General features: G+C 43.2%; 1 protein-coding gene across 1 annotated transcript; it reads right to left on the bottom strand.

Annotated features, from left to right (window-relative positions):
* Nucleotides 1-14,133: 14,133 nt before the first annotated feature.
* LOC126235627 (CD63 antigen-like) lies at nt 14,134-40,706 on the bottom strand. The gene is made up of 5 exons (XM_049944342.1): nt 40,556-40,706; nt 30,788-30,976; nt 29,966-30,136; nt 24,993-25,190; nt 14,134-14,296 (listed from the first exon to the last, which is right to left on the bottom strand). Exons 1-5 carry the CDS (start codon nt 40,613-40,615, stop codon nt 14,231-14,233), a joined length of 684 nt encoding a protein of 227 aa, XP_049800299.1. The 5' UTR covers nt 40,616-40,706; the 3' UTR covers nt 14,134-14,230.
* Nucleotides 40,707-72,089: the final 31,383 nt, after the last annotated feature.

Genomic DNA, 72,089 nt, shown 5'->3' with positions numbered 1-72,089 from the left:
CTGTAGGTACTTCCTGATTTACAGGTAACGAGACAAAGCGAAATGTATGAAACGCATGCTAATATAACAATAATCTACCAGAAATTCTTTTTTTGATTCACTGCTACCGGTTTTGGGCGATCGCTCATTCTCAAGCTGTACATAGATAGAATAAAGCTATTGTCAGCACATATGTATTGAAAGATTGTGTCATGAATTTTGGTATGCTGGAAGCGTTACTGCTAATCAATAAAAGTGAAAGCTGGTTACAAGCCGTTGAGCTGTCTGGGGAGAAGTTAACCGTGCGTTTACTGGGCCACTGTTTCAGCAGGTAACTAGTCTAAGATTACCATATTACCAATCAGTCTATCATTGATTATAATCTTTTACAGTCATACAACAACCGGTAATATATCTATATAAAAGGAGAATTTAAATAAAAAGAAAGAAATCAGTTTATATTTGCAAATTTATTTTAAAGATTGTTCATTGAAATTTCAGCATATTATACGTGAGTTATAACTGAGCTGGTGCCTTATTTACGATTGTGAGACTGTGAGATTGGAATATTACGGAACACATAAAATATGGAGTCAAGATTGGGAGACTGGATACAACACTGCATTCATAAAACAACACACAAAGAACATTGAAACGCATGCAAGAGAAAGTTAATCACTACAAACAGATTCAGAGATTACTTTCATAGCACAATCCTGTCCGTCTTGTAATTACCCTTCACGTGGTCAACTTGGTTTACAGAAAGCGTATAACTCCGCAATAATTTAGATAATAAAAATAAATTAGATCAAAAAGCGAATTACAAAACAAAAACCTCGAACTGGTTACTAACGTCCTACTATTAACCTGATGGGTCAAACAGTTATATAAGCACGTGGTACTGGTCTCACAAAGTACACGCCACGTGGGTTGAACATAAAGAAAAGTTGGTATATTCAAAATCTTTTCAAGACGATACGTTATAATCACACAAGCATTTGCATTTAAGATTGATCTTACTTAGAGTTACTGACCAACACGTGGTTCCACTTTACTCACAAAGTAGTAACAAAGCAACTACCGCAAATTAATCTGAACTGGACACGAGAACTACACTCCGCTGCAATTAAAGATAACCTTAGCTATTTTAAAGCTAACCCGAAATAAAATGATTAAATTCTCAGTTAACCTGAACTTAACAAATCCATTGTCCTATGGACTTAACAGACACGCGCTTGGCCGGAGATCTTACCACTTCAGACGCTCGCACCGCCAGACTGCAACTGCTGGACTGCCCTGCGCTACTACTGGACTCCAACTGCTTACTCTCCAGCTGCCAGACTCCTACTGAACTACCCAGCGTGCTCCCGAGAGTCGCTCACAAAGACCAACGGAAGGCGCCAGAGGGGCAGCTTCCTATACCAACATGACAGGGGACGGACCGGACCATACTAAGAATGGAAACCTCTCTGCTTTTAGGAACCGTAGCTACCTGTTTCAACGTTGGTCCTACTGTTCTCTAGCAGACAGCCTTGTCTGCTACCCTCAAGCATGCAGCTACAAACACATTTGATCATTCATCCTCTCACACAGAAGGGAAGGGGGATGACAGTATCTTATCATACACAGTATATAAAAGAAAGCGGATGTAGGTTCCGTATGAGACTGTGTGACATGAATTACATATAAGAATTACATATAAACTGTGCTTTAAAGTGTAGTAGTGTGAGAGATCGTTCTTGTTTACGTGTAAAAGTAACACGTTCCACTACTCAGTCTCCTCCCAGATAGTCAGAAACGCCACAGTAAATTTAGAAGAGGAATTTATTCCTTAAAAGACAACAAATTTGAGAAATTAAACATGTAAGGAATCCAACAGAGACCTTTCAGTATGCCTATATACAGATGTACACGTAAATGTATAATATTTGGCTGTATTGTGATTTTTTACTTACGTCACAAGATCGTAAAAGTTATGTATGATCTACGTTTTGTCACATTTGTGTATTGTTGTTAAGTTATCGATTTATGTTTCAGATACATGGTTTGCATTTAAATTTATGTCTTTGATGAAAATCGATGTAAATTTTACTTAAAATTTAGGTTTGTGTTGTCGAGGTCCTCAATACATTTTTTATTTCTGAATTTATTTTGCTCGTTTAAGATGTTATTCGGATTTTTTGTCAAATGTGTGCAGATTTCTATTTCCCCTAAAACGCTCATGTAGCTTAACGTTGGGTTCTATGAAGAATGGAAAGAAAAGTGCTTATTGATGACGGATAGTTCAGAACAAAAGACACTCGTAAGATTCACACACGATATAAATCGATTTTCATCAAAGATATTCATTTTAATTGCAAACCATATATCTGACACACAAATCCACAATGTAACAAATATGCGCAAATATGACAAAACAGAAGTGGGTCATATTCGCAAAATAACATTTAAGATCTTATACTGGAAGTAAAAAATTACAATACAACGAAATATTGTATATATGTGCTGACAGTAGCTTGACCGTATCTAGGTGTTGCATGGGAATGAGCCATAGCTCGAAACCGGCAGTAGTACATAAAATAAAAAAAGCCGCTGGGGTGTATCGTTGTTACATTAGTGTGCATTTCATATACTTTATTGAGGCTGCAGAACAGCAAACACAAGAAACATTCAACAAACTGAAACGATAATTTTTCATCTACTTTATTTTTCATGGTCATCTAAATGCAATATGGAGCCTTAACCCTGCTCTTCTGTCCAATTATCAATTCTTTTATCATCATCATTTTATTAAATGAGATATGTTTGTGATTGAACGGAATGGACAGTGTCTTGAAAGGAGGGTATAAGATGAACATCAACAAAAGCAAAACGAGGATAATGGAATGTAGTCGAATTAAGTCGGGTGATGCTGCGGGAATTAAATTAGGAAATGAGACACTTAAAGTAGTAAAGGAGTTTTGCTATTTGGGGAGCAAAATAACTGATGATGGTCGAAGTAGAGAGGATATAAAATCCAGACTGGCAATGGCAAGGAAATCGTTTCTGAAGAAGAGGAATTTGTTAACATCGAGTATAGATTTAAGTATCAGGAAGTCGTTTCTGAAAGTATTTGTATGGAGTGTAGCCATGTATGGAAGTGAAACATGGACGATAAATAGTTTGGACAAGAAGAGAATAGAAGCTTTCGAAATGTGGTGCTACAGAAGAATGCTGAAGATTAGATGGGTAGATCACATAACTAATCAGGAGGTATTGTATAGAATTGGGGAGTAGAGGAGTTTGTGGCACAACTTGACTAGAAGAAGGGATCGGTTGGTAGGACATGTTCTGAGGCATCAAGGGATCAGCAATGTAGCGTTGGAGGGCAGTGTGGAGGGTAAAAATCGTAGAGGGAGACCAAGAGATGAATACACTAAGCAGATTCAGAAGGATGTAGGCTGCAGTAGGTACTGGGAGATGAAGAAGCTTGCATAGGATAGAGTATCATGGAGAGCTGCTTCAAACCAGTCTCAGGACTGAAGACCACAACAACAAGAACATGTTTGTGAAACTCATTCACTTTGTCAACAATCTGAAGAAAAACGAGAATAAAGTTAATGCAGATGGATGTCAAGGTCGGATTAGGGAAGGATGGGGAAGGAATTTGATCGTAGCGTTTCAAAGGAACCATCCCGACATTTACCTTAAGCGATTTAGGGAAATCGCGGAAAACCTAAATCTGGATAACGAAATGCGGTATTTGAACCATCGCCCTCCCGAATGCGGGTTGAGTGTGCTAACCACTGTGTCACCTCGCTTGGTCTGTCTGTAATTCCGTGAGCTGTTTATGACTTCAAAATGTGTTTGATTATTAAAATAGTTTTCGACTAAATGACAAATCTTATGTATGTAGTGTTCGGTTCAGCATGTCCCCAAAGAAATCTCTGTGCCTTATCGTCTGAGAGTATCTTTTATGAAAGTTGCTGCCATATTGTTATACTTGTATCTTCCTATGGATATAATTTCTTAAAATAATTCGTTTATTGTCAGCAATGTTTTATTTTACATAATTCCTCACATGAAATTCCATTAATGGAGACTTACTTGGTTGCTCAAATTCCGTAGTGATGTAACTTAGTTCATATATTCTCACTATGGTGAACTAATCATTAACTGATGCTGAGAGAGAAGCGATTTCAAATGTTTATGATAGTGAAGACTCAGTTTGTGAACATGAAGATGTATGAGTATGGTTCTGAATGTGAGGATTCGGACGACTCTTACAGGCAACGTTCTCAAAGCAATGCACAGTCTATACTATCAAAAGTTATGTTGTAGAATAGCAGCTACATCCGGTTCTGCAACGTAGCTGTCTTTTTTCAGGTAACAACATCAAGAACAGGCGTACAGTTGCTCATTACAATGTATGCAGCCACCAAAATAAGTAAATTAAAAATTTCATTTCAAGCAATCTTTTACTCAGCAACTCAAAAGAAAGCTATAGGAATGAGAAATATGGTAGCTGAACGAATTTGTAACTGTTGTTGTTGTTGTGGTCTTCAGTCCTGAGACTGGTTTGAAGTAGCTCTTCATGCTACTCTATCCTGTGCAAGCTTCTTCATCTCCCAGCACTTACTACAACCTACATCCTTCTGAATCTGCTTAGTGTATTCATCTCTTGGTCTCCCTCTACGATTTTTACCCTCCACGCTGCCCTCCAATGCTACATTTGTGATCCCCTGATGCCGCAGAACATGTCCTACCAACCGGTCCCTTCTTCTTGTCAAGTTGTGCCACAAATTTCTCTTCTCCCCAATTCTATTCAATACCTCCTGATTAGTTATGTGATCTATCCATCTAATCTTCAGCATTCTTCTGTAGCACCACATTTCGAAAGCTTCTATTCTCTTCTTGTCCAAACTATTTATCGTCCATGTTTCACTTCCATACATGGCTACACTCCATACAAATACTTTCAGAAACGACTTCCTGACACTTAAATCAATACTCGATGTTAACAAATTTTTCTTCTTCAAAAACGCTTTCCTTGCCATTGCCAGTCTACATTTTATATCCTCTCTACTTCGACCATCATCAGCTATTTTGCTCCCCAAATAGCAAAACTCCTTTACTACTTTAAGTGTATTCCATTATCCTCGTTTTGCTTTTGTTGATGTTCATCTTATATCCTCCTGTCAAGACACTGTCCATTCCGTTCAACTACTCTTCCAAGTCCTTTGCTGTCTCTGACAGAATTACAATGTCATCGGCGAACCTCAAAGTTTTTATTTCTTCTCCATGGATTTTAATACGTACTCCGAATTCTTCTTTTGTTTCCTTTACTGCTGGCTCAATATACAGACTGAATAACATCGGGGAGAGGCTACAACCCTGTCTCACTCCCTTCCCAACTACTGCTTCCCTTTCATGTCCCTTGACTCTTTGTAACTGCCATCTGGTTTCTGTACAAATTGTAAATAGCCTTTCACTCCCTGTATTTTATCCCTGCCACCTTCAGAACTTGAAAGAGAGTATTCCAGTCAACATTGTCAAAAGCTTTCTCTAAGCCTACAAATGCTAGAAACGTAGGTTTGACTTTCCTTAATCTTTCTTCTAAGATAAGTCGTAGGGTCAGTATTGCCTCACGTGTTCCAACATTTCTACGGAATCCAAACTGATCTTCCCCGAGGTCGTCTTCTACCATTTTTTCGATTCATCCGTAAAGAATTCGCGTTAGTATTTTGCAGCTGTGACTTATTAAACTGATAGTTCGGTAATTTTCACATCTGTCAACACCTGCTTTCTTTGGGATTGGAATTATTATATTCTTCTTGAAGTCTGCGGGTATTTCGCCTGCCTCATACATCTTGCTCACCAGATGGTAGAGTTTTGTCAGGACTGGCTCTCCCAAGGCAGTCAGTAGTTCTAATGGAATGTTGTCTACTCCCGGGGCCTTGTTTCGACTCAGGTCTTTCAGTGCTCTGTCAAACTCTTCACTCAGTATCGTATCTCCCATTTCATCTTCATCTACATCCTCTTCCATTTCCATAATATTGTCCTCAAGTACATCGCCCTTGTATAGATCCTCTATATACTCCTTCCACCTTTCTGCTTTCCCTTCTTTGTTTGGAACTGGGTTTCCATGTGAGCTCTTGATATTCATACAAGTGGTTCTCCTTTCTCCAAAGGTCTCTTTAATTTTCCTGTAGGCAGTATCTATCTTACCCCTTGTGAGACAAGACATTATTAAACCTACTCCTGCATTACCCCTATTTGATTTTGTATTTATAACCCTGTATTCGCCTGACCAAAAGTCTTGTTCCTCCTGCCAGCGAACTTCACTAATTCCTACTATATCTAACTTTAACCTATCCATTTCCCTTTTTAAATTTTCTGACCTACCTGCCCGATTAAGGTATCTGACATTCCACGCTCCGATCCGTAGAACGCCAGTTTTCTTTCTCCTGATAACGACATCCTCTTGAGTAGTCCCCGCCCGCAGATCGGAATGAGGGACTATTTTATCTCCGGAATATTTTACCCAAGAGGACGCCATCATCATTAACCATACAGTAAAGCTGCATGCCCTCGGGAAAAATAACGGCTGTAGTTTCCCCTTGCTTTCAACCGTTCACAGTACCAGCTCAGCGAGGCTGTTTTGTTTAGTATTACAAGGCCAGATCAGTCAATCATCCAGACTGTTGCTCCTGCAACTACTGAAAAGGCTGCTGCCCCACTCCAGGAACCACACATTTGTCTGGCCTCTCAACAGATACCTCTCTGTTGTGGTTGCACCTACGGTACGGCCATCTGTATCGCTGAGGCACGCAAGCCTCCCCACCAACGGAAAGGTCCGTGGTTCATGTGACTAACTCAAGATAAATCTTGACAGTGTTATGCTTCAAAGAAATATTGAGTTCTTGTTTCTTGCAGGTGTATATCTATCATATAGCGAGTTTACAAAATGCTTGTAGAATAAGACCGATATATACCGGGTGATCAAAAAGTCAGTATAAATTTGAAAACTGAATGAATCACGGAATAATGTAGATAGAGAGGTATAAATCGACACTCATGCTTGAAATGACATGGGGTTTTAGTAGAACCAAAAAAAGACAAATGTCGGTCGATCACGATACACTTGCAACTTCAGGTAACGCCAAAACCAAAAATCGCACGGACTGAGGTCTGCGGACCTGGGAGGCCAAGAATGACGAAAGTGGCGGCTGAGCACACGATCATCACCAAACGATGCACGCAAGAGATCTTTCACGCGTCTAGCAATATGGGGTGGAGCGCCATCCTGCATAAACATCGTACGTTACAGCAGGTGTTTATGAGCCAGGCTGATTCTCTCTCTCACTAGAGCTCCTTTTATACACGATTGTCATGCGCAGTCACTGACGGTTTGCTGTCCAGCGCCATCTGTCGGACATTTTGTAAACTATTTTTTTTGTTCTACTAAAACCCCATGTCATTCCAAACATGTGTGTTAATTTTTACCTCTCTATCTACATTATTCCATGGTTTATTAAGTTTTCAAATTTATACTGACTTTTTGATCACCCGGTATTTTGGACAACAGTGTGACTAGAAGTACTTAGTAAATGTGTTGTGCTGTTTAATCAGAAATCAAATAATGATGACGACATACTGGCAATCTCTCTACAGTTCTTAGTATTTGGAGAAAATAGGTAGAATGATTCTCAAATTATATAATCTTGGAGAAAACGTGACAGTTGGTAAGATTTCGAGATCGACGTGTTTTCAGACAGTATATTCCAAATAAACCATCAAAACGTAGGTGCTTTGTGACAATGAAACTTCGTGTGTACTGAAAACACAAATTAAAACAGGTAAAGCAACTCGAGTGTCACAAGAAAAAAAATAGATATGAGATTTTTCGCTTGATCTCATCCGAAAACAAGAACTTTAGAATGTAGCTTGGGACACGTCAGCACTTCCACAATCAAGAAATCAACAGGGAAGTTAACTTTTATTACTTCACAAACGGTACCACTGCAGTCAATTATACCCCAAAGGAAAACAAAAATGTAGGATTTATGTGTACGACGCATTGCAATGTTCAAGTTAGCGACTGAGATGAAAAAACGCCAGAAAAGATCTTGTATTGCAACAGATATAAGGAGATCTAACATTCTCGATCAGCTAAGAAGTACGTAACTGTACCTACAAATGAAAGATAAGTCAATAGCCAGTGACTGTTTCCTACAACATTCTAGGCGTCTCTGCATACAGTGATTATTGTTTGTCGACTTCAGCAGGCAGGTTTATGATGAAGAGACATTGAAAAGGAAGTGAGTAATCTCAGAACGAAAAATGATTCATAAAGCAACACACGACGGTAGGTCAATTATTAGCCGCAATTTAGTTATATTTTGGTTTATTTTGGTAGTACTGTCATTTTACGTTGATGACGCATGCGTTGTTTATTTGTTGTTATATCTTTGCAATTTTCAAGCTGCTAGGTTAGTTTTGTTATCGCTGCCGTGCTGTTAATCATGGCTGCTCCGCTGTCTATTTGCACCAAAGAAGAGCAACGTTCAGTGATACATTTCTTGTGGTCGGAAGGCGTATCAGGGGTCGAAATTCATCGAAGACTTTCGGAACAGTACGGGAACAGTGTTTTACCACAACGGAGTGTCTACGAATGGATTGAGAAATTCCGAAATGGTCACACAAGTGTTACGCACAATGAAGGAGCCGGACGACCATTTACCGCCACAAATGAAGAAACCATTCAGCGTTCCGTGAAATAATTCTCTTAGACAGACGATTAACTATTGACGAAGTGGCACATCGTCTGCAAATTAGTCACGGTTCTGCCTACTAAATCATCCGCAACAGACTTGGGTTTCATAAAGTTTGTGCAAGATGGGTCCCAAAACAACTCACACAGTTGCATAAACAAACACTCTTGGACATCTGCAAAAAACATATGGATAGCTATGCTAACGAAGAGAACAAATACTTAGACTGAATCATTTCTGAATCCATCATTACGAGCCGGAAAGTAAACGGCAGAGTACGGAATGGGAACTTCTAAATCCATCATGCAAGAAAAAGTTCAAGACCCAACCGTCCGCAGGAAAACTGATGCTTACGTTTCTTTGGGACACCCACGGTCCAGTACTGGGACACTATGGGGAAAGGGGCACAACAATAAACAGTGTACGTTACAGTGAGATGCTTACTACCAGACTAACGCCTGCAATTCGAAGCAAACACCGAGTATTGCTGTCAAAAGGTGTTGTGTTGCACGACAATGCCCGTCCGCATACTACTGCCCCCACTGCTGAAACGCTCCAGAAACACAAATTTGAAGTATTGGATCATCCTCCATATAGTCCCGATCTTGCCCCTGCTCACTACCACTTGTTTGGACCAATCAAACAGGCGTTAAGGGGCCGTCTATTTGCGTCGGACGAAGCAGTGAAAGAAGCGGTTAATTCCAGGCTCACAGCTCAACCGAGAACCTTCTTTTATGAGGGCATCAGGAAGCTTGTACATGGACCAAGTGCGTTGAAACGTGTAACACCTCCGTTTATTATCCCGACCTGATCTGATTGAATAGCAGTCCAATATTTATTATTAACATGACCGTGAACCTAATGGGGCTGGTAATCGGAATTGACTGCTACGGAAGTTGTTACTTTCCAGTTCGTTCTGCTCAATACTATAATACTGAATGTCTGGTAATGAGGAACACCAACACAGTTTTACTAATTACAAACTTATATTCTTCTCAAAACACAAAAAAGGAGACAACCACTGCCTTCGTCATACATATCTAATTACGGCTAATCTCAGCACAGGCTTTCTTCATTTTCCATTATCGTCACACGCTAATCCATCACTGCATCCAACACTGCAATCCAAGGTTAGGCCGGTGCGGTAGACGCGAAACCAAATATCGGCACTAGTAACGTCACTGATCACTTTCGTAATGATACTTCTTCACTTTCCCGCTACTAATCTATTACATAGGGGTCTAACCAAAGCGATGGCGACACCCTTCTCCGTTGAAGCCCTGTATTGCAACAATGGCCTTCACACACACATATACCCGCCAACCACACTGGCGCATCTTGACACTCGCTCTCACAACATGTCACAATCGATTGTTCGCCCTATCGACCTGTGCCAAGTGCAAAGTTACAGTAAGGGCCTATGGATCCCTTACAAACGCAAGGAGACTATGTCGAAAAATGATGCTCTTGTGAGTTTCCTATTTGATTACAATAAAATTTTATAACTACACTTGTAGCAACAACTACAAACTGATATGAAAACAGGAATGTATGGTGTTCAGTTAGTGCAATGCGAAATACTAACAAGAATACCCACAGTTGTTTCGGGTGCAGACTTCAACAAACGAATGCGGTACTGACACCGAGAAACAGTACCTTAATTGGCCATTATTTTGTTTGGTTTCTGTTTCAGATTGTGCAAAGCTCTGTAAGCGGTTACTTGTGACACACCAGTCTGAAGTGCTAAATGCTACAACGATTTTCTTCGCTACTTCTGCACTCCTCAGTTTCGGTTAAAACTGATACACCACTTGTTGAAGTCTGAGGAGCGAGCCGAAGTGTATCAGCGATTGGAGCTAGCCTGTGCACTGGTTCCCACATACCGCAAGGCACAGTTCTTGCTTGCAGCGCGGATCATCGTATTCTTTAAGATGGAATGGGAGCAGCATGCAAAACTTGGAATTTATTGAAATTTATCTTTAGTAAAGATAAGAAGGAGCGATCTCTAATTGCTTTGGAGAAAATTTAATAGCCAAGGTCGCATACAGAACTATTTATTTCCGAATACCGGTTTCAACAATAAAGACTGTCTTCATCTTCTGCTCTTTGAAAAACTTATTATTATATGTCCTTTTCCATTGACTGTATCACACATACCACGTTGACATTCTAGTGGATATTATGTAGTGCATTCCACACAGGTTTGTTAGAGATAAAACAAAAATAAAAACCGGTTTTTCACAAATAAAAAAAGCACCTTCTGTTACTAGGGACGCGTGTATATAGACGTCCCTAGTTGCACAAGGTGCAATACAGTTAAAAAGCTGTATTGTTTTTATTTGTGAAAAGCCGGGTTTTATTTTTATTTTTAACAAACCTGTGTGGAATATACTACACAATATCCACTAGAGTGTGAACATCGTATGTGTGATAATGTCATGAATGTATAACAACAAGTTTTTGTTAAATATCAGAAGGCGACAGTCTTAACTGTTGAAACCAGTAATCAGGGATAAATAGTACTGTATGCAATCTTGGCTATAAAATTTTGTCTATTAGAAATTTATACCTAGTCATTCAAAAGCAAGATGCAGATTTGTCTCACAAAAATTCTTTAAATAGCGAACTTCAGGCATTTATTGAGAAAGCCTTCTGTTTCAATTCGATATGTTTCACTCTTTTATGGATGATGGCTGCAAAGTAAGTTTTTGGTAAACATATCTTCGTTATGATATAGCTATCATCACCGTAACAACTCTTTCACTTTACAGAGATGGTAACTATATTGAGCTGCGGCAGTGGTATACATATCCACGGTGCACATTCACCACGCTCCTCATCAATAAATTAATAAATTAAGATAATGAAGGAGGGTAATAAACTGGTGGAATCATATCTAGGTGTACAGAAAACTGTATTAGAAAAAGTTTGGGCCGGCCGGAGTGGCCGAGCGGTTCTAGGCGCTACAGTCTGGAACCGCGCGACAGCTACGGTCGCAGGGTCGAATCCTGCCTCGGGCATGGATGTTTGTGATTACCTTAGGTTAGTTAGGTTTAAGTAGTTCTAAGTTCTAGGGGACTGATGATCTCAGGAGTTAACTCCCATAGTGCTCAGAGCCATTTGAACCATTTTGAAAAACTTTGGTGAGAACAGCATCGTGATCCGAGTGAAATCACGAGATATTTGACGTTTCATTCAGCTTTCTGATCTGAATTCATGTGACAGAAGTGAATTCTGACTGCCATGGTCGTGTAGCAGCTTGGTGTTGGCCATGTCACCATTACAATAGACTCAGCACACGCCGTCGAAAAGGTTCGAATGCTGTCTGAGTTATACTAACTGTGTCCTTAGCAAAAATATTGCGTAGTTAAGCTTTTCAGGACGGCTACATGTCGCACACAGATGTTACTGGCGTCGCTTTTTAATTAAAAAAGGGCATCATCAGAAACTCTGGAATTTACAGTTTGTACTACAGTAGTTGGCTGATTAAACTGCGTAGTTTGTGGAAGCGGGCACCCCTTCGGTACAAGCTCTTGGAAGAGTCCAAGGAAGCGTCGGAGGTCAGAGGAAAGATAGCGCGGGACAAAGTTACGTATTGTCGTAGTTAAGCGATAGGAGAAATTCTGGCAGATATCGTTTTGAGAGTGTCTACAAAGGAGCAATCGATGCACGTTGTTGTAACTTAGAAGAGTTAAAAATTGTTACGGTGAATGGAGTGACGTCACTGATGCCCACGACAGACAGCAATGGGGAATGACGTGCCATTATTACGAGAACGCGGCTGGTAGTTGGACTGATCGGACGTGCAGCGATGTCGTCTACACAGTTATGGCATAGAAAGCCTTGTTTTTGCGTGTATTCATTCAATAACGTCCCTTCAAGTAAATTCGCTAGCAAAGGAATTTGTTTTGTGTTCCCAAAATAATTTTGATTTTTGACGACTTACGTAGACATGGACGACGTCAGATCACATTGCTTGTGCCAGCTGCGTAGCTACCACTACAATTCATGTCGGTAAGTTGGACGCCTTGACTATTTCAGTGTTTACTGCCTCAGGGTTGTGATCTCAGGGTCGCTGATGACAACTTGCCTTCAAAAGTGATGCTAAGTTATAGTTTTATGTCCGGAGAATATCAGGTTACGAAGTGCCAAAGATTTCTAAACTACGTTGGCACTGTAATGGGAAGTCCCGACTGTCAGGTAGCAACAATCATGTCCCGTAAAGCGTCGTACAGTTGTAGCAGCGTAAATTCTAGAGCAAGTAACTGTTTTTTGAGTGTCAGTATTATCGGGTCGAGAGAAAGAATTTATGGTCGCGTTAACTGTGAATCTTATTAAAAGCTCTTGTAATTTTGTGCAAGTGCTGTAACGAATGTACACCTACAATAGTGGAGGACCCTGGGCCTTGACAATATATTAAGCTTTTACCAGTTTGGTCTGGTACTCGATTATGGGTGTAGCGACTTCCCCCAGCACGATTTGTTATGGGTACATATGATGGAGCGCGAAGTACTGCCAGGTGCACTGCAGGTTAAGATCGAGTGAGTTTAACAGGGCCATGATGTGCTATTGGGTTTCGAAGATGTAGAACTGACAGGTACGTCTGCTGTTCATGAGACTTCTCCTACAGGTGCCGGCCGATGTGGCCGAGCGGTTCTAGACGCTTCAGTCTGGAACCGCGCGACCGCTACGATCGCAGGTTCGAATCCTGCCTCAGGCATGGATGTGTGTGATGTCCTTAGGTTAGTTAGGTTTAAGTAGTTCTAAGTTATAATGGACTGATGACCTCAGATCTTAAGTTTCATAGTGCTCAGAGCCTCAGACAGGCAGTTTATTTATGGTACGTTCAAATGGTTCTGAGCACTATGCGACTTAACTTCTGAGGTCATCAGTCGCCTAGAACTTAGAACTAATTAAACCTAACTAACCTAAGGACATCACACACATCCATGCCCGAGGCAGGACTCGAACCTGCGACCGGAGCGGTCGCTCGGCTCCAGACTGTAGCGCCTATAACCGCACGGCCACTCCGGCCGGCTATGGTACGTGGTTTTTAGGATTTGGATATCATTTATTTTCTCTCGTTGTCAACCGAAGTGTGTTTTTTTTTCGTTTGACACTAAAATGGCCAAGTCAAATTATGCAAAACACAAGAAAAAGTAATGGAGAATGTTTCAACACGATTCTCTAAACATCTATATTTCATGTCAGAGAGTGTAGCCATAGAGGTTTACTTATGAGTGAAACAGAAATTGGCATTCGGAGGTAATGAATTAGGAACAAACGCATGATATGGTGAGGTCGTGGAGAAACTGGAAAATAGTAAGGAAAATTAGTTAGTTGAAGGAAGACTGTGAGGTGAGAAGGAAAGCTGTTTGGTAGACGTAATAAGAGAATGTTGTAAGAAAAGAAATAAATATATTTTTATGTAAGAAAATAACATACAATAAATAACTTATATTTAGTGGCAATGGATACGCTATCTTAAGCAGCGTCCATTAGACGAAAGCCCTTTCCTTGCGTATTGTCCTCGTCAGGCAGCAAGATAAGACAATGACCACGACCTGCAACATAAATTATCGAAAATTAGCGACTGAGTATAGTTAACAAAAGAAATATCTGGTTATATCAACTTTGCATCAAAACCTTTCAGTTATTCTCCATCATTATATTAGACACCACTTTCCTAGTCTCGCGATTACAAAGTTATTAGTAAACAGACATTGGTACCACAATCCTTTTCATTCTTTCTATGAGCTCTTTAATTCAAAGCAAGGAGCTTCACGTCTGTAGCTAAATTTTCAACATACAAATTAGTAAATATCAGTTTAGATACAGGTAAGTAGATCAGTTGCTCTTTAGCAGCGCAGCGGTGCAATAATTTGCGCCACACTAACGCTACCATGTGGTTAGAATATCGACAATTGATATTATTCACATAATATCAGATAATACACGTTCACCCACATGTGATGACTACAGTCTTCGTATGTTTTTTTAAAATTTACATACTCGTAAAAACCTTCGGCAGATGAAAACTGTTTGCCATACCGGTCTTCAAACACGGAACATTGCCCTTCGCAGGCAGTACGACCTCCCTTTATAGATTCACTCCTTTCAGTAACTCTTCTACTTTCCCACAGAAGCTCTTATGCGATATTTATATATCAAAAGAAGAAGGTTAAGTTACTGTTTACATCATTCCTTATAACGTTGAAAGGGATTTGCACTTCCATAACCAAGATAGAGAGTACAGGTTTGGAGCACAGCATTGTATGGCAGTGAAACATAGACTGTGGAAAAACCGGAACAGAAAAGAATCGAAGCATTAGAGATGTGGCGCTGCAGATGAACGTTGAAAATTAGGTGGACTGATAAGGTAAGGAATGAAGAGGTTCTGCGCAGACTCGGAGAGGAAAGGAATATGTGGAAAACACGGACAAGCACAAGGGACAGGATGATAGGATATCTGTTAAGATATCAGCGAATGACTTCCATGGTACTAGAGGGAGCTATAGAGGGGAAAAACTGTAGAGGGAGACAGAGATTGGAATACATCCAGCAAATAATTGAGGACGTAAGTTGCAAGAGCTACCCTGAGATGAAGAGGTTGGGACAGGAGTGGAATTCGTGGCAGGCCGCATCAAACCCGTCTGAAGACCGATGACACAAAAAAAAAATGCCAAGACAGGTAGAAAAATATTCCTGCAGCAGTAAATGCCTTGGTTCTGGAATTTAATTTTGTTGTCTGGGGATTCACACAATTCATCAATATGAGGCTTCTCTTAGTCCCTGGAAAGTTACTTCAAATAGAAGTACCATTTCAAATAGAAATTCTATTTGAAATAACTTTCCAGGGACTAAGAGAAGCCTCTTACTCTTGAAACGGCTACAAGTAAAAGTACTGTCACTCGTTTTCATAAAACGAAGTTCTGTTAATGCAGTAATACAGAAAATTATCTCTAAAATACTCGAAACTGAAATTATTGTACCCTTTCGTTCAGGAATGAACAACTTGAGGCGTACCTCTTGTTACCATGATAATGGAGCTAGATTTTTCTATTACCTTATCAATGTACACTTTGTACTGTAGTTTATTATTCGTTTGTGTGCTGAAGAATTTGAAGATGGAACTTCATTTGATGTCTGACTATTAGCGTGATATACACTCTAACGGTAAAAAAATGGCAACACCAAGAAGGAGTAGCGCTTCATAACCGAAAGTTGGTAGGCGTGTTTCTGCATCTGAAGGGCGATGTCAATTCAAATTTCGCGCCAGTCGCGTAAGAATGGCGCTAATACCGCCACTAGGAGGATACAAATCAGGTTTGCTTTAAATACTGGCTATAACTGTCGTGATTGTTAGTTACAAGTGAGATTAGACGTGGTGAGCTGATGTCAGCCAAGAATGCCTTTAAGGTGACATAGACGCCATTATCGACATCTCACTGAGTTTAAACGAGGTCGCCTAATAGGGCTAAAAAAGCACTCCGTCTTCAGGCCACGAGTGGCCTACCGGGACCATCCGACCGCCGTGTCATCCTCAGAGGAGGATGCAGATAGGAGGGGCGTGGGGTCAGCACACCGCTCTCCCGGTCGTTATGATGGTATTCTTGACCGAAGCCGCTACTATTCGGTTGAGTAGCTCCTCAATTGGCATCACGAGGCTGAGTGCACTCCGAAAAATGGCAACAGCGCATGGCGGCCAGGAGGGTCACCCATCCAAGTGCCGTCCACGCCCGACAGCGCTTATGTGATCTCACGGGAACCAGTGTATCCAGTGCGGCAAGGCCGTTGCCCTAATAGGGCTAGAAAATGGATAATTCTTCTGCGATAATGCAGGAAGACTTTATAGGAATGTTGCCACTGTACATGATCGCTGGCAAAGAAGGTCACGAGAAAGTACGGTTGCAAGGATACCGTGCTCCGGGCGGCCACGTGGCAGTACCGAGAGAGAAAACCATCGTGTTCGGCGTATGGTTCTGACGCATCGTACTGCATCTGCAGCAGCAACTTGAACAGCGGTTGTCACCACAGTGACACAACGAACTGCTACAAATCGGTTACTTCTAGGACAGCCCCAGCCAGACACCGTGTAGCATGCATTCCACTGACCACAAACCACCGCCATTTGCGACTACAGTGGTTTCAAGCGATAGATCATTGGAGGGCCGGGGGGAGGTCTGTTGTGTTTTAGATGAACGGTAGTTCTGCGTCGGTGTCAGTGATGGCCGTTTGTTAGTTAGAAGGAAGCCAGTAGAGGACCTGCAACCAATCTGTCTGCATGCTAAACACACCAGACCTGCACCTAGAGTTATTGTCTGGAGTTCGATTTTATATGACAGGAGAAGCACTCTCGTAGTTATCCAATGTACCCTGACTGCAAAACGATACATCAGTCTGGTGATGCGAGCTGTTGTGCCTCCATTCATGATCAGCATTCCAGGGAGTGTTTTCCAACAGGATAGCGTTCACTCACACACCGCTGTTGTAACCCAACATTCTCTACAGTGGGTCGACATGTTGCCTAGGCCTGCTCGGTCATTAGATCTGTTTCCAACAGAGCACATATGGGACATCACCAGACGATAACTTCAGCGTCAAGCAGAAACTACAATAACCATCCCTGTATTGACCGACTTAATGCAGCAGGCATGGAATTCCAGCCCACAAACTGACATCCGGCACCATTACAACACAATGCATGCACGTTTGCTTGCTTGCATTCAAACGTCTGGCTGTTATTCCGGTTATTATGTACCAGCACTTCATATTTGCAATGGCTTATCTCTCGCTTACATTAACCTGTGATCATACAATGTTAATCACTTAAATATGCTACCTAGACAAATGAATTCCTGAAATTTCATTACTCCATATTAATTATTTTTGATGTTGCGATTTTTTCCGCCGGTGTAATTATTGTAATTGTTAGTTCAAGTTACTGTCTGGGATTCTTCACTTGGGTCCTTCTCACTAAATACATGTATTAACGAATATTGCATATTTCTCGTTTTGAAAACACTAATGCCTTTCCTGAATCGTCTGCACTAGAAAAGAAAATTAACATGAGCATGAAACCTGGAAGAAGGGAAGCAATGTTAGAACTTCACCCGAAGTTAAGGGTCAATCGTGATGGAGTAGTGAAGGACGGAGAAGGAAGGTACGAATTCATTGAATGCATCATCCCGATCTCATTCGGACTAGTCACAGAACAGGTAAATCAGTCTGGCCGAAGGGGATCTGAAACATTGTCCTCCTGAATACTATTTTAGCTACTTAGCGACTAAATCGGAGGATTCTGGTTGCCAGGGGAGCGCGGTAAAGGAAAATTCATCCTGGTCTTCTTCGAACCAAACACATACACTGTGAGCTATGTAACACATCGCATTGTCCTGCTGAGGGAAAAAAATATATACCGTGTGATCAAAAAGTCAGTATAAATTTGAAAACTTATTAATCCACGGAATAATGTAGATAGAGAGGTAAAAACTGACACACATGCTTGGAATGACATGGGTTTTTATTAGAACCACCCCATATTGCTAGATGCGTGGAAGATCTCTTGCGCGCGTCGTTTGGTGATGATCGTGTGCTCAGCCGCCACTTTCGTCAGGCTTGGCCTCCCAGGTCCCCAGACCTCAGTCTGTGCGATTATTGGCTTTGGGGTTACCTGAAGTCGCAAGTGTATCGTGATAGACCGACATCTCTAGGGATGCTGAAAGACAACATCCGACGCCAGTGCCTCACCATAACTCCGGACATGTTTTACAGTGCTGTTCACAACATTATTCCTCGACTACAGCTATTGCTGAGGAATTATGGTGGACATATTGAGCATTTTCTGTAAAGAACATCATCATGCCTTGTCTTACTCTGTTATGCTAGTTATTGCTATTCTGATTAGATGAAGCGCCATCTGTCCGACATTTTTAGAACTTTGGTATTTTTTTTTATTCTAATAAAATCTCATGGCATTCCAATCATGTGTGTCAATTTGTACCTCTCTATCTACATTGCTTCGTGATTTATTCAGTTTTCAAATTTATACTGACGTTTTGATCACACGATACATAAAAATCTGTATGTCGGGGTGGATACGGTCCCCAAGGATAGATGCTTACTTGTGTTGATCCATTGCGCCCTACAGAATGGCGAGATCAAGTGGGGAATGCTACCAAAACATTCCCCAGGCGACAACGCTCCCTCCTGGTTGCAGGGTGTTCGCTTTCAGACGTTTCACACCGTACACATCAACGGTCATCTGTCCAATAGAGAATAAATCGTGATACATGTGAAAAACCACCTGTCACTACACAGTGGACGTGCAGTTACGGCATTGGGGAGCCTATTACAGCATTCGTCGCCGATGAACAGCAGTCAGAAAGGCTACATGAACCGGGTGCCTGCTGCAGGGGCCCATTAGGAGCAACGTCCTCTGAAAGGTCGTTCAGGAGACACGGTTGGAAGTCCCTCGGTCCATCTGAGCGGTCAGTTGCTCAACAGTTGCATGTCTACTCACTCGTACATATCTCCACAACTGTCGTTCACCTCTGTCACCTGTGGCCTGTAATAATAATAATGAGCATATGGCATTGCTGGCCGGGAGACCTCTCAAAAATGGTTCAAATGGCTCTGAGCACTATGGGACTCAACTGCTGTGGTCATAAGTCCCCTAGAACTTAGAACTACTTAAACCTAACTAACCTAAGGACATCACACACATCCATGCCCGAGGCAGGATTCGAACCTGCGACCGTAGCGGTCGTGCGGTTCCAGACTGTAGCGCCTTTAACCGCTCGGCCACTCCGGCCGGCGGAGACCTCTCGCGGGGAGGTTCCGCCGCCGCTCCACAAGTCCTTTAACGCCACTACGGCGACTTGCGAGTGAATGGGGATGAAGGACACACAAAACCCAGTCATCTCGAGGCAGAGAAAATCCCTGACCCCGCCGGGAATCGAAACAGGGACCTCGAGCGCGGGACGCGAGAACGCTACCGCAAGACCACGAGCCGCGGACACCTATGGACTGTAGTGCACCGCAGCAGTCTGGGCGTCGATTTTGGATAGCGCAGTTAAAAGCCATGTACGATATACCGGGTGATCAAAAAGTCAGTATAAATTTGAAAACTGAATAAATGGTTCAAATGGCTCTGAGCACTATGGGACTCAACTGCTGTGGTCATTAGTCCCCTAGAACTTAGAACTACTTAAACCTAACTAACCTAAAGACATCACACACATCCATACCCGAGGCAGGATTCGAACCTGCGACCGTAGCAGTCGCACGGTTCCGGACTGCGCGCCTAGAACCGCGAGACCACCACGGCCGGCACTGAAAAAATCACGGAATAATGTAGATAGAGAGGTACAAATTGACACACATGCTTGGAATGACATGGGGTTTTATTAGAACAAAAAAAAATACAAACGTTCAAAAAATGTCTGACAGATGACGCTTCATCTAATCAGAATAGCAATAATTAGCACAACAAAGTAAGACAAATCAAAGATGATGTTCTTTACAGGAAATGCTCAATATGTCCGCCACCATTCCTCAACAATAGCTGTAGTCGAGGAATAATGTTGTGAACAGCACTGTAAAGCATGTCCGGAGCTATGGAGAGGCATTGGCGTCGGATGTTGTCTTTCAGCATCCCTAGAGATGTCGGTCGATCACGATACATTTGTGACTTCAGGTAACCCCAAAGCCAATAATCGCACGGACTCAAGTCTGGGGACCTGGGAGGCCAGGCATGACGAAAGTGGCGGCTGGGCACACGATCATCACCAAAAGATGCGCGCAAGAGATCTGTCGGACATTTTGTGAACTTTGTTTTTTTTGGATCTAATAAAACCCCATGTCATCCCAAGCATGTGTGTCAATTTTTACCTCTCTATCTACATTAGTTTTCAAATTTATACTGACTTTTTGATCACCCGGTACTTTAACCTTGGCGGCACTTGAAGAATTTAGATTAGACACTTAGCCTTTTCAGAAATGCTTCCACCCTTCCCCCGAAAGCTAGTCATTTTGGCCTTTTGGACGTCAGACAAATCTCTCCGTTTCCGCATTACGACAACAACTTCACTGTTTTCCGCGTCTTTTTTTTTTTCTTTTTTTTTACTTTATTGTCATTTTAAAACCTATACAATAGGCAGGCTGGCAGCAGCACACTACGCCGCTCTTCAGCCAAAGAAGACATATGCATAAAAAAAACAGGAGAAAAAACAGAAAAGTCACAAAATGGTGGGCGATAAAACAGGAGACACAGAGAGACAAACACGGAGCCGTTCACACGCGACGGTAAACCACACTGCAAACTGTTGAGACGACGCACAAACACTGAAGAAGACGAAGGCACTGGTGAACAACGGAGTGTGACGGTGAACACTGAACACTAAACACGACGGCACACACAAGACACTGATGGCGGCGATCTCCGGCGCGCGAAAGTCCACGTAGCGTGTGCGAGTCCGGGGACCTGCCAAGAGGGGAACGGGGGTGAGGTGGGGGAGAGGGGAGAAAAGGACGCCAATGGCGGAGGGGACGGGGGCAGGAGGGAGAGGGACAGGGGATTTTCCGCGTCCCCCTGGCACGCTTTATATACCCTTCACTGCTAGTGTTGCCACCTGCCGCTCGTGAGTGGTTATTGCACACTGACGTCGTGCAAAGGCGGTAGTCACATTAATGTGACTGGACCGTGTATGTATAATCAATAAAAGTTTCCGTGTATGTATTAATGTAATGGATGAAAATGGGACTAAATATTGTACTGCACTGTTGAGGGTCATTCCGAACGTGAATTTAGTTGAGCCAGAGGGATGTAAGTGACATATTTGCAGGGAGAAGGCTGCAAGTGGTAACTAGAGTATTAGTAAATGCATTACTGAGCACAACATTTGAATTTTATTCACTTATATTGTGTGTATTACTTTATTAATAACCACTGCAAAAAAATGGCTCTGAGCACTATGGGACTTAACTACTTTGGTCATCAGTCCCCTAGAACTTAGAACTACTTAAACTTAACTAACCTAAGGACATCACACACATCCATGCCCGAGGCAGGATTTGAACCGGCGACCGTAGCGGTCACGCGGTTCCAGACTGTAGCGCCTAGAACCGCTCGGCCACATCGGCCGGCATAACCACTGCATTGATGGTACGATGGTTACTATTGGCAATATAACAAATGAACGTAGAATTTTGAATTTGATGCAAAGTTTGAACCTGATTTTCCCAGAATCGTGGTTCTGTTAGTTACACTCCTTCGCTTTCAACCGTATAAATCATTCGTTGGCACTGGAAAGTACACTGTGTGCGTTGCAGATAAGAGATAAAACCTTATCTTTGTAAACGTCGATACCATTACATTTCGTTCAAACCCATCAAAATCCGATATGTAGCTTATAAAACAACTATCTTGTCGACGTCTTTAGCGTTGAGAACAGGTATAAAGTTTCAGGCGGTAATTCATCCGACCCAACACGAGAAGGGAAAATCTCAATTGTAAATATCTTTCTGCTACAAAATGTTTTGTCAGGCCTCGGAAATAAATCACCGAATCTGTGACCAACAACGCCATTTCTCCCAACGCCATTTCTCCTTCAATACAAGTGACTTCATTATTCGTGGTACCGAGCGAGGTGGCGCAGTGGTTAGCACACTGGACTCGCATTCGGGAGGACGACGGTTCAATCCCGTCTCCGGCCATCCTGATTTAGGTTTTCCGTGATTTCCCTAAGTCGTTTCAGACAAATGCCGGGATGGTTCCTTTGAAAGGGCACGGCCGATTTCCTTCCCAATCCTTCCCCGACCCGAGCTTGCGCTCCGTCTCTAATGACCTCGTTGTCGACGGGACGTTCAACACTAACCACCACCATTATTCGTGGATTTAACTGTTAACGAAATTAATTTTATAGAAATATATTTAGTTGCATAAGTTGAATACCGTCTTTTGTAACTTGTAATCTGCAACTGTGAAAAAAGAGGCCGAAAAGCAAATAAGACAGTATGTATATGTTTAGTATCCGCAAACAAAGGGAGAATATAAGAGATTAATTTGAAATATTTAGTAATGATTAGTTTCCTAAAAACGAGCGAATCTTCAATTTGCTTTTTGTAAAAGTAACTAGATATGGTAGCGTAATTATGATTTCCAGTCACAATACTTTCCAGAACTTTTTTAATCTTTAAAATTGCACTTCCGAAACACGAAAGAAATTGAGTGCAAAATTTTAATTAATTTAAAATATGGTTTCAATCTGACATGTAACAGCCCGCATCTCGTGGTCGTGCGGTAGCGTTCTCGCTTCCCACGCCCGGGTTCCCGGGTTCGATTCCTGGCGGGGTCAGGGATTTTCTCTGCCTCGTGATGGCTGGGTGTTGTGTGCTGTCCTTAGGTTAGTTAGGTTTAAGTAGTTCTAAGTTCTAGGGGAATGATGACCATAGATGTTAAGTCCCATAGTGCTCAGAGCTATTTGAACCATTTTAACATGTAACATTTAATTCTAAATTTAAGTAAGAACATTCAATAAAAATTGCAGCAGTGATGATTTTATTAGGTATCTGAATGACTGCGACATACGGCATATATTCGAGTTTGAGGTATATTTGACTTTTTGAAGTAATTTCCACATAATAAAAGTATGAAACTAGTTACTTATTAGCTAATTATTAAACAGGAGACACATTTGTTGTAAATTTCAGCATTTTTCAATGAAAAGCTTTGAGTTAAAAGTTGTTAGTGTAATCCCCGTCCCCACCCTTCTCCCACCTTTCGCCCCCCTCTAAGAGATTGCAGACATCCGCTAGACAGACGGATTCTGAACGTTACAGTGACCTAGTGTGCGTCAGTCAGTAGGAGTTCGGTGACGTAAGTACGTCCCCCTAGCCATTGCACTTGTTTGTATGAGTAACAAAACGTGAGCTTGCACTGTCAAGGAAATTCACTGAATTCAGTTATTCAAATGTCTCGCTGTTTGTGTCAATGTACAGTGGCTCATTTTCGTTGGTGGTTTTCTCTTTTTATAGTTCCGTGCCCCAACCTGTAAAAACGGAACCCTCACAGGATTGCTTTGTTGTTCGTCTGTTTGTCTGTCCGACTGTTAAGAATCCTTTTTCTCAGGAACGGGTGGACATAGGAAGCTGAAATACATGTCACGTATTAAGCTCTATGGTTCCTTGGAGGTGGAAAAATTTTAAGCTTCTAAGTCACTTCAGGCCAAAGATACGGCCATTTATGTCACATATTTTGACACTCAAAAACTCACTCATCAAAGCGTTTAGGCTGCTTCCCGTTGAGTTAGAATCGTGAGATTTCGTGAGAAGTTAAGCTTCACAGTACAAGTTAAGGAAAAATTCGGAAACTGTTGATATGTAATCATATAACACGAATAAATATTTTTTGTCATTTTCATCCGGCTGTCTGTCTGCTTGTCCGTCTGTTAAGAACCTTTTCCTCTGGGACAGTTTGGCGTATCAAGTTCCAGTTGATGTCGCATACTAAGGTCTATGGGGACTTAGCGGTGTAAAAATATTAAGTTTCTAATTCAATGCAATGAGCACATGCGGCCGTTTCTGTGTCATAATTTTGATACTCCCAAACTCACTCATTCAAATGTACAGGGTACTTCCTGTTGATCTAGAAACATGAAATCCTGCAAGAAGCAGGTTTTCACAGTACAGGTAACGTGAAAAAAAAGGAAACTTGTTAAATGGCAATTACATCACGCAAAAATATCTTTTGCCATTTGAACATGTATTGCATTCGTCATCCATCAAAAACATAACAGGCGAGTATTACTGCATGCAAACATTAAATGTTAGTTGTAGTCATATTTCAGTAAGTAATTAAAATGTTTTATTAAATATTCTCTCTCTACATGTATAAACTGAAGTCCGCCGTTCGCTTCTTTTGGTATGTCCGGGCTTGTCTAATAAAGTAGTGCAGAGATTTTGATAAGGTCTTGGAATTCCCGGGACAATTATCTTGCCCGTATCGATATCGATTAAAGCAAAATTCGTTGAAATTCTCGATTCCTAGGATGAATAAACTACATAAATATTAGATTAAGTTTGTACGAAACCCTCAGTGCTCGAGTCCTACTCGCATCTGGCCAGTTTTTTCCTGTATGACGATGCAAATTCTGTGTTTTTCACGCCTCCATTATGCGCCGATTTGTACTCGGTCGCAAGCTGCTTATTTCACCATAATGTTGTCCAGCGCCTTATCTAAATACTGCGTAGTTAGGTTACCTCTACTACTCCGACACCGATGGTGACACCGCCGATGAGAGTGCCGACGGACTGAATGAAGTCGGCCAGGGCGGCCGAGCAGCCAGTCACGAAGTGTTGGCCGGGGCTCTTGGAGCAGGCAGACCCGGCCGCGCAGCACGACGGCGGCAGATCCTCCGTCGGGTAGTCCTTGTAGCTGTCTGCGCCGCAGCACTCCAGCTGAAAGTGTCACCCACATCACAGCTCCACAAATTATCATCTTCATGCCGAGATGTGAGGCGTTGTTCATGCCGTAAAACAGCAATTACTTCAATCGTGAGGGCGACAAATATTTCGATAAGTACTGTAGATTGGGGTGACTTCGCTCCTTCTAGGTGACTTTTATTAAAGACAGAGTTCTATACTTTTCTCAAACACAGATGTATTGCTCGGTGCATAAGTTCCCAGAGTTTTTCCATAAGTTTAATAAACACAACAGATAAACATAACAGACACTCATCTGGCTATTACTACTACTGGCCTTTAAAATTGCTACACCAAGAAGAAATGCAGATGATAAACGGGTATTGATTGGACAAATATATTATACTAGAACTGATATGTGATACATTTTCACGCAATTTGGGTGCATAGATCCTGAGAAATCAGTACCAAGATCAACCACCTCTGGCCGTTCAAATGGTTCAAATGGCTCTGAGCACTATGGGACTCAACTGCTGAGGTCATCAGTCCCCTAGAACTTAGAACTACTTAAACCTAACTAACCTAAGGACAACACACACATCCATGCCCGAGGCAGGATTCGAACCTGCGACCGTAGCAGTCGCACTGTTCCGGACTGTGCGCCTAGAACCGCGAGACCACCGCGGCCGGCTCTGGCCGTAATAACGGCCGTGATACGCCTGGGCATTGAGTCAAACAGAGCTTGGATGGCGTGTACAGGTACAGCTGCCCATGCAGCTTCAACACGATACCACAGTTCATCAAGAGTAGTGACTGGCGTATTGTAACGAACCAGTTGCTCGGCCACCATTGACCAGACGTTTTCAATTGTTGAGAGATCTGGAGAATGTGCTGGCCAGGATAGCAGTCGAACATTTTATGTATCCAGAAAGACCCGTACAGGACCTGCAACATGCGGTCATTCATTATCCTGCTGAAATGTAGGGTTTCGCAGGGATCGAATGAAGGGTAGAGCCACGGGTCGTAACACATCTGAAATGTAATGTCCACTGTTCAAAGTGCCGTCAATGCGAACTAGAGGTGACCGAGACGTGTAACCAATGGCACCCCATACCATCACGCCGAGTGATACGCCAGTATGGTGATGACGAATACACGCTTCCAAAGTGCGTTCACCGCGATGTCGCCAAACGCGGATGCGACCATCATGATGCATCGCATAGTATCGCGACATTGCTGCTCGCGTTGGTTTAGATCCAATGACTGTTAGCAGAATATGTAATCGGTGGGTTCAGGAGGGTAACACGAAACGCCGTGCTGGATCCCAACGGCATGGATTCATCCGAAAAAAATGACGTTTTGCCATTTGTGCACCCAGGTTCGTCGTTGAGTACGCCATTGCAGGCGCTCCTGTCTGTGATGCAGCGTCAAGGGTAACCTCAGACATGATCTCCGAGCTGATAGTCCATGCTGCTGCAAACATCGTCGAACAGTTCGTGCAGATGGTTGTTGTCTTACAAACGTCCCCATCTGTTGACTCAGGGATCGAGACGTGGCTGCACGATCCGTTACAGCCATGCGGATAAGATGCCTGTCGTCTCGACTGCCAGTGTTACGAGGCCGTTGGGATCGAGCACAGCGTTCCGTATTACCCTCCTGAACCCACCGATTCCATATTCTGCTAACAGTCATTGGATCTCGACCAACGCGAGGAGCAATGTCACGATACGATAAACCGCAATCGCTATAGGCTACAATCCGACCTTTATCAAAGTCGGAAACGTGATGGTACGCATTTCTCCTCCTTACACGAGGCACCACAACAACGGTTCACCAGGCAACGCCGGTCAACTGCTGTTTGTGTATGAGAAATCGGTTGGAAACTTTCCTCATGTCAGCACGTCGTAGGTGTCGGCACCGACGACAACCTTGTTTGAATGCTCTGAAAAGCTAATAATTTGCATATCACAGCATCTTTCTCCTGTCGGTTAAATTTCGTGTCTTTAGCACGTCATTTTCGTGGTGTAGCAATTTTAGTGGCCAGTTTACAACAGTCTGCCAACGCTGGGGTAATTTTTCCATTCTGCAACTATAGAAATTACGTGGTTTTGAGGCGAAGTACCCGTCGAGCCCTGTTTGGGCTGTATTTTCATCCGGAACGGAAGTTCCTTGAAGGCTTTTCTATAGATAACGGATAAGGCTATAATCTGAGGGCTCAAGATCAGGTGAATAAGGTGGGTACGAATGACTTCCACACCCAACTCCTGTATAGCGCTTTTCGTCAGTCTAGCAGAATGTAGGCGGGCTTTATCGTGGAGTAACATCACTTCATGTAGTCTTGACAATAAAAGTCACAGTGATGATTACATCTCGGGGAAGCAATTCGTAGTTCACCACTACGCCGCTGTTCCACCAGATGCATCACATTATCTCTTGCGCATGCGTGCAGGTTTTTGTACGGGGAGTTGCTGCTTTGTTTGGACTCAACAGCTCCTTTTTTTCCCTTACGTCAGCATAAAGACACCATTTCTTGTCACCAGAGACGATACAGGATAGGAATGGTCGATATCGTTCACGAGCCGATTGATGACGAGCAAGCAGAGATGGACATGTGGTGACCCCTTGATGGTTGTAATTTTGGCTTTAGAGCATGCGGTATCCGTGGAACTTTCCATCTTGCACGCAGTTTTTGGACAGTGGTGGATGCTCACAGCTCATCACATTTTCTAGTTCTCGAGTGCACTGACGTGGATCATTGTCGATTAATGCGTTTAAACGATCTTCATGAAACCCCGAAGGTCCTCCCAAAAGTGGAGAGTCAGTAATACCAAAACTATCTGCCTTAAAACTCGAAAAACATTTTCGTGGCTTGCTCTGTTCAGTGGCATTATTCCCATACACGGCCACAATGTTTCTGGCTGCCTTCGCTGCTGTCACACCTCTGTTGAACTTGTCGGGAATGGTCCTCTGTCTCCACTAGGCACTCCATTTCCTGGCATCCACAGCTCCACTCACTATCTCCAAATGACAAAATGGCAATATGGTAACTCAAATAGCAACAGTAAACTACAAATAAAAAACGACACTCGATAAATAAACCAACAGCAATCGGAAAACCAATATGCAAAACAAAAACGCCACGAACTTATGCACCAACGTTATAGCTAACATAAAATAAAAGATATGAGCTAGCTACCTGAGCATTTCTCTCTAAACTGAGATACATAACGTAATTCACATTACACTAATCCAAGACTTCCTCTTTGTTGCCCCGCGGGGTAGTCGCGTTGTCTAGGGCGCCTTGTCACGGATCACGCGGCTCCCCCCGTCGGAGGTTCGACTCCTCCCTCGGGCATGGGTGTGTGTGTTGTCCTTAGTGTAAGTTAGTTTAAGTTAGATTAAGTAGTGTGTAAGCCTAGGGACCGGTGACCTTAGCCGTTTAGTCCCATAGAACTTACCACAAATTTCCAAAATCTCCTCTTTGTTCGTATTAAATTATACCATTCGTTTAGGAACTGATGTCCTCGCTGTTTAGTCTCTTAATCCGTTCCCAACGAGTCAACCTATAGAATTTCTTCCATGACCAAATCACTCAAAAAGAAGTTCTGTTTTATTCAATAACTTATTTTAATTATTTAATTTTTCAAGACAGAACTATTTAGTTAAACAACTTAGTAGTTAAAGTTCAAAAAACATAAGGTCAAAATTCCCTAAGAGAATACCACAGCCAAGTTAGTGACTCTGGACGATACGACTGTGTTCAACTTCCTCCAGTATTTCTCTGGACTGCACAAATAACAATGCAAACCTCACATAAGTTTGAATTTCTGTCGTCATAAACTGAGCCCAACTATCTCTTAAGCTGCAAAATTTTTAATGTCTGGGGCTTCAGCATATGTTGTTTCTTTTTACTCTGCAGCGCATTTATCGAAAATGTCATTTGTCTTCGTTTTAGTCAGAAGACGTTCCAATAAAACTTATCAGTACTTAACTGTAACTATGTTCTTTGGGCTGCTGAAGTCTCGTAACAGACACAACATTACAGATATCACTATACTTATCCAAATTCTGCGGGTGCATGTTTAACCAGTATAAAAGTTTTTAAATGTTTATTACAGTCTTCGATCATGTATTGAAAGGTGTGTAAAATGCAGTAAGATAACACGGACAGATAAATATAGCATTTGTGCAGTTATTATAAGAAATTTAAATTTATAAAAAAATACAATTTTTAACGTTTTCATCCCACTTGGCCGTGTAACTTATTTAGTTTCAGAACATCTGCGGGACGGTCCATGTCACACCTAGTCAACCAATGAACTGACTACGCACATGGTTCACAGAATTCTGATTGAAAAGAAAAACACAGAAACAGGAGATTTGTATGTCATTTTCTGTGGATCCCAACACCCGACTCTTTCTAGAGTTTGTACGTAGATGTCACTGTGTGAATTCGCTTTCCATTACATAGTTCAAAAGTTCATTTTCCACGTGAACATTTTTGCAATTTACTTTGAAGTGTGGTATGACTAACTTTACTCCGTTCGCAGAATAATTAGGCATCAATTGGAGTTTTACTCTCACTAACGAAAGGCGTTCACATATGCGAATGTCTAGCAGTGATCTTCTACGGCATATTGTTAGAGGAAAATGGCTGGAGCGGAAATATTCAATTTCATTTGACAACTTAAAGGCTGATCCGCTTTGCACGAAGTCTGAACGACTGTGCAGCTTGCACCTTTCACACATACAAATTAGAAAAGGAGAATTTACGTAGCTGTTACTTTATTCTGATTGCCTTAATGACTTACCTCTGTTTGGAGAGCGTTTATGGCCTGTGATGCTTCAGTGTCTTCGCCATAGTTGGCGACAGCCTTCCGGAGCCTGTCGCTTAGAATATCCCCGATGTCGTCGCGGTAAACGAATGCTGTGATGCCGACTGCAAGCTCCACTATAACGATCAATACTACCAGGACTGCGTACTGAAAAAGATAACACGAAATGTCTCAGTATATATAAAACATTGTATTTCACGAATAATACTTACAAACCAACACAACTAGGTCAGCAGGTCAACTACTGAAAGCAGTCAGATGTATTTTCGAGTAAATGCATTTCATAAATTTCAATAATTGGCAGACTAAAACGATTATTATGTAATTACTTGCTGCATGATTTATTCAGACAGGAGTAAGCGAAAGAGCATTTATTGACACCAACAAATCATCCAACAGATCGATCAATTAACTGAAACTCTTTGCGAAGTTTTGACTGAGATAAGTTGTCACTAATCACGCCAGGTTCCGTTGTAAGATCCGTTTATCATTATGAATAATTGTATACTGTCTTCGGAAAAGTTTTACCGAGCGAACGGATGGTTTTTCAGAGAATCATTTCACGAAAGAACAATACGTACGAATGCGAAACATGGGTAGCTTCTGGTTGTTTCGGGTTGTTAGAGTAGCACTTCGAATCTCTTACGACAATCAGGGTATGAATTTACAGAATTTTCTTATGTAAATGCATTATTCTGAGCGTGGACTGCTGACCATTCGCGAAAGTATTTGTCTGAATGCAGGACGTAGTTGCGTGGCTTATTAGAAAGACAACACATCTGTTGTTTGGATACTTACAGTGTTGATCATGCAGTTGTTCTCCTTGATGGCACCACAGCAACCGAAGAAGCCAATGACGAGTAGGAGACCCCCCACCGACGTCACAGCGATAGCGGGCACGTTGAACTTGGCGTCAAGGAAATAGTAAGTGTCGTCAAGCTGGACTAGGGCGATGATCCCAGGAATCAGGAGGGCTATGCCGCACAGCTGCAAACGTAGGCAAGTTATTTATCAGAGAAGTTATTTTTTAACACTGAATCAGTTATATAAAAAACTGGTATCCGACTGTGCAATATATACGTATGGTTTAATAAACTATCTACGCAGACTCAGCAGAAATACAAGTTAAACTAATTATTTATACTGACGACTATGTAATGACCACTCCGAAATGTATTACTGAAATAATGATATTTGCGTCTTAACAATAAGCAATGCCCCTCCATTTACTTTTCCAATTTTGATAATATAATTTGATAGGAGAGTACAAAACTGAAGCACAACTGAAAGTGTTTGGAGGCTGTCGAAAATAAGATCTATGCTTGTCGCTTAACTCTAAGTATTTCTAGAAGGTAAGACATGAGATTTTATCAGTTCTGTGTGTACTTAATATACTTATACTTAAAAGTGCTGAAACATTGGGTGTTCATACAGAAAATATTTCTCTCCAGTTCTCTTTTGGATAAAGCACTAACGTCCCATCGTCAACAAGCGTATATGAAATGGAGTCCAGCTTCATCGGAACAAACGTAGTAAAGGAAAAAGTCAGTGGTCTTTCCGCACGAAATTTACCAGCACCAGTTCGTCATATTGTAAAGGTAGCGATAAAATTGAATTCGGATGGTACAGTACTATGTAAACATAGGGCACTCAGTTTCATGCCAAGAATTTTGCGGAAAACAATGGAAAGTGCTCGAGAATACAAGGACACGGCAAATGTAGGACGCTAGAAGCAGTATTATCATCGAAAGAACGCATTGCGAGAGAACGGCCCTCTGAATACAGTCAACATCTGTACCCAAATTTCATCAGAGCATAACAGGGGCTGTTTCGTCTGCTTCTCTTTGTGCTGACAAAGAGCAAATTATAAAACATATTGAACGTTCTTCACCGTGAGACAGTTCTTCCTATGTAGGATATCTTTTCGATGGGACTTAATAAAGTAATGATTTTCTGCAAAATATTTTGAGCAAGACGTCAGTTTCGAAATATGAAATGAAATCCATTCAAAGGTTTCGAGAAGAAAGCTGTAATATAACTATTCTATTACTGACGATGAAATCTTCACGTGTGACCAGCTGAGTGGTGGCGTCGTCTTTTCGCAACGTTTGGATGAGTTTCCTACACATCATGTTCGCTTGGGACAAGATGGCGCCTTCTCTCGGCTTATCACTCGAGAAGATTTCATCATCGGAATACGCCTAGGAAATCTGCAATCACATATTCTGTTACTGCTACAAAGTCATACCGTAACGAGTCTTAATCGTTGCTAAACTGATGTGTACTTATAAGAAAGTTAAGATCCGCCTTGGATGTATGGAAGGGCGATAAGATCAACATTCTGTGACTTATAACCGAAATTTGCGATAGTTATAATGGAAAAAAGTAAGTAAACCATTATTTATTTCAAAAGTACTCATAACTACTAATAAATTTATCTCACTGTGAGATGTTTGCGGTTGCCTACGGAACCATGATTGCATGCACGCGTGCACCTCTTCGTCCTAAGCAAATCTGTGGCGACAGATGTCTTTCTTCAATGCTGCAAAAACATGGAAACAGCTTGGAGTGAGATCAGGACTGTTTGGAGGATGTTTAAGGGCTTTCCATCAAAACATTTTCACCGTAGTCGAAACAACTTTACAGCCACTTGACTGTCAGTTTGCTTCGGACAAAGAGGTGCACCTGTGCATACAATCACTGTTTCGAAGGCAACCGCAAACATTTTGACCGTCTTGTCTCACAGTGGGATAAATGTATCAACATATATGGCGATTACTTTTGAAATAATAATAGGTTATAATCTATATTTCTTGTATAACGGCAACTGTGTAACAAAAGGAGGCCTAAAATCCTCCCGCGAGATTTTCGTATTCTATCGCTTGCTAAGCGCAAACTGTTAGTTCTACAGAAAAAATGAACGGGACATTTTTGTAAGAAATGTAATGTAGTTAAATTTTGTAATGGGAGACGTTTTCGCTGGAGATAAGGAATTCCGAGTTACTAAAAAACGCATTTAAAGGTCATTTTTGTATATTTTCTTGAATAATTCGAAAACTACGGCCTCAAGCGAAAACGTACCCTGGAACAAAATGTATCTACATTAAATTTCCTACAAAAATGTCCTGTTCATTTTTTCTGTAGGACAAACAGTTTGCGCATAGCGAGCGAGAGAATATAAAAATCTTGCACGTGATATTTGAAGGCTCTGCTGGTTGCATTGAACCCATAAGTAAGTGTAGCTGAATCACCCGGTTCCCCATGATACAGGATAACAGTAATTCGAGAAACCGGAGAGAGAGAGACCTATTCTTGCAGAATTTGGAAAGCTTCTATAAATGATTGAAACAGCGTTTAACCAGAAGCCAGCACTAAACGGTGCGTTTTGTGTATTCCCATATTTCAATTGTTAGCTTCGGGTGTAATGTGGCAGGGACCTACAACGAATGGGAACGTCGCGTAAAACTGCCAGAATCTAAAATTTCGCTTTGCAGTCATATAATAGGTTCGCACAGATAGGAAGAAGGGACATCAAAGAAAGGTGGAATTTGAGAGCTTTATTCCCTGAATTACGAGGTCATATGAGACGGCACTCAAGTGTAAATTATCTAAAGACCATGAACGAAATGTCCAGCGGCCTTCTGCGAGAAACCACCCTAGCACTTGCAATAAAAGATTTAGAGAAACGACGGAAAAATTAAATCTGGATGGGCCGATGGGACTGGAATTCCGTTTTTTCCGAATGTGAGTCCGGAACCTTAAGCACTGCGCCATCCCTCACTGTGGCACGAACATCGAGGTCTTGATGCACGCAGCTGTTGTGCTACTCGCTGGAAGTTGGTTTCCGACGAGAAGTGGAGAAAGTTTTTTCACTATTCGCCATTTTCATTCGTGAATCAGCTAACTGCCTTGCTACGTTGGTAACACCGTTTCCCTCCCGATCACCGATATTAAGTAACGTGGGACACGGCTTATACTCGGATGGGTAACCGTCCGAGGAAAAGTGGGTGCTCTTGGAGTTAAGGATCTGCAAGTTGCCGAAGTGACGTCCAGTTGAAAGACTTGTACCAGGCAATGGTGCCGCACGACACATTTCTTTCATTATTTTATCGTTGGAATGACAACGTTAGAGAGACATAAAATGCGATAGGGTTGTGGCTTAGTGCAATGGCAATACATGAAATGGAGACAGTCGCGCTGTTGCTATGCAATAGCTGAAATATTTGGACCCACTTAGTGCAATACGTCTTAATGTCCTGTTGACACCAAGAGACACAGTGAAGGAGTATCTATCATTCGTTCTACAATAATTCGGATTCTGAAATTATTAGAAAATACTACATTCATTTCAAGAAAAGGCTCAGGAGAATGTGTTTCATTTGACACAGAATTATGGGACACACCCCTGTAAGTTAAGATACGAATATTACAACACAGGCCACCGCGAGACTGAATGCGATCTGGTGGCATTGCGGGCACGTGAATGGCAAGGAAAGTATGTAGTCAAGGCAGTGACGACTGGGGAATCATTCTATTGTCGATAAGGGCTGCAAATCGGGAAACCTGCTAACGTAACCGACTTTGACAAGGGGCAGGTTGTTATGGCCCGGCGCCTGGGACGAGCATCTCGGAAATGGCGAAACAGGCTGACTGTTCGCGTGCTGCGGTCGTGTACGTCTATGCAGGTCGAAATACAGTGAAATTACGAGTAGGTGATAACGTGTTGGACGCTCACATCTTGTCACAGAGCGCTTTCCCGCTTTTTAAAATATGATAAGCGATGATCGGTTGTAGATCTGACGATAGAATACAGTTCTGGTGCAGACACAAGTACTTCGGAGCACACTGTTTAGGGAATATTATTGAACACAAGGCTATGTGACAGACAAGCCCTATGTGTTCGATGTTGACCCAATGACATCGTCAATTGCGACTGCAGTGGGCACGGGATCAGTGACTACTTGGTACCTGGTTCGATGAACCATATTTCTTGCTACACCAGGTAGGCAGGCGAGTGGCTGCTCGAAACAAGCACCGCGCTACGGATACGGGCCAGATAGGGTGGGTGGCCGGTTGGAGGCATATACTATGGGACACACTGACCGGGGCTACCATTGGACTCTGGCACCAACTGACGGCACCATGAAGGCAGTGGCATCTTTCAGCAGATTAATTGCCCTGTCACGAGGCAAGAATCGTGCTACAGTAGTTTGAGGAGTGAACTCTCGTTGACGTCTTGGTCGCCAAATTTGCCCGATCTGAACCCTATGGGACGCATCTGAGATACTTCTGCACCGCAGCCTCATGCCCACAAACCATTGGCTTATAATTAACAGACATATCGCGGCCTGTACATAGACGTCTGGTGCCACACATGTCCGGAAAATTATGAAGGACTTTTGAATACTTGCTACGTAGAATCGGTGCTTTATTGCGTTCCAAGGGAGAACCATCAGCATAAAGTTTCGTGGCATCAATGAATGTGAGACTATGAAGTTGATACCCACTGCCAGAGAATAGGAATAGGACAAGTGTGCAGCCGTCGTTCATTACGAGTACTGACCTCGAAAACAGACTATAGATCAGATTGTTAGCGCAGCAATTTGCAATTGTAGAGCAGAATGAATTGCGAACTGTTTTCACAAACGCATCAACTTCCTTTTTTATCAAGAGTTGAAATCTCATTGAAAGATCATTGTTTCTACACACAGGTGACAAAAGTTGTGTGATACTTCCCAATATAGTGTGGGACCTCCATTTTCCCGCCGTGGTGCAGCACTTCAGTGTGGCATGGACTCAATAAGTCGTTGGAGGTCCCCTGCGAAAAAACTGACAAATCATTCGCCCGAATTTTCCAGAATGTTCTTCAAACCAACAGCTAATGTTTATGGCGCATTGTCATCAACTAAAATTCCATCGTTGTTCGGGAACATGAATCCATGAATGGTTACATGTGGTCTCCAAGTAGCTGAACATAACCACTTCCAGTCAATGATCGGTTCAGTTTAACCAGAGGATCCAATACCTTCCATGTAAACACAGCCCACACCACTATGGAGCCACTGCCAGCTTTGCACAGTGCCTTGTTGACTACCTCGGTTCATGGCTCTGTGAAGTCTGTGCCACACTCTAACACCACCATCAGCTCTTACTAACTAAAATTGGGACTCATCTGACCAGGCCATGTGCTGTCAGCAAAAGCATAGCTCATTAATACCAAATTTCGCCACACTGTCCTAACGGATACGTTCGTCGTGCGTCCCACATTGATTTTTGCGATTATTTTACGCAATGTTGCTTTTCTGTTAGCACTGACGTCTCTACGCAAATGCCTATGTTCTCGGTCGTCTGGTGAAGGCCTTCGAGCACTGCGTTGTTCGTGGTGAGAGCCAATGCCTTAAATTTGGTATTCTCGACGGACTCACTGTGGATCTCGGAATACTGAAGTCCCTAACGATTTCTCATATGGAACGTCCGATGCGTCTAGCTCCAACTATCAGTCCGCCTTTAAAGTCTTTTAATTCCTATCGTACGGCCATAATCATGTCTGAAACCTTTTCACAAGAATCACCTGAGTACAAATGGTGCCGGCCGCGGTGGTCTAGCGGTTCTAGGCGCTCAGTTCGGAGCCGCGCGGCTGCTACGGTCGCAGGTTCGAATCCTGCCTCGGGCATGGATGTGTGTGATGTCCTTAGTTAGGTTTAAGTAGTTCTGAGTTCTAGGGGACTGATGACCACAGATGTTAAGTCCCATAGTGCTCAGAGCCATTTGAACCATTTGAAGTACAAATGGCAGATCCGCCATTACACTGCCATTTTACACCTTTCTTACGCGATACTACTTCTATTTGTATATGTGCACATCGCTATCCCATGACTTAAGTCACCTCAGTGTATATTGCAGATATTGTTCAGTAAGATGTGATCGACTATAGTCATTTCAGCCGTTTTTTTTGTCCGTTTTATGGGACCTATGAGGCTGTTTTTCGGCCATAGTGTGACACACTTAACTATATAGGTTACGGAAATACGACTGAATAGGGGAATATGTGCCTTCTTGATTAGAGCTAGCGAAATATCATCTATGTTTGACAGACTCAGTAACAACCTACCAAATCGAATCTGCAATCTTGTCAAGATGAATTCTGATGAACTGGAATGCATCTATGTAAATTTCGGAAGTAAGCAGTAATTTAATAAAACCAAATTTAGAACTGTGACCACTATCAGTGAGCCCAACTGGATCTTCTACGGATACGATTTTTACATCTGTATTGGTACGAGTTCTGATTGCGTCAGCGTGTAAATCTGAGACGAATTTTGTGTAATTTCTACGTATTACTTAATGCTATTAGAGCTTATACGAAAGTGAGAAACGTGTATTATAAAAAATGTTTTTTTAGAGATGTTAAATTAAGTAATCGAAAAAGAGAGTCCTCTATTATTCGGAAAAAAATGTTTTTATCTGATGTAAAATAGCGTTAATAAATTTGGAAGAGATAGAAACAAGAATCTTGCGAAAAATATTAGGTCCAATAAAGAACTAAGATGACGACTGGGTATTGAGTTCAGATAAGGAACTATATTCATTTGGCTCTAAAACAACAGCTAAGATAGAGGAAAGACGTCTTACAATCTATAGATATATACACTCCTGGAAATGGAAAAAAGAACACATTGACACCGGTGTGTCAGACCCACCATACTTGCTCCGGACACTGCGACAGGGCTGTACAAGCAATGATCACACGCACGGCACAGCGGACACACCAGGAACCGCGGTGTTGGCCGTCGAATGGCGCTAGCTGCGCAGCATTTGTGCACCGCCGCCGTCAGTGTCAGCCAGTTTGCCGTGGCATACGGAGCTCCATCGCAGTCTTTAACACTGGTAGCATGCAGCGACAGCGTGGACGTGAACCGTATGTGCAGTTGACGGACTTTGAGCGAGGGCGTATAGTGGGCATGCGGGAGGCCGGGTGGACGTACCGCCGAATTGCTCAACACGTGGGGCGTGAGGTCTCCACAGTACATCGATGTTGTCGCCAGTGGTCGGCGGAAGGTGCACGTGCCCGTCGACCTGGGACCGGACCGCAGCGACGCACGGATGCACGCCAAGACCGTAGGATCCTACGCAGTGCCGTAGGGGACCGCACCGCCACTTCCCAGCAAATTAGGGACACTGTTGCTCCTGGGGTATCGGCGAGGACCATTCGCAACCGTCTCCATGAAGCTGGGCTACGGTCCCGCACACCGTTAGGCCGTCTTCCGCTCACGCCCCAACATCGTGCAGCCCGCCTCCAGTGGTGTCGCGACAGGCGTGAATGGAGGGACGAATGGAGACGTGTCGTCTTCAGCGATGAGAGTCGCTTCTGCCTTGGTGCCAATGATGGTCGTATGCGTGTTTGGCGCCGTGCAGGTGAGCGCCACAATCAGGACTGCATACGACCGAGGCACACAGGGCCAGCACCCGGCATCATGGTGTGGGGAGCGATCTCCTACACTGGCCGTACACCACTGGTGATCGTCGAGGGGACACTGAATAGTGCATGGTACATCCAAACCGTCATCTAACCCATCGTTCTACCATTCCTAGACCGGCAAGGGAACTTGCTGTTCCAACAGGACAATGCACGTCCGCATGTATCCCGTGCCACCCAACGTGCTCTAGAAGGTGTAAGTCAACTACCCTGGCCAGCAAGATCTCCGGATCTGTCCCCCATTGAGCATGTTTGGGACTGGATGAAGCGTCGTCTCACGCGGTCTGTACGTCCAGCACGAACGCTGGTCCAACTGAGGCGCCAGGTGGAAATGGCATGGCAAGCCGTTCCACAGGACTACATCCAGCATCTCTACGATCGTCTCCATGGGAGAATAGCAGCCTGCATTGCTGCGAAAGGTGGATATACACTGTACTAGTGCCGACATTGTGCATGCTCTGTTGCCTGTGTCTATGTGCCTGTGGTTCTGTCAGTGTGATCATGTGATGTATCTGACCCCAGGAATGTGTCAATAAAGTTTCCCATTCCTGGGACAATGAATTCACGGTGTTCTTATTTCAATTTCCAGGAGTGTATATAAGGAGAATAAAGGAAGCTTAACAAAGGAGATCCACATATTCTTCCAAAACAGGAAAATGTTCAAATAAAATGAATGGCGATGCAAGACAAAAGAGAGAAGAAATGCAGTTTCAAGAGGAGACCTTACTCAAGAGAGAAAAATTTAGACTAGAAGAAATTCAGAGGTTTTCAGGAAGATAAAAAAAATACTTTAATCAAATGCCCAAATGAGAGGAATAGTGTTGATTCGGAGAAAATGAAAGAGTTTTGGGGAAGGATGAAGGAAAAGATTATAAATGGTTATCTTGACATGGTGCTTAATTGACCTGAAACGAAATATAAAAAAACTTATTGCCACCGGGTAATGTTTGTCGAAAATGAAGGTGTCACAGAAATCAAGCAGCTATCCAGTTTCCCCCAGCAACAGGGTAATTTAAGTACGGTTTGATTCCTATGGTCAAGAAATCTGTAAATTTTACTAGCGATTTCAAGGAAGTAATAACTTAAGCTTATGTTTTCGATCATAAATTTCATTTGTTAGAGAGACATTTAAATAAGAGAACTGATCTGCTTTGTCGGGAAGATGCATAAATTTTACATGTGGTCGTTGTACTTTGCTGCCAGTAGTGGAGTACCACCTGCACGTTATACAACTACGTTCATGTTTGTCAAAAGACCCATTGCAGATCCTGTTTCAGCTACGTTTCCAACAGGTGATTTAAAAGATGAGGTTGAACATTCACTTTCGATATTCAAGAAGAATGGTTGTTCTAAGTGAGTGGAAAAGTGGGAAAATGCTGAGCAAGTATAGTGTGGAAACTGGCTGCAGAGCCACCAGGAAGATAAAAAAAATGTTTAAGTTCAGGAAAAGATATACCACATCCTTTGGCTACATCGGGTATATGTGTATAAAATTCCTTTAATTGTGGGCTGGTTTATATTGGTACCAACAAAAAGAAATGTTAACACCCACCTAGTTGAACAAAAGAGGAATTTCCGTCAGTGACCTACAGATAAATTGACCGTTCCGGAACATATTTACCATGGAGGCGATCATAAAATAAAATTCAGTGAGATGAGCATCATATCGAAAACGTGACATTATCATGCGTGCATGTATAGAGAGGCTAATAAGATTTACAAATATCATAATTTTAATAGAAAAGAGGAAAGTGTTAAATTAGATAAAATTTGGATGTCAACGTTGCCTCGGAAGACTTACGGTCGATTACTTTCAATCGAGAAAGTTGGCATTACCAGGGATAATCTCGTAGCCTACTTCATGTGGTGGACTATGGTGCCCTTTACATCGTCTATCTATAACTCCCTCGAGTTATGGTTGCAGTTTGCTACTTTACCTCTGAAGATATCTCCCGTAGTCAGAGATGAAACGTCAGAAGGAAGTTTTGTTTATCGACCAAGGCCTATCAGCCCGTGAAAGCCCACATTATAAAATAATTAGGTTTACAGTTAAAACACGCAGGATTCGCTCTGCGGAATGCACTACTTACCACAATAAGGAAATTAAAGAAGAAGAGGAGGTACTTGACGGTGCTCATTGCGCAGTTCATGGTGGTGGTTCGGCTCCTTGTGCGACTGCTGTGAGAACTGCGCGTAGCCGGCTGTTGACGCGGTACTTATCCACGCAGCGGTGCGGCTCAGGTGACGCTCTTCCTTATCAGCCACTCGTGATCCGCGATAAGCTTTCGTGCCACTTAGAGACAGGATGTGACTAGAGGAGGCGCAGGCTCGCGGAACTGAGCGCGCGCGACCGGAAGAACGTGACTTATAATCTCTAGACGTCAGTTCTCGGAAACATTCTCTTCGGAGTCAACAAGTTATAACGAGAACGACTGAAAGACTAGTGGAATCTCGAGGCTTAGCGAGATAACAGCATCCTAAATGACGTCGAAAACTGCGCACTGCGCAGCAAAAGACTAACAGCTGCCTTTTGTATAAAGACGCCTGAGGCGGCTATCCAATTACTGAAGAAACAAAAGATTGCATAATTATAGAATATCTACATAAGAACAGCACAATATCCCGCATCGCAAGTTGGAATGCGTGTTGTCAGATCCAAAAAGCTTCTTGACAGAACCTCTCCATTATTTTAGCGACTGTGGGGCTCATCGAAAGCTGCAATCTGGAACAAAAGAGTTTAACAAACCTCAGTGTATGTTTCAAACCTCCGTATACGTACCTCTAAAAGCTAACGCAATAGCTGCTTGGCAAAGAAAGTGAAGCACCCGGAAGAGAGACGATATGAAGCTTCAGGGATAGTGCTATGTAACGCTATTTCCGTGATTACAGAATCGAGTCAAATTTACGAAGAACTTGCCAGTATGAACCCACTTACCAGCATAAATTTGCACCTCACTGGCCTGGTTGCACGCATTGATTCGGTTGGGAAGGATGTTATGAAGTTGCTTTATCTTTTCCTGACACAAAGTGGCCTCTAACTGTTGTAAATGGTAATTGATATCCTGGATGCTGAATCTGTGACGGAACTGACGTCCGAGCTGGTGCCATACATATTTTATATGGGACAGATTTGCTGATCTTGGTGGTTACAGGAATACGTCAGCATCAGGCAAATAGTTAATAGAGATATGTATTGCGTGTGGAGAATTAAAAAATAGAAAATAGCACTACGATGAGAACTAAACCACGAGGACTCAGGATGTTCGTGACGTACGCTTTTGGTGTCAGAGTTCCCGCATCACTGCCAGTCGTGACATGAAGTCATACCCGATGGCCTCCCGCACATGACGTCAGGAGTAACATCTCACTGCCTCTCCAAAACATTGGAAGATTGGGTCTTCTCCCACGCCACCGCCTCACTTGTCGAACGATGGTCATCCGGGATAGTCCAGAACTGTGATTCATCGCTCATCACAATGCGACGACATTTATTACCAGTGCCTGCTTTCCGGTCACGGCAACACGCCAAAAGCTGCCGTCCGTGTTGTATTGCTAACAGTAGCCGACGCATAGAACAGTAACTCCACAGTCCGGCTGCTGCTAGTCAATGGCGCACGGTCACACAGAGTGTCGAGGAACCTTGACGACTAGTGTGCTTGCTCTCACGTTCCTATCCTGTCCAACATGGAGCGATTATCACATCCAAATGCCCCACATATCCAAATACTGCACGTTTCCATCGGATGGCCAAATGCAGATCCACAATGACGTCCATTACTGACTCTGTCAGATGCTGATAAAGCTGTCTGACATGTGTTCTTCATAGTGATACTCAACAACTGACGCTGTATGGCTCGTTTCTATACTCTGTCAGCTGTAGTAACAATAGTAAACACGAAAATTACTAATTTAATCTGGTGGCCGTTCTATGTGTCACAGATATTTGTAACTCTATCATTTACATACCTGACGATAGTGTGTACGTGTACGAAACTACTTTGACATCCCACCTCGTCCACTGGATGGTTCACTTTCTTGCCAGGCAGTATATTTTAAAAAATCTGTGCAATTCAAGATTGCAGGATTATTATTTATTGTCATGTTATCAGTATTATCTCTGCTGTTTAAATATCACGCATCATTTATATAAAGTGCTAAAAAATGTGCTGCACCACACTCGTGACTTGCATAATTTCAGTTTTTCGTTGTTCGGAATCCTCTTCCTTGAACAGTTTGCCTGTAGGATAATGCTACGCTTGTAACGGATCTAAAAGTAAAACTACATTCAGTGCAGTTCAGTACATTTCATTGTGTCTCCATTCGTGACTTGTGCACGTTGTCGTCCTCGTCAGCGATGAGATCACTGGACAGTAAGTACATGCTCGGTTTGGAGAAGGAAGGGAAAGGAAATCGGCCTCATCGAAGGAACCATTTCGGAATTTACCGTAGACGATCTAGGGAAACCATGGAAGATCTTACTCTGAATGGGATTTGAACCGACTTTCTCCCGAGTGTGAGTCCAGTATCCAACTAATCCCTCGGTGTGTACATAGTTATAGTGCGTTTAAAATTAGTTGCGACTTTTGACGTTTGGCTCACCGGTGGGTACATGACACCATTTCTGAGGTAACACCAATGGCGAGCCGGCTTTCCCTACTAAGACACCAGCAGTTTGCTTGGTAAAGCGCCCCTGTTGCCAACCGGCCGGTGTGGCCGAGCGCTTCTAGGCGCTTCAGTCTGGAACCGCGCGACCGCTACGGTCGCAGGTTCGAATCCTGTCTCGGGCATAGATGTGTGTGATGTCCTTAGGTTAGTTAGGTTTACGTAGTTCTAAGTTCTAGGGGACTGATGACCTCAGATGTGAAGTCCCATAATGCTCAGAGCCATTTGAACCATTTTGAACCCTGTTGCCACGCCGTGGATATGAACAGGGTTGGTGGTGGTGGGGGGGGGGGGGGGAGTCCACTGGGGGCCGAACCGCACAATAACCCTGGGTTCGGTGTGGGGCGGTGGTGGGTTGGGGTTGTGTACCACTGTGGACTACAGCGGTGACGAAACCTCTCCGTCGTTTCTAGGTCCCCAGTCACAGGTTCTTATCCTATAAAGGAAGTTCCGCCGTGGTTTTAATAACAAGGCACAACGTTTTTGAGCCGTATAGTGCTTCTTGGTGTAATGCTTACATACACAGCATACGCTAACATTGTACCTTGGTCACTCCTGCCACAAATATCCAGAACTACATTTATATGCTTTTTAATATATTTATATGCTTTAAATTACCAAAAAAATACTTTATTTTCAGATCAACGAATGAAATATCTAGAAAATATGGCACTTTACTTTTCATAGAAATCTCCCAGCGCTATTATTCATTTCTTAGCCCGCAAAAATAGTACACTGAGGTGACGAAAGTCATGGGAGACCTCCTAATATCGTGTCGGACCTACTTTTGCCCTGCTTAGTGCAGAAACTTGGCGTGGCATGGACTCAACAAGTCGCTGGAGCTTCTCTGCAAAGATATTGAGCCATGCTGACTCTATAGCCGTCCATAATTGTGAAAGTGTTGTCGGTGCAGGATTTGGGACACAAACAGACGTTTCGATTATATCCCACTAATGTTCTATGGGATTCACGTCAGATGGACATGTCATTAGCTCGAATTGTCTAGAATGTTCCTGAAACCAATAGCGAACAATTGTGGCACGGTGACAAGGGGAATTATCATCCATAAAAATTCCATCGTAGTTTGGGGAACACGAAGTCCATCAATGGCTGCAAATGATCCCCAAGTAGTCGAACATAACCATTTCCAGTCAATGATCCGTTCAGTTGGACCAGAGGACCCTGACCATTCCATGTAAACACAACCCACACGATTAAGGAGCCACTACCAGCTTGCACAGTGCCTTGTTGACAACTTGAGTCCATGGCTTCGTCGGGTCTGTGCCACACTGGAACCCTACCATCAGCTCTGACCCGCTGAAATCGGAATTCATCCGACCAGTCATCTGGGGTGCAAACGATTTGGTCTCTAAACCAGGAGAGGCGCTGCACGCAGGTGTCGCACAGATAGCAAAAGCACTCGCGTCGGTCGTCTCCTGCCGTAGCCCACTAACGCCGGATTTCGCCACACTGTCCTAACGGATACGTTCGTTGTACGTCCCACATTGTTTCTGTGATTATTCCTTAGACGTCGCTGTTCTCGGTCGTTAAGTGAAGGCCTTTCTTTAGTCACTGCGTTGTCAGTGGTGAGAGATAATGCTTGTAATGTGGTATTCTCGGTGCGCTCTTGGCACTGTGGATCTTGGAATACTGAATTCCCTAACGATTTCCCAAATGGAATGTCCCGTGTATCTAGCTCCAACTACCATTCCTTCCTCAAAGTCAGTTGGTTCCCGTCGGAAGCCTTTCGCGCGAATCATCTGAGTACAAATGACAGCTCTGCCAATGCACTCCCCTTTTATACCTTGTGTACACGATACTACCGCCATCTATATATGAGCATGTCACTATCCCATGACTTTTGTCGCCTCAGTGCAAATCCCATTACTAACTGGATATCCTATTCGTCTAAAAAAGACCGTGCCTGGGAACTAAATTAAGGCACAATGTGTTACCATTGGACGCTGTCTTTAAGGAAATAGGCGAATGCCGAAGGTCCGAAGCTTTGCTCCTGTCCACATCTGCATATACACTAATGAGCCAAGACATTATGACCACTACTCACCGCGACGTTGGATGCGGCCTGGTGGCGTTGCGGGCACGTGACGCGATAACAAAAGTATACACGGACAGAGGATGACTCTAGCGGAGATATGGACAGCAAATGGGGAAATCCATTGAGATAAGCGACTTTGAGACAAAAGGCAGATTATTACTACGCAAAGCCTGTGAACGAGCTTCTCGAAAACGGCGAGGCTAGCCGAATGTTCACGTGCTCTTGTCGTGAGCATCTACGGAAGAAAGCAGGACAGTGAAACTGCAACTAGACGCTAAATGGTTGGATGTCTATGAGTCTTCACAGAACTTGCGGTTCGGAGGCTTGTCTGTCCTGTGCTGATGGACGCACAAGTAATTCGGAGCACACCATTTATCATACAGTGTTAAACATAGAGCTCCGCAGCACATTATGCTACGACTTCACATGATGACCCAACTCCATCGTCAGCTACTATTGCAGTGGGCCCGGGACCATCGGGAATCGTTTGACGATCAATGGATACGTGTCGGGTGGTGGTCGTCTCCACAAACGCTGTCATCGAGGTGAACAGCCGCTCGGAACATGCAGCGCGCCACGGACGCAGGCTGGCGGGAGCAGTAGTATGCTGTAGGAAACATTCTCTGGCACCTGTGGTAGTAATCTACATCTACATACATACTCCGCAATCCACCATACGGTGCGTGGCTCTTATCTTATCTTTGTGGTCTTTCCGCGAAATGTAAGTTGGCGGCAGTAAAATTGTACTGCAGTCAGCCTCAAATGCTGGTTCTCTAAATTTACTCAGTACGATTCACGAAAAGAACGCCTCTTTTCCTCTAGAGACTCCCACCCGAGTTCCTGAAGCATTTCCGTAACACTCGCGTGATGATCAAACCTACCAGTAACAAATCTAGCAGCCCGCCTCTGAATTGCTTCTATGTCCTCTCTCAACCTGAACTGGTAGGGATCCCAAACGCTCGAGCAGTACTCAAGAATAGGCCGTATTAGTGTTTCATAAGCGGTCTCCTTTACAGATGAACCACATCTTCCCAAAATTCTACCAATGAACCGAAGACGACTATCCGCCTTCCCCACAACCACCATTACATGCTTGTCCCACTTCATATCGCTCTGCAATGTTACGCCCAAATATTTAATCGACGTGAGTGTGTCAAGCGCTACACTACTAATGGAGTATTCAAACATAACGGGGTTCTTTTTCCTATTCATCTGCATTAATTTACATTTATCTACACTCCTGGAAATTGAAATAAGAACACCGTGAATTCATTGTCCCAGGAAGGGGAAACTTTATTGACACATTCCTGGGGTCAGATACATCACATGATCACACTGACAGAACCACAGGCACATAGACACAGGCAACAGAGCATGCACAATGTCGGCACTAGTACAGTGTATATCCACCTTTCGCAGCAATGCAGGCTGCTATTCTCCCATGGAGACGATCGTAGAGATGCTGGATGTAGTCCTGTGGAACGGCTTGCCATGCCATTTCCACCTGGCGCCTCAGTTGGACCAGCGTTCGTGCTGGACGTGCAGACCGCGTGAGACGGCGCTTCATCCAGTCCCAAACATGCTCAATGGGGGACAGATCCGGAGATCTTGCTGGCCAGGGTAGTTGACTTACACCTTCTAGAGCACGTTGGGTGGCACGGGATACATGCGGACGTGCATTGTCCTGTTGGAACAGCAAGTTCCCTTGCCGGTCTAGGAATGGTAGAACGATGGGTTAGATGACGGTTTGGATGTACCATGCACTATTCAGTGTCCCCTCGACGATCACCAGTGGTGTACGGCCAGTGTAGGAGATCGCTCCCCACACCATGATGCCGGGTGTTGGCCCTGTGTGCCTCGGTCGTATGCAGTCCTGATTGTGGCGCTCACCTGCACGGCGCCAAACACGCATACGACCATCATTGGCACCAAGGCAGAAGCGACTCTCATCGCTGAAGACGACACGTCTCCATTCGTCCCTCCATTCACGCCTGTCGCGACACCACTGGAGGCGGGCTGCACGATGTTGGGGCGTGAGCGGAAGACGGCCTAACGGTGTGCGGGACCGTAGCCCAGCTTCATGGAGACGGTTGCGAATGGTCCTCGCCGATACCCCAGGAGCAACAGTGTCCCTAATTTGCTGGGAAGTGGCGGTGCGGTCCCCTACGGCACTGCGTAGGATCCTACGGTCTTGGCGTGCATCCGTGCGTCGCTGCGGTCCGGTCCCAGGTCGACGGGCACGTGCACCTTCCGCCGACCACTGGCGACAACATCGATGTACTGTGGAGACCTCACGCCCCACGTGTTGAGCAATTCGGCGGTACGTCCACCCGGCCTCCCGCATGCCCACTATACGCCCTCGCTCAAAGTCCGTCAACTGCACATACGGTTCACGTCCACGCTGTCGCGGCATGCTACCAGTGTTAAAGACTGCGATGGAGCTCCGTATGCCACGGCAAACTGGCTGACACTGACGGCGGCGGTGCACAAATGCTGCGCAGCTAGCGCCATTCGACGGCCAACACCGCGGTTCCTGGTGTGTCCGCTGTGCCGTGCGTGTGATCATTGCTTGTACAGCCCTCTCGCAGTGTCCGGAGCAAGTATGGTGGGCCTGACACACCGGTGTCAATGTGTTCTTTTTTCCATTTCCAGGAGTGTATATTTAGAGTTAGCTGCTCTTCTTTACACCAATCACAAATCCTGACCAAGTCATCTTGTATCCTCCTACAGTCACTCAACGACGACGCCTTCCCGTACACCACAGCATCATCAGCAAACAGCCGCACATTGCTATCCACCCTATCCAAAAGATCATTTATGTAGATAAAAAACAACAGCGGATCTACCACACTTCCCTGGGGCTCTCCAGATGATAAAATGGTTCAAATGGCTCTGAGCACTATGGGACTCAACTGCTGAGGTCATTAGTCCCCTAGAACTTAGAACTAGTTAAACCTAACTAACCTAAGGACATCACAAATATCCATGCCCGAGGCAGGATTCGAACCTGCGACCGTAGCGGTCTTGCGGTTCCAGACTGCAGCGCCTTTAACCGCACGGCCACTTCGGCCGGCTCTCCAGATGATACCCTCACCTCCGATGAACACTCACCACCGAGGAAAACGTATTGGGTTTTATTACCCAGTGTCTAATCGAAGACACTCCAACCCAGCATCGAAACATCTGCATGCCTTAATGCTTGATGCTTTCCCCGACGGCGGTGTCATCTTTCAGCAGTATAATTATCCGTGTCTCGAAGCCACAATCATGGACAGTAGTCTGAGGAGCATTATAGTGAAATAACGCTGATGTTTCGGCGACCAGATCCAGCTGATGCAAATCCTATGGAACCCTACGTTCGTTACTGGGTGTCATCACCGCGTACGCAGTTTAGCTTTCCGTTATTTAAGCGAATCACATGACATGTGCGCAGACATCTAATGCCACATACTTCTGCAAACATACCAACTAGTTATTGGATCCTTGTTACGCAGAATAAGTGATGTATTCTGTTCCAAAGACGGACAAACAAGCTATTGAGCAGGTGGTCACAGTGTATTGGTACATCGGTGTGTACTCGGTAAGACAATATTTAGGGCATGGCGGAGAGTAAATGACATGATGTGTTGACGGAGTCTTTGTCACGCTGCTCACACTCCATGGAGGAGTTACATTTGAACAGGCTGCGCTGCCAGCGCGCCACAGCGATCCACCCCTCCTCAGGGCTCAGCGGCTCCCTACGGAGGGCGCTGTGGACGCCACGAGGGGACGCTGTCTTCGCTTCAGCTCACTGCATGCAATTAATAGCCCCATCTACAAATTGCTGAGAGCTGAAAAGTACACGTTCGAAAAGTCTTATTTCGTAAATAACAACTATGAAATTATCAATAGTATGGATAACCTAATTGTACCACCTCAAACCACATCCTTATACACTGTAAACTCATATAGAAGCACACAGAACGATGAAACAGTTGACATAGTAAGAAACATTCTAACGAAAAACAGGACAACGAGGAGACTAGAAATAACAGAGTTTAGAGACGTGTTAATTTAGTACTCTCACATAATTTTTACTCTTGCAACAACAAAATTTACAAGCAAGAACTAGGGCTTGCAATAGCAAGACATCTTAGTGACCTAATTGCTGAAATATTCTTCAAGCATATACAGAACAAAATATTGAAACTAAACGATAGTATCACAAGCAAAGTTAAATTCTAAGAGAGGAATGTGGATGACACCCACATTCTGTTTTGTGGAACAGATGATGAAGTAACATACGCTTTTAATAAATTCAACTGTCTGCATAAAATATCTAGTTCACCCTTGAATATGGAGAGAACAGCGCCACATATTTTTAATAAATTCAGCTGTCTGCATAAAATATCTAGTTCACCCCTGAATATGGAGAGAAAAGCGCCACATCTTTTCATGACATGAAAATATCAAATCAGAACCAGGAAGTGTCTTTCATTGTCCACAAAAGACCTGTTGTTACAGACGGTACTATACCAAACTGCTCTACACATCCGACCTCCGACAAAAACTGCGTACAGATCAGTGCTATGCAGACCCCCAAAAATTCCCACTTCAATATACGGAACTCTAACAATAACCATGTAACATGTTGCGCTAAACAGTACACCTGATCGTTTAGTCATTAATACCACGTCACAACGGATAAAAAACAAATTCGACAAACTACACTGAAAACTGATAGCATTCCAACAGTGAAATATGTAGAAATTCCATATCTTGGTATGGTGGCGGGTAAATGAGCTAGGCTATTTAAAAACGCTGATGTAAAAATGAGCTTTGGCACCACCAACAATCTGAACAGGAGGCTTATCATGATATGAAACCGCCTGATACAAATCTTGATGCATCTGGAACATGCAGCCAATACAACAAAAATTATGTAGGTTACACAGGCAGAAATTTCAAAAAATGGTTCAAATGGCTTTGAGAACTATGGGACTTCATATCTGAGGTCATCAGTCCCCTAGAACTTAGAACTACTTAAACCTACCTAACCTAAAGACATCACACACATCCATGCCCGAGGTAGGATTCGAACCTGCGACCGTAGCGGTCGCGCGGTTCCAGACTGAAGCGCCTAGAAACGCTCGGTCACAGCGGCCGGCTCAGAAATTTCAGAACTCGATTTAAAAAATAAAACAGACTGCTACAGACTAGAGAAGTGTAACCAACCCTTAGGAGCGACACATTAATGAGACAGGCCACCCATTGAAAATCGAAGACAATACTGAAATTCTGCATAAAATCGAATAAGATAAAAGAATGGATATGATGTAAGAAGAAGAAATTTTCATTCATTACGCAAAAATGACGATAATATTCTTACTGAGATAACTGAATTCAGAAACTCAAAAATCTTCAATGGCATTAAACCAGTATTAATGCAATAGATTTAATGTGCCATTATAAATATAAATGTCGTGTGACTAGGGCCTCCCGTCGGGTAGACCGTTCGCCGGGTGCAAGTCTTTCGATTTGACGCGACTTCGGCGACTTGCGCGTCGATGGGGATGAAATGATGACGATTAGGACACTACAACACCCAGTCCCCGAGCGGAGAACATCTCCGACCCAGCCGGGAATCGAACCCGGGCCCTTAGGATTGACATTATGTCGCGCTGAGCACTTTTTTTTCTCTTTTTGTTCGGTATAGTTCGTTGCGTTTGGTCTGGACGGATGTCACAAGACATCCGTTCAAGTTGATCGTTGATTCTTTGACTCAGTTTTTTTTATTATAGAGAGCACGCAACCCTCTGACCGAACACGCTGAGCTACCGTGGCGGCAACCACTCAGCTTCCGGGGGCTGACAACATGTCAGTATGAAACAAACGACTACTGGACTGTCGTTAGACCGATTATCGCTGGAAGGCAACGATAGTGGGTTCTCATTCACATGCTCCAAAGCCACCATACTGCATTTAAAATACACTGCTTACATCTATGGAGAAAAGCTTTTGCAATGAAAATAAGTAAAAACAGTGTTAGATTAAACAGTCCAACAGCGCGACGTTGAACAACAGCTCCGCCCGTGTACCAACGATGTAGGTGGAGCCTTGGGACGTCAGAATCGTGAGTAAGCAACCGAAATTTATAAAACATATCACACGATTATCACACCATAACAACTGATGCAAAATTATCTGCAACCCACACCAGTTGTGGTATCTGTCGCACTAACGAGACACATCTCCACATCAGCTGAAGACGGGAATGGATATCGATTTTCGACCAGCCTCTGCCCGCACCCCAAATACCCCAATAGTCACCTCAGCAGTATAATAGCGAAGAGAAACAATTCAAGTTTAATTTAGACTATGACCTTTTAGTAACATCTTTATCCATAAAAGCCTGCTGATGAGCAAAGCATGCTTGAAACGCGTTGCAGTGTGTTAAATTGAACCTAAAATAAACAATTGTGACTCGTAGCAGAAAAACACAAATAATTATTCCAAACAGTCACGATTCCTAAACTAAGGAAGCACGAACAAAATTAAATACAAATGTAACTTTCTGCGTATCTTTTCAACACGCCGCACGCCAGGAACCCTCCCAAACCATGGAAGCTTCGCTGTGAGAAAGGGGCCTGGCACGACGCTACTAATTCTGTTACAGCTAGCAAGTGACTAAACTATAGACCGTGTTGGAGGAGTGTAGTGCAGTGCATGAAAGATATGCATATAATTCTTTGTACTTTAAATGATGTAAATAAATATTCTCATGTTTCGTCCATTTATTGAATGTTCGTTTTGTCTACGCCATCTCTTGCCAACTACACTACTGGCCATTATTAGTATTGCTACACCAAGAAGAAATGCAGATGATAAACGGATATTCATTGGACAAATATATTGTACTAGAACTGATATGTGATCACATTTTCAGGCAATTTGGGTGCATAGATCCTGAGAAATCAATACCCAGAACAACCACCTCTGGCCGCAATAACGGCCGTGATACGCCTGGGCATTGAGTCAAACAGAGCCTGCATGGCGTGTACAGGTACAGCTGCCTATGCAGCTGCAACACGATACCACAGTTCATCAAGAGTAGTGACTGGCGTATTGAGACGAGCCAGTTGCTCGGCCACCATTGACCAGACGTTTTCAATTGGTGAGAGATCTGGAGAATGTGCTAGCCAGGGCAGCAGTCGAACATTTTATGTATCCAGAAAGACTGGTACAGGACCTGAAACATGCGGTCGTGAATTATCCTGCTGAAATATAGGAGTTTCCAGGGATCGAATGAAGGGTAGAGCCACGGGACATAACACATGTGAAATGTAACGTCCACTGTTCAAAGTGCCGTCAATGCGAACAAGAGGTGACCGAGAAGTGTAATCAATGGCACCCCATACCATCACGCCGGGTGATACGCCAGTATGGTGATGATGAATACACGCTTCCAATGTGCTTTCACCGCGATGTCGCCAAACACGGATGCGACCATCATGATGCTGTAAACAGAGCCTGGATTCATCCGAAAAAATGACGTTTTGCCATTGGTGCACCCAGCTTCGTCGTTGAGTACACCATCGCAGGCGCTCCTGTCTGTGACGCAGCGTCAAGGGTAACCGCAGCCATGGTCTCCGAGCTGATAGTCCATGCTGCTGCAAACGTCAAAAATAGTTCAAATGGCTCTGAGCACTATGGGACTTAACGTCTGAGGTCATCAGTCCCCTAGAACTTAGAACTACTTAAACCTATCTAACCTAAGGACATCACACATACCCATGCCCGAGTTTGTATTCAAACCTGCGACCGTAGCAGTCGCGCGGTTCCAGATTGAAGCGACTAGAACCGCTCGGCCACCACTGCCGGCCTGTAAACGTCGTCGAACTGTTCGTGCAGATGGTTGTTGTCTTGCAAACGTCCCCATGTGTTGACTCAAGGATCGAGACGTGGCTGCACGATCCGTTACAACCATGCGGATGAGATGCCTGTCATCTCGACTGCTATTGATACGAGGCCATTGGGATCCAGCACGGCGTTCCGTATTACCGTCCTGAACCCAACGATTCCATATTCTGATAACAGTCATTCGATCTCGACCAACGTGAGTAGCAACGTCGCGATACGATAAACCGCAATCGCGATAGTCTACAATCCGACCTTTATCAAAGTCGGAAACTTGATGGTATGCATTTCTCCTCCTTACACGAGACATCACAACAACGTTTCACCAGGCAACGCCGGTCAACTGCTGTTTGTGTATGAGAAATCGGTTGGACACTTTCCTCATGTCAGCACGTTGTAGGTGTCGCCACCGGCGCGAACCTTGTGTGAATGGTCTGAAAAACTAGTCATTTGCCTATCACAGCATCTTCTTCCTGTCGGTTAAATTTCGCGTCTGTAGCACGTCATCTTCGTGGTGTAGCAATTTTAATGGCCAATAGTGTACGTACACAAAAACATTTCTGGTGAGTAGGACGTGTTTGCTGTGATGCACGGAATTGAGTAAACATCACTGGCAACACCTAACATCAAATTAATCAATTTCTTTCTCTTCCAGGGCCGAAAAATATTTGAAAACTTTTTCTTATATAGTTAATCTTGTATGAAATGGCTACAGTGGGAGAGACGTCACTCACTGCACTTATTCAGTTTCAGAGCCAACAAATACAAACATTACTGTCGACCATTAGCAGACTGCTGGACGCACAGCAAGCCCAGCAGCAAGCTACGGCTGAAGCAGGCCAGGTGCCGGCTCCTCCCTTCTGTTACTTCGATGCAATACAACAGGACAGGACGGAGTATAAGATGCAGTTGGAGCAACATTTCGCACCCAACAGATGACTCACAGCGTTCTTTCTTTTTTTTTTTTTTCATGAGTGAGAGTGAACATTTTTAGATTATGTAGGAAGCTATTTTCTCAAGTAGAGCTTCACACCTACCCTATGGGGCATCGTTAGAAAGTTAGATGAATGTTTTGATTCTCATATTCATTTGGCTGCTGCTCGTTGCGATTTTGTTCGTATGTGTTGTCACTGTAATCAGTCTTACTAGGAGCGGCTCGCAGGAGAAAGGGGATGAAACGGGTTGCTAATTTAACTGCCCTTGTGATGCTTCTTTTCAAGACGAAATCCTTCGAAATGACATTATTCAGTACCTTGTTGACTTTAGAATATGGATAAGATTTTAAAGCGTCGCAATACTGGCTTCTCTAGTGTAATTAAAGTGACTGACTCTCCCGTAGTGCGAGACTTCGTAGAACTAGATTTCAACGCGCCTGCTGTTGCAACACTGACCGCAGATGTGTCTAACCGGGCTCATCCCCACGTGGCTAAATTGACAACAGCCACCAGCAGTGGCGTCGGCAGACGAGGCGTCCAGCCTGTTTTCCTAAAAGTTCACACGCTCCGAACGGTTGCGTTAAGTGCTACGCAACGTATTACAACGAACACTGCTTCTTCATTTTCGAATTGTTTCTATGACAAAATTGAAGGAATGTTTCTTGATCAGTCATCAATGGTTTGTCTCTGTACTTTCATAACTCGGCCGTTAGAGGGCATTTGTGTCACTGTAATTATTTGGAGTAGGAACGTGATCATGACAGCAAAAGCGTTGCATTGTTAGCTGGACATTGAATTACACAGCGAGCGAATCATCGATAAGAAGTTCAAAATTGTATTATTTTGAGTTGTGCCGTTCTTTTTTACAGAAGTCACAAAAAATCAGCGTGATATTTCTATTTGTGTCACTTTAGTCAATCAAACTAACCGTAGGACAGAGAAATAATTCCGATTATGACTTTTTTGAAGAAACAGTTCAGGGAATTTTGCTTTACGTCAGTTTCAATAAATACACTTAAATATTCAATTTCCGTACTTTTGTCATAACAAGTTCGTTATTTTCTAATTTAACCATTGTTAGCTCTTCGAAGTAAACAGGATACACTTTTTCATACGTTGAATTGTATTATTTGCTATGATATATTGTTATTTTGAGCTGCTTCTCTACGGAAGATTTACACTGACGAAAAAAAACGCAACACCAAAAAATAACACAGGGGCGTAAAAAAATATTTTTGAAAATTGTTTTAGTTTTGATAATTGAATTTTATGTAGTTTTTTGCGCTGATTTCAGAAATGACACTGTTTTTTTTCTATCACGTAAGGTTTGTCTACAAAAAGGGCTAAAACTTTTAGGAAAAATCCTAAAAACGCCATTTCTTATATCAGTATTATTTATGTACAATGTTATTAAACCACATTAAATATAATTTAATCTTAAATGTAAAGTAAGAGAAGTTAATAAGGCTTTCTTGCAATACTATTAAAAGCAACGTTTCCTTTTTCCTTCCAAACATCATTTTGTACTTCTCCTACTGTGGGGTTTAGGAATTTCTCTTTTTAACATCCAACAGTACCCAGCCATCATGTTCACGTCCCAGCATATTTGATATCTTCATTCCATTTATTTTATGTCGAAATCGCTCTCCTTTTTGTTCACTGGCAGCTCCAAGATTTTCTGGACAATAGTCCAGTTGAGAATGAAGGAAGTGAACTTTAGCACCCATGTTGCAGCCCAACAGTTTGTAGTTAGTTAACAGATCGGCAACAATATTATTGTAGTTTGGGTCTTTTTTATTTCCTAGAAAACCGGCTACCACTTGTTTATAAGACTACCATTCTTTCCTTTCCTGGTTTTCCATTTTCAACTCTTAAGTTTACATTCTCCATAAGTTTTCTTATATCAGGCCCAACAAATAGCCCTTCTTTAAGTTTTGCCTCAGAGAGGCCAGGGAATTCCTCATAAAAATGTCTAAAACACCCTTCTTTAGGCAATGTTTTGACGAATTGTTCATCAGTCCCAACTTGATGTGAATCGGCGGAAGTGAAATCTCTTTAGAATGCACGAAACTCTCCTTCTCAACGTTCTTAACTCCAGGAATGAAAACTTTTCTTATTGGCCATTCTGTTTTAACATAATGTTGTTTACGGTCAAGGAGGAAGCACGGGAAATTTTGTAGCCACTCTGTTGGCCTAGTAGCATAGCGATCACTTTCACATCCTCACAAACGGTCCAGTTACGATCAGAGGACTTAAGCTTTAAGGACCAATTCAAGTTTCTCATTCTTTCAAACGAACTGAATGTCCTACTGGTACAGATGCATATTGGTTGCCATTATGCAAAACAACAGCTCTAAGGCTTCTTTTAGAGGAATCAATTAAAAGTCTCCATTCATCGGTATCATATTTGATATTGAAAGTCTCCATCAACCCAAGAACATTAGTACAAAAAAACGAGGTCACCAACTTGATAGAAAAAGGGTACAAACTCTTTTTCTCTATTCCTGTACCAAGAAAAGGATCTTCCATGAGCAATGAAACTATACTTTTTCTTTCAAAATCGGCCCTAAAGCCTCGGCTGAATCCTTTGGAAGGCCTAAGTCTCTAACCAAATCGTTTAGTTCCGACTGTGTGAAGAGTTTTGGCTCATTGCTTGGGGCTCATAACTACAATCTTTGTCAACGTCATCACTGCCTTCACTATGATTTTTCGGTTCTCTCTAAATCATAGGTGTTGTAAAGCGAAATGCTCTCAGATTACCTTGAAACCATTGTCACAGTTCTTCTACACTCATAGAGATGGAAGCAGAGCTCACCACTTGCAGCATAATCAACGCGACAGATTGCGGTCCTCTGGTACAGAGCCGAGTGGAGGGTCTGAATCAGAGGCTCAGACGTTTCTGCGACCGTGTAGGCTGGAGATTCCTCGACTTGCGCCATAGGTGGTTGGATTTGGCTGCACGGGTAGCATGGGCTGCGTGACGTGGAATGAACAGTTTTTTTTAGGTTAGAGGGTCTCAGGGAAATACAAAAAGGGCTTCAGATTCAATGGGTGCAGGTCGAACATAAGAAGAACATAGACACGGAAACCATTGGTATAGCAAAAGATAGTCGTAGTCGTATTGGGAAAGTGCTAGATTTCCAAGCGCTAATAGAAAGCACTGATTCTCAATTCGCTATAGGCATTGAAAGCTGGCGAAATCTGGGGATAAGTTCAGCCGAAATTTTTGCGAAGAACCTAACGGTGTTCCGAAAGGGTAGGCTAATGACAGTTAGCGCTGTCGTGTTTGTTGCTGTTAGAAGTAATTTATCTTGTAGCGAAATTGAGGCAGATAGTTCCTGTGAGTTGGTATGGGCAGGGGTCATTTTTGGCAACGAAATAAAATAGTAATTGGATCCTTTTACCGATCTCCACACTCAGATGATCCAATTGCTGAAAGGTTCAAAGAATAGTTGAGTTTAATTTCAAACACGTACTCGACTTGTACAATTATAGCTGGTGGTGATTTTAATTTACCCTCGATATGTTGGCGAAAATATATGTTCAAATCCGGAGGTATGCATAAAACATCATTTGAAATTGTGCTAAATGCATTATCTGAAAATTATTTCGAGCAATTAGATCTTGAGACCACGCGAATAGTAAACGATTGTGAAAACACACTTGATCTCTTAGCAACAAATGAGCCTGAGCTAATATTAAGCATTAAAACGGATACAGGAGTTAGTGAACACCGGATTATCGTACAGAGGTTGAATATTGTAACCCCAAATCCTCCAAAAATAAACAAAAATATATCTGTTCATAAAAGTAGATAAAATACACTTGATGCCTTCCTGAGAGACAATCTCAATTCCTTACAAATTAACAATCTTAGTGTAGACCAGATGGGGCTTGAATACAAAGAAAAGCATCGACAGCAATTGAGAGATCTATACCACATAAATTAACAAACGACGGAGCTGATCCCTCTTGGTACACAAAACGGGTCAGAACACCGTTGCAGAAAGAACGAAAAAAGGTTGTCAAATTCAAACTAACGCAAAGTCTCCAAGATTGGCAATCTTTTACAGGAGCTGGAAATTTAGCGCGGACAGCAATTCGAGACGTTATAATAGTTTCCACAACGTAAGTCTTATCTCGAAACCTGGCAGAAAATCCAATGACATTTTCGTCGCACGTAGAGTATGCTAGCGGGAAGGCGCAGTCAATGCCTTCTCTGCGCGATAGCAATGGACATATTATCGACGACACAGCTGCGGAGGCAGAGTTACTAAATGCAGCCTTTCGAAATTCCTTCACCAAAGAAAACGAAGTAAATATTTCAGAATTCGAATCAAGAATAGCTGCCAACGTGAGCAACTTAGAAGCAGATATCCTCTGAGTGGTGGAGCAACGTAAATCACTTAATAAAAGGAAATCTTTCGGTCAAGACTGTATACCAATTAGGTTCTTTTCAGAGTACGCTGATGGATTAGCTCCATACTTAATGGTGTACAACCGCTCGCTCGACGAAAGATCCGTACCAAAAGACTGGAAAATTGCACAGGTAACAACAATATTCAAGAAAGGTGGTACGAGTAATCCTCCAAAATTCAGGGGCAACTGGAAAACTGCACAGGTGGTACGAGTAATCCACTAAAATTCAGGGTCATATCATCAACTTCGATATGCAGCAGGATTTTGGAACATATATTGTGTTCTAACATTATGACTTACATTGAAGAGAACTGTCTATTGACACACAGTCAGCATGGATTTTGAAACATCAGACAACACAAACTAGCTCTTCACACATGACGTGTTGAGTGCTATTGACAAGGAATTTCAGATCGATTCCATATTTATAGATTTCCACTAGGCGTGCAATTTAGTGATAAGAAGTGGTTCCAGTGTCTTGTTGTTGGTGTGGTCTTCAGTCCTGAGACTGGTGGGATGCAGCTCTCCATGCTACTCTATCCTGTGCAATCTTCTTCATCTCCCAGTACCTACTGCAGCCTACATCCTTCTGAATCTGTTTAGTGTACTCATCTCTTGGTCTCCCTCTACGATTTTTACCCTCCACTCTTCCCTCAAATACTAAATTGGTGATCCCTTCATGCCTCAGAATATGCCCTACCAAACGATCCCTTCTTCTTGTCAAGTTGTGCCACAAACTCTTCTTCTCACCAATTCTATTCAATACCTCCTTATTAGTTATGTGATCTACCAATCTAATCTTCAGCATTCTTCTGTAGCACCACATTTCGAAAGCTTCTATTCTCTTCTTGTCTAAATTATTTATCGTCCATGTTTCACTTCCATACATGGTTACACTCCATACACATACTTTCAGAAACGACTTCCTGACACTTAAATCAATACACGATGTTAACAAATTTCTCTTCTTGAGAAACGCTTTCCTTGCCATTGCCAGTCTACATTTTATATCCTCTCTACTTGGACCATCATCAGTTATTTTGCTCCCCAAATAGCAAAATTCCTTTAATACTTTAAGTGTCTCATTTCCTAATCTAATACCCTCAGCATCACCTGACTTAATTCGACTACATTCCATTATCCTTGTTTTGCTTTTGTTGATGTTCATCTTATAGCCTCCTTTCAAGACACTGTCCATTCCGTTCAACTGCTCTTCCAAGTCCTTTGCTGTTTCTGACAGAATTACAATGTCATCGGCGAACCTCAAAGTTTTTATTTCTTCTCCATGGATTTTAATTCCTACTCCGAACTTTTCTTTTGTTTCCTTTACTGCTTGCTCAATATACAGATTGAATAGCATCGGGGAGAGGCTACAACCCTGTCTCACTCCCTTCCCAACCACTGCTTCCCTTTCATGTCCCTCGACTCTTATGACTGCCATCTGGTTCCTGTACAAATTGTAAATAGCCTTTCACTCCCTGTATTTCACCCCTGCCACCTTCAGAATTTGAAAGAGAGTATTCCAGTCAACATTGTCAAAAGCTTTCTCTAAGTCTACAAATGCTAGAAACGTAGGTTTGCCTTTCCTTAATCTTTCTTCTAAGAAAAGTCGTAGGGTCAGTATTGCCTCACGTGTTCCAACATTTCTACGGAATCCAAACTGATCTTCCCCGAGGTCGGCTTCTACCAGTTTTTCCATTCGTCTGTAAAGAATTGGCGTTAGTATTTTGCAGCTGTGAGTCACTAAACTGATAGTTCGGTAATTTTCACATCTGTCAACACCTGCTTTCTTTGGGATTGGAATAATTATATTCTTCTTGAAGTCTGAGTGAATTTCGCCTGTCGCATACATCTTGCTAACCAGATGGTACAGTTTTGTCAGGACTGGCTCTCCCAAGGCTGTCAGTAGTTCTAATGGAATTCCCGGGGCCTTCTTTCGACTTAGGTCTTTCAGTGCTCTGTCAAACTCTTCACGCAGTATCATATTTCCCATTTCATCTTCATCTACATACTCTTCCATTTCCATAATATTGTCCTCAAGAACATCGCCCCTGTGTAGACCCTCTATACACCCATTCCACCTTTCTGCTTTCCCTTCTTTGCTTAGAACTGGGTTTCCATCTGAGCTCTTGATATTCATGCAAAGGTCTCTTTAATTTTCCTGTAGCCAGTATCTATCTTACCCCTTTGAGATAAGCCTCTACATCCTTACATTTGTACTCCAGCCATCCCTGCTTAGCCATTTTGCACTTCCTGTCGATCTCATTTTTGAGACGTTTGTATTCAATTCTGCCTGCTTCACTTACTGCATTTTTCCATTTTCTCCTTTCATCAGTTAAATTCAGTATCCCTTCAGTTACCCAAGGATTTCTATTAGCCCTCGTCTTTTTACCTACTTGATCCTCTGCTGCCTTCACTATTTCATCCCTCAAAGCTACCCATTCTTCTTCTACTGTATTTCTTTCCACCATTCCTGTCAATTGTTCCCTTATGCTCTCCCTGAAACTCTGTACAACCTCTGGTTCTTTCAGTTTATCCAGGTCCCATCTCCTTAAATTCCAACCTTTTGGCAGTTTCTTCAGTTTTAATCTACAGTTCATAACATATAGATTGTGGTCAGAGTCCACATCAGCCCCTGGAAATGTCTTACAGTTTAAAACTTGGTTCCTAAATCTCTGTCATACCATTATATAATCTATCTGATACCTTCTAGTATCTCCAGGGTTCTTCCATGTATACAACCTTCTTTCATGATTCTTGAACCAAGTGTTAGCTATGATTAAGTTATGCTCTGTGCAAAATTCTACCAGGCGGCTTCCTCTTTCATTTCTTAGCCCTAATCCATATTCACCTACTACGTTTCCTTCTCTTCCTTTTCCTACTCTCGAATTCCAGTCACCCATGAGTATCAAATTTTCGTCTCCCTTCACTACCTGAATAATTTCTTTTATCTCATCATACATTTCATCAATTTCTTCATCCTCTGCAGAGCTAGTTGGCATATAAACTTGTACTACTGTAGTAGGCGTGGGCTTCGAGTCTATCTTGGTCACAATAATGCGTTCACTTTGCTGTTGGTAGTAGCTTACCCGCACTCCTATTTTGTTATTCATTATTAAACCGACTCCTGCATTACCTCTATTTGATTTTGTATTTATAACCCTGTATTCGCCTGACCAAAAGTCTTGTTCTTCCTGACAGCGAACTTCACTAATTCCTACTATATCTAACTTTAACCTATCCATTTCCCTTTTTAAATTTTCTGACCTACCTGCCCGATTAAGGTATCTGACATTCCACGCTCCGATCCGTAGAACGCCAGTTTTTTTTTTTTCCTGATAAAGACGTCCTCTTGAGTAGTCCCCGCCCGGAGATCCGAATGGGGGACTATTTTGCCTCCGGAATATTTTACCCAAGAGGATGCCATCATCATTTAATCATACAGTAAAGCTGCATGCCCTCTGGAAAAATTACGGCTGTAGTTTCCCTTTGCTTTCAGCCGTTTGCAGTACCACAACAGCAAGGCCATTTTGGTTAGTGTTACAAGGCCAGATCAGTCAATCATCCAGACTGTTGCCCCTGCAACTACTGAAAAGGCTGCTGCCCCTCTTCAGGAACCACGCGTTTGTCTGGCCTCTCAACAGATACCCCTCCGTTGTGGTTCCACCTACGGTACGGCTATCTGTATCGTTGAGGCACGCAAGCCTCCCCACCAACGGCAAGATGTCTTAAAGCCAGTTATTACTGGCATATAGCCCATGGAATTATCAACTTCGTGCATGAGAGCCATCTCGAAAAACGCACTTAAAAATAACCGGTAACGCCACGTCCAATTAATCTGCGTCACGTCAACAGAAATTCGAGGTGCCTGCCATTCGCATCAGTATACTTTTGGAGACTGGGAACAAGTGAGGGTTGCACAGATTGTAGTGTTTTCACAGATTACCACACACGCAGCGGTTATACATGGTTTTATGTCGACTGGTGTTGTTGGAGGTTTGTGGTACAGAGACTCTCACACTTCGCCCTAGAGGAAGAGTCTAATGGCGTCTAGAGGGGGGACCGGGTTGGCCGGTTCACAGGACTTCCCTGCCATACCCAGTTAATTGCATACATTGCATCCCAAACTTCCCTGGAAAGTAGTGTGCGGGGCATCCATCACGCTGGAACCACATTGATAGACGCGTTCCCAATCCCACATTTTCCATGAAAAGGTTTAGAGTGTCTTGAAGAAATGATGCATATCGCCGTCCGGTTAACGATCCCTGATAAAAATAGGGACCTACAGTACGGCTACCAGTGATGCCGCAGCAAACATTGATCTCTGTCGTTTATGAGTAACCGCGTGAAGCCAATGGGATTTTGCACGGACCAGTAGCGCAGATTCCGCAGGTTCACGTGCCCATGATTTGTGAAGCCATAAGCAACGTATCACATAGAAACTCAGGATGACCTTGCAGCAGCTGAACTGTAAAACGGTGGAATTCAGTGCAGTTCTTGGCAGAGAGAGGTATGATTTGGATGAAACATATGCCTATGCAAAATTCTTCACACGCTACTACGGCTTATTCCAGAACCACCTGCAATCTGTAGTACAGTCACCTCAGGATTTTGCGCTACAGCAGCCAGAACGGCAACCTTGTTGTCATTGTTAATTACTTTGTTCAATCTTTGGCACTTTCTAGGTGCCCATCTGCCTGTTTCCATGGGACTTGTGCGGATGTTGGAAATGGTACGATATGAAGGAGGCCGTCGATCTGGGTATCGTTCAGCGTAGAGTGCTACAGCTGTGATTACATTTGTGGGACATTCACCATAAATTAACATCATACCTTGTTTTGTTTAGTTACTGAAGGCTGGCATATCGACGAGGCAACTGCAAATGTCACAAGCCGCACGGAAACAGGGAAAGCACTGTCAGATACGTACGCGAAATGCATAACACTGTATTTTCCTGCTTACACAGTACGGCAGGCCCAAGCAGTAGCAGACACTTGCAGGCTGAACATTGTAGCTACCACTCAACCACGAAGTTATTGTACTTGGGCTTTATCGGAAATACGTAGTTAAGTTAAAGTAAACAAATACAGTGGTGACTGAGGAAAACGCGTCCCACCGTTAGTGCTTTCAGGTCAGCTGCACATACACTATCAACCCCGATTAGGCGCTGTCTCACGATAAGGGGTCGGAATCGCCCTCTCTTCCAGGTGCGATAATACTGTAGTCGACTAATAGAACGTGCATACTGATAGTGGTTTGTTTGAAGCAGGCTGCAGGACTGTGCAGGCAACTCTTGCCCTGCGTATTGCAGCAGAAACCACGGCGCCGTTGCCGTTGTCTAAAGTCTGAGATTTCAGAATGTATGATGTTTATAACAGTGAAATCAAGTCGTTTCTTTAGAAAAGACAAACATGTACCATTTAAAAATAGTTAACTTTGTGTTGAAAGTGGCGTCCGTTGGCTTATAGATTATGCATTCCTGCCCATTGGTGAGGAAATATACGCTGTGGCAGAGTTATGTAGGACACCCTGTATAGTGTCTGACTGTTCATTCAGACTCACTTCAATAATATTGTTTCCTGGTGCCGATAAATGTAATGTAGGGAATCAGGGAAATGGCACTAAAGGAAACGGCTTCACAGGCATGACTCAAAAGAACTAAAAATTTAATTTGAGGTTAAAAGAATTAGCTTGGTTGTCAATTTTACTTGAGCGACTGTGGCCTTGGCAAGCGAAGGATTGCTTGAAAATATGAAAATCTCGGAGAAAAAAAAAACTCCATTTTACAAGAAATATTTTACGCTAACTGTCATAAACTGTGTTACGTTGTTGTTTGTCGTCAGACTATATTTAGATTTTATGGCCTACAGCACATGTAAACTATTCTCTTACCAGAGAATCTAGCCATCACATTTTTCAGTGCTAATGCGGTATCATATTGTGAAACTGTCTTCCAAAATTCAGATGTTTCCCATGACTACATACCTGAGTACTGCAAAATGTGGGGGAGAAGTTTTCTCAGTGCATTTTCCACAACATACGTTAGGACACATTACAAACAACAACTCAATAAGCAGAAATCACGGAAACCTTGTGGGTGTACTGTCGCGCCATCTTGTAAGATACAAAAATGCTGAAGTACTAAAACGTGTTTTACACGATGACACTATATGCAACCAAAATGATTTCAACGACAATGGAGCAATGCCAGCCACATCAGGATATCTACAGAAACTGTGTAGCGGAAGTGAAGTTAGATTTATAGAACAACGACGTTTAATTTTCTCAAACGAAACAAAGATCTCTGCCCTGGTGAAATCTGTGAGGAGATTCTGCGTCAGAAGAGCAGTCGGTGTTATCAGTCTTGTTTGCCGAAGTGGTCGATACTGTGATTACCCCAGAGATTGGTTAGTCGAGTACCTTCTTCCGTCGCCCACCAAGGCCTCTCTTCTAGTGAATTGCTTAAGTAATGGGAATACATAGAACTTGAAGAGTTAATTTATTGACGCTCTGACAGAACGAATAATATTTACACACATTAGTAACTGCAAAGATTATATATCAAACTAAAAGTTCTAAATCTGTTAGTAAACTGATGGGGAGGACTGAACCATGTTGTCTTGGACGCAGAATCATAAAGAGAAGCAGAAGTAAGTGGAGGAGGGCCTCAGGAAAGAGCGTTGAGACCCTTAAAAGCGGTGGCTCGGTTTATTTTACTCTGTGTAGGGGCTGTAATTTCTGATATTCTTTTTTCTAAACCAGCAAGGTAAAACAGAGGCCACTGCTTCCACCACATCAAGTGGATTTAGTGCTCACGTCCTCACACTGAGCCGTGAACACTTCCCAGTTTATCAATGGGAGATAATTGAAAATTATTATTACTATTATCGGTGCCATGCGTGCAATGGTCGTACCAGGCGCGCGATATTGAATCTAGATACTATCATTAATGGCGCGAGACCTGCACGACCATTTAGCAACCGTTATAGTTCTTCATTATTCTACTGTGACACTAAGGGTGGTTTCACGCAATTAAAGGGAGAATGTACAGATTAAAGGACTCATTTATTTAACAGTTGAATACTGAACAATTATACAATCAAATGGGGGTGGGGGAAGAAAGAATTGAGTTCAGCAGCTTGCCCCAACGCTCGTTCATAATAAGCCACGATAGCAGGAACAAGGAATTTTAGGGACGAACGCCGTATTATCAGATGGGGTACAATTTACTAAAGGAAGGGGTTGCAGACATGCAACGACCACCACCATGAATCAGCCAAAGACTAAGAAAGATGCTACTGTGGGTGAATCGCTAGGCAGCCTCCTGTACTAAAGGAATACAACCAACAAGACGCGAAACTATTCATATAACTTTGGCTCGCGGTCCGACTACGTTAACGAAACATGAAGGGGCGCCAGACACTCATCACGTGGCGTAGGACAAAGGGCACAAGTTTTCAAGCTAGGAAGACATAAATTCTGAGTCGAATTTTACACAGGAGAGCTCAAAGAGCTACTGTCGGACGAAGTGGAAAAGTGAGCATGAATGTATGCACTTTAGTGCCGTACTGCAAGCTTCTGTGACTAACCAACACGTCTCGCACATTATGCCCGACTGTATAAGGAAAACCCTACAGTCTTATAACACGGAAAACATTGCATAAACCGTAATTCCAGGAGCGCACATCAGTACAATGACTTATAAGGTTCCCTCTGGGCTGCAGGGCGCGAATCTACAGTGCCCGTCGGCGCTCATGCTTACCGAACTTCATTTCCTGGAAGCAGCACCTCCGCCTCAGGCACGGTCACACTAGAACTGACTTACTGCCCCTTTGTCCACTATCCATCCGCGGAGGGCGGTTGGCGCCCGCCCGCGAAAAACGGGCGCGCACCTGAACTGGCCAATCATAGGGCCGGAATTTCACAGGGAGGCGACCTCGCGACGTTAAAGTTGAGAAGAAATATTAGTTACAAGGTTGGTAAGGCAGGTTGGGGAACTGAGAGCAGGAGAAACTTTGGCCACTACTGAACTTTCAAACGCCACCGCGTGCTACCCTGGCGATCGGAAAAAGGATAGGAAACGGGGAGCCATCATGGCTGCTAGGAAGACTGCTGCCCTCGCCCATAAATAAAGGAAATTCCTGGCGCCAAGCTCCTCTCACAGATCAGTGTGAGACAAGCTGTAAAAATCGTCAAATAAATCAGGCAACCCATAGAAATTATTAATAGTATCTGAATTATTAGTTTACCGAAAACCAGAATACGTGGATTAGAAATATGAAATGGGAGCACTGAATGGTGAATGAAGTGCACGTCTTTCACCCTTTACATGTTACGATTGTAAAGAGTGGAAAGACTGGCAACAAAGTTTAGAAATTCAACATTACACACTTCACAAAATGAAGAAAAAGCGCAATATGTTTTGATTATAGTATTAATGAACCACAACTGAAATCAGTAACTGACGCAAAAATGTGGTTTGTATGTATATGAAATGGACTGATGACGTAGGCTGAGTCGTAGGTAAACAAGGTGGCAAACGCGGTTTCATTAATTGGTAGAAAGCATTAAGCCTAAAAAGGAAACTGCTTATGAAACTCATCTGATCGATTTTAGAATGTTGTTCAAATGTGAGGGACCCGTATCAAGTAGGACTATCACGGCATATTGAACATACGCAAAGAAAAAAAGCGTGTACAAGTGCAGCTTTGTTTGAACCATGGGAGAGAGTCACAAAGATGACGAGAAACCTCAACTGACAGGTGCCTGATGGTAAACGACAACACCGTGATAGCACGCGTGAAAACTTACAATGGCCACATCATTAAGTGAGGAATTTGGAAATACGCTACAGTAGTAAGGAGTTGGGGGCACGACTCCACTCTTGATATCAAACTGATATGCAAATTAATTAAATTGAACAATTAATCACCCCCACACCCGTCAACTCCCACCGTCGCCCCCACCCACACCCGCCCCCAGAAGACAACACGTGTTTTTTCTCAGCTGCACGTGGGCCCCAGCCATCTCTTCCACCACCCACTACCCTCTCTACCTTCCCGTCCCCCCAACCTACCCTATTGGAGGGAATTTCGAATTTTTGCAGGAATTTCCGAATTTTTGTGGGAATTTCGAATTTTTGGCGTGAAATTTTTTGTCCCAGGGCTGTGCTGACATCCCACCCCAACCCACACCCCAGAATTGATGGGAAATTAAAATTGGCAGTACCTTTTCCAGGACTCGAAGCCTGGTCCTCCTGGGTGGAAAACCCAAGTGCACCCCTCAAAACATGGACACTGCTCAGATGCGGGAGAGGAAGTTAGGTTACTGTACTTTGTTTATTTTCGTCAGAAAACTGACGCAAAGATCAGTTCTAATTACATAATTAATCACAAAGATTGGGCCTAATTACACAACTACATGCACAGCGCTGCACATGAATGGAATAAAATCGCAATAAAACTCAAAAATTGGCCGCACCATACAACTGTCGTTATCCTGCTGGGAAAAAGTTTCGCAATACCACTCGAAACTAGTGACAGACACACTCAAATTCACCTACAAGCTGGCGGGATAAAGGCAGAGTTGCTGGTGTTGGACTGAGAGGAGTTTAAAAAGTGCATTGCATGTAAGCATACAGTATCTATCGTTGTTTGACGTCAGAGTTCGCTATAGATGCCAGCTTAAAAACCATCCTGCTGCCTAGGTAACCGATGCCAGTACACAATACCACGACTGATGGAAAACAAAAAACAAAAAAATAGGCCGGTCGGTGTGGCCGAGCGGCTCTATGTGCTTCAGTCTGGACCCGCGCGACCACTCCGGTCGCAGGTTCGAATCCTGCCTCGGGTATGGATGTGTATGATATCCTTAGGTTAGTTAGGTTTAAGTAGTTCTAAGTTCTAAGGGACTGATGACCTCAGATGTTAAGTTCCATAGTGCTCAGAGCCATCTGAACAATTTTGATGGGAAAAAAATACGGCACAGTTCTATTTACACTATGAAACTGTCATAAAAAATCCTGGATTCGTAATGGACGGACCATAATGTAGTACATACACTGGTGAAAATCGTTGTGCTATAAGTCTGCAGAGGGGGCGGTAGTTGAATCTGTGTTCACCTCGACAGGCGTCCACAAACTGCCGAAAATCGAGGCCCTCTTCCTCCATCCCTTCACCCCTCCCTCCCCCCTCGCTCCACCGGCAGGGGGGAAACAGGCTTCTTGAAATGGTCACTGTGGCCAGCTGCTCCGCCGAGCGTCTCGTACTTTCTCTGCTCCCTCGCTGCCCGCCCTATGCTGCAGTCGCCGGCCACACTCAGCTTTCCACCATCTGGCCGCCACCTTGGGCGATGCTCCTACGCCAACACAAGAAAGAACAAAGTGCTCGTCTAAAATATAGCGGCAGAGCCCCCATGCACTGCCTCCTAGGCAGAGAGCGGCTGTGTCCGGCGACCGCAAACAGCAGACACGCCCCCTCGATACACGGCATGCCTTCAGGCAGTCGTCCTAGACAACACAAAAGGAAAATCAAGTAGCATAACCCCGCCCATCCGGAGAACGCTCCAGATGGCCATTTCAAAAGTTGGCTGTGTGCGCCTAAAGCGAGCGCAACCCCTACTACGGCAGCCCTCAGAACCGTGATAAATGACTGCTATCTCAACTGTGAGAGAGCCGCGACCTGTTAGGGAATTAACCCGCAGCAGCCCGTCGTTCTGCGCTGGATTATTTAGCATCAACTCCTATAATAAAGCAACAATTATAAAACGAAAACATGATCGCGACAATAATAAATGTCGTCCTTCCACAAAAGTAGGCAAAAATCATTTTATTGTAGTTTTATGAGCAAAATCGGTAAAGCCACATCTCATTATTTTGTGACATCAGGGAAGTGTACCACCACCAATCACAAATGATCCCAGAGACATGCCCACGCTGCGTAAAATCAGGAAAAAAAATTCTACTATTTTAATGTGAGAACTACCGATCACCGAAGAATATCCTCATTATTTCGAAACCGCCATCAGAGTAAAGAAATAGCGAGAATTTAAACACAAAAAAGTCTATATTAAGCAATTTCTTACTGTTTGTTGAACAAATTGCACGATCTGAGAGCGTGTCTTCCGTTCAGTGTCTGTAAGTAAACTGTCATGCACCTGAAATAACAAAATGTCGGAAAAGAAAATTTTTACGTTTGACAACAACAAGCTATAATTCAAGAAAACGGAGCTATTTTGTACACTATGACAGGTCCCCTTTTACGTATGTGATTCTATATCATACTAGCGTTTACAAAACAACACCTGAGAGCCTGCCTCGGCAAATGTAGGTGGGAGATTGAAATTTGGCTAAAAGATATCGCCTAACGAAAAAAAGAGACGCTTGTGAAGAATCATTCCGTGTCGCCCTAGCCATCTCTTCCATCTGCCAGGTGGCATGTCATTGATATAAATTTGAAAGGGTACTTAATTAAATTGGTCATGAGAATTAATTTGCATGGAAAATAATTCTCTTCAGCAGTCGGATTATACTCGCGAAGTAGAACAACTGGGAATCCATGGGGGGAACACGATGTTCTTTCCGAGGAACACTGTTGAGAAATAACATCTGAAGCTGACCACAGAGGGACTCTACAGCCCACAACATAAATGTCGCGTAAGGATCACGATATTAAAAACATGGTCATAAGGCCTAAGTTACGATCACCCTGCATAAAAAGCCGTCTTGAGTCTACAGAGGCACACACGAGTCGCTGGTAGTGTTACACTTTCAGGCAGAAATGCTGTCCGAAAAGCTATCCGCAATTTGGAATCAACTCTACCCATTCAACCACATATTTGCGTTGGATCCTGTACAGAAGGCTTTTAATTATTGCCACTGATGAATGATATTCGTGCCACTATCGTATCTCGAAACGAGTGACCTTTTCTTTCCGAACCTATCTGCTAACGATCCCATACACCAAGAAGTCCAGTGCTGTTTTAAGACAGTCCCTCTGCATCTTGCAACTGCTCCTAATTCTCTGCCCTGCCCTCCCTGCAGATTAGTCTATATGATCGACGCAATTTAAGTCTGACCAGTACGGAAGTTGGAGAGCGCTATATCTAAGACCTTCTGCATCCTGTGGGGAAACAGGACGAACGGAGTTAATGCGACAGGAGCGCGGTTTGACCACTCAGTGGAAATGGTGTCATAGCTCCGCCAGTCGTGTTCAGTATGTAAGGCCAGTGCCAAACGAAGCTTTCCCCTGCAACACGATGTAGTGTAAAAGACAGTGCAAACAGTTATGGTGGTGTTTCTTACCAGGAAAATTAGGAAGACTACACATCATACACAGCATGAAGGAAGGACAAAGATTATGCTACTTTTTTGCGACACATGTCCAAACTACAAGCAGGTAGTCTGAAGCAGATCTGTGTCTCTCAGTGTGCATTAACGTTTATCACCCAAACATGTATAGCAATCCTATTAAATATACAGGTATTGGTTCATTGGAGCAGACGATTCATGATCGAAGTCGCTTCCACAGACCGGTGTAAAGTTTCATCACCTGTAGTGTAGGATGACCATATCCAACAGCCTATCAATTACATGAGAGGGTTCCAGAATTGCTCCTTCATAAGCAGTTTAATACATTGTTTTTTTTTTCGGTTGTAACACACCCAATTAGTGTACACCACCATACACTTTGTTTTCTCTACCATGACTTAGAGATCCGTGTCAGCTGCTGCTAAACGGACATTAGCACGTTTCGATCCTCTAGCTCTCACAGAAAACTGAACATCGCGTGGCATAAACTATGCAGCTACCACAACACAGGCTGGTAGAAATAAAACAAAGTCGCAATGTTTTTCGTTGACAAAAGTGTGGAAGACATCGTCACATATGGAAACTGGGCGAGTTTGTGGTATTGTAGAGCGCTTCCAACAGCTATCCGAAGGTAATTACCTGTACAGTTAACCTCATCTTCCCATTGGTAGGGTAACGTATGTCTCGGTGCTCCATTTCGAAAATCATTTTTCCTTCATTTTGCAGTCACGTACATGATTACTGTTCCTCTCCGCCACCCTGTGTACGATGCGTAAGGTCAGCAGCAAATGAAGCCTGCACCTGCAACACCGTGCGACACAGTTACGGTAGTGTTTCTTATCGGGAAACATACACACATGTTATCAGTCGCAGGAGAGGGTCCCTGTTTCGTTGTTTGATACACTGCTTTTTCTGTTGTAACAGGCTTTGTACACGGCCATACATTTTGTTTTTTTCCGCTCCGACTACGACGTCTGTGTCAGATTCTAAACTGACATAACGCACTTGATCCACTGACTGCCCCAGGAGACTAGACATCGCACAGTGTAAATCACATTATGTGGTAATCAACAGCATACCTGTGGACTGTTGGGATGGAAAAAGACACTTTTGATGTAATGTAATAATAAGCACCATAGTTGATAGTGCGATCAATTTTAGCAACGTTATCGTGATTTCAACACCGACCAATGACACGGCAGCATGCTTACCAATTTGTGTATCGTCGCTAAGCAGCCCCTCCACTACTTTGCGAGTACCATCGCGAATGTAAGCAGATTACTGGGCAGTACGTTCATTCATTGTTAATTCTCGAACATATACACCGAAGTATACAAGGCAGCGACCTA

The sequence above is a fragment of the Schistocerca nitens genome, chromosome 1 (assembly GCF_023898315.1).
Source record: "Schistocerca nitens isolate TAMUIC-IGC-003100 chromosome 1, iqSchNite1.1, whole genome shotgun sequence".
Classification (NCBI taxonomy): Eukaryota; Metazoa; Arthropoda; class Insecta; order Orthoptera; family Acrididae; genus Schistocerca; species Schistocerca nitens.
Note: the sequence above shows the minus strand (reverse complement) of the source record. Positions and strands in the feature narration are given on the sequence as shown.

Coding starts and splice junctions, on each gene's coding strand:
- LOC126235627 (XM_049944342.1), bottom strand. CDS start 40,615: ATGAACTGCGCAATGAGCACCGTCAAGTACCTCCTCTTCTTCTTTAAT. Junction 30,137..30,787: donor ACAACTGCATGATCAACACT/GTAAGTATCCAA, acceptor TATCTTTTTCAG/TACGCAGTCCTGGTAGTATT. Junction 14,297..24,992: donor TCGGTGTCGGAGTAGTAGAG/GTAACCTAACTA, acceptor TTTATGTTGCAG/GTCGTGGTCATTGTCTTATC.